The sequence below is a fragment of the Staurois parvus genome, unplaced genomic scaffold, assembly GCF_062004578.1.
Source record: "Staurois parvus isolate SC_StPar_1 unplaced genomic scaffold, SC_StPar_1.0 ptg000178l, whole genome shotgun sequence".
Taxonomy (NCBI): Eukaryota; Metazoa; Chordata; class Amphibia; order Anura; family Ranidae; genus Staurois; species Staurois parvus.
In genome coordinates, this window is record NW_028317974.1 from 4,211,196 (window position 1) to 4,283,284 (window position 72,089).

Below are 72,089 nucleotides of genomic sequence, written 5' to 3' on the forward strand. Positions count from 1 at the left end.
ACTCACCAGGTGGTTAATGAACCAAACCCTGCCCTGCTAGAGGACAGGACATGATGAAAATGTTTTGTTAGGAAGAGCAACAAAAAGGTAGGAATCTGCAACAGAATTACAATAATATTCTGCAATGTACACAAACCATCCAAGGGAATTTTTGACATCATAAACACCTTGTCGTTTTTTTTTTGTTTTTTTTTTAGAAACTGGAGAGCACAAACAAATATAAAAGGGATGTCCTATACTCCAACGGGCAATGCTGGTTACAGTAGTCATCCACAGGTGATTCCTCTACCTTCTCTTGGAATGCTGGTCTTTTGAGGGGGTTGGAATAATGGCACAATAGTAAAGCAAACATGAGAAAGCACCAACAGGTTAATGCCATGTGTGAACAGACAAAGTATTACTTTGTGCACCTGTTATGCAGAGTACTATATCTGTGGAGGAGCTCAGGGTATGCACAGCAACTGCAGGGAGCAAGGCACAACAATACCTAGCAATGCAGTGTTCATTTGGATACAAAGCATTTTTACATTTAGCTCACCCAACATCTGCCATCCAACTATAAACACTGGCACTGTGCGGGTGTGTGTGCCTAGGGGAGACTCTGCTGATACCGCCGCCCACTTAACATGGACCCAGTGGACCCCAGACAATGGACCCAGCAGACCCCAGACAAGGCTGTAAGCCATGGTAAAAGCCGCCCCGAGGACCAGCAGTGGGGCTCCCTGGATTATGGGTCATTTAGCCAGTACACCAGGGACCGCATCCAGCTGAAACCCACACATACGGACAGACAGACAGCCCTTTAGACCAGCCAGGTAGAGGAGCACACTTAGGTCCTGCAGAGAGCTGCTGTTAGAAATCATGGGGCCAGATATAGCCAACCTGACAGGGCCCCCTTTCCCAACAAAAAAAAACAAAAAACAGTTTACTATGCTTCAGTTATGAATGAACACAGTGAGCGATGGGTACCAATCACTCATTGTGTTCATTCAGGAAAGGAAGGGGCTGGTAACTGGACCCTGCCTCCATTCTCCATCCTGAAGGATCCTATTGCAGTTTGCAGTGTGCTTGCAACTGCTGGTGGGAAGGAGAGGAGGGAAGCCAGCAGCATTACAAGGATGGGGAGCCTAGGTAGCAGGGGAAAGGTATTGTGCACAGGGAGGGTGATGGGTGTGGTGGGGGGAGGGGTTGGGCAATTAGTGGAATTGATCCCCTGTATAGCTCTCTACTGCAGGTGAAAGCCAGCGGCAGAGGAGAAAAATCTGGCTATCAGCTGGCTGTAATTGCCCCCACTGTGCCAATCACCCTCCCTGCCCACATCCTATTCACCCAGATGCCTAGGCCCCTCCGTTGGCCTGGGTCCCGTACAGGATGACTGGTTGTACCCCCTTATCCAGGGCCCTGGTCCTGCATATGGGAAGAAAAAAGAGGAACAATGAGGCTGCAAGTGGGCTCAAATTTATGAGTTAGGTCCTGGAAGCATGGGGGGTGGAGTTCTTACCCAGCTGTGCAGACATGGAGCTGTCAGGAAAGTGTCTTTCCCTTTCACATGGATGATCTGCTTTTACATGGAATTAGGAACATTGTCCCTTCTCTTGGCAAAAAAAGTTCTTTATGTATCCACAAAGCTAGAGTTCCAATGCAGCTGTTTGTCAAGGGGAGTGTATAGTGGGTTTTCTATGTATTTTGTTAGCCTAAGGCCCCTTTCACACGATCGTTCCGATCAGGTCCTCCTGTCTTTCAGGCAGACCTGATCTGAACCTCCATTCTCCTCTATGGAGCGGCGGGTGTAAATGGACGTGTCCAGAGGGATGGGGATCTGTTCACCTTCTGTTTAGCAAATCGGATCAGATGGAAGTCAGATGTAAAAGGACAGGTGGTCCGTATCCACTCTGCATAAGAGGAGGGGACACAAACCTGTCGTTTGCCTGCTCAGCGGGGATCAGCAGAAAGATCCCCTGCTTTACCATGGGGTCGCAGGCGGAGTCCGCCCCGTGTGAAGGGGGACTAAAAAAATACAAGCTCATTTTTGTATGTATGAATAAGAAATATTGCCTATAAATTTTATGTTCTCTTTTATAGTCATACAGCAGGTGGAGCTTTAGGGACCTTTTTACAAGTTTTCCATTTTCTTGTAGGTCTGTCATATTTCACAATTGCTGGTGGCTATATGATTTTTGTGGCCTGTTTAATACCCCTTTTATTCCCTGCAGGATATAAATACCTGAATTTGTTTTTCTAGTTCAGGAGGGGACAAACAAATGTTCACATATATTGTGACTACGTGCTAATGTTGTCACCAGCAGTATGCTGTATTTTCTGAACCTGTGAGTTTTTATTCTGGCAATTATTTAAGAAAAAAAAAAAAATCCATGTTAATTTGGGACATCAATTCTAGACTCCACAAAAAACAAATGAAGGGCCAATTTCGACTTTTACGGTTTGCCTTTAGGTTGGTAAGGTACCAAACACAGAAACAATCTGTGAAAGAAACAGCTGTACCATCTGCATCCAATGTGAGTTTGTATACATTTCTGCAGGTTTCCCTCTGGCTTTTTAGAAGATCACTACTCCTTGTTTTCAGTGGCCCAGTGTGCAAACCATAAGCAAGGAGCATGGACACAAGAAGGAAATGCATCTTTTTTTAAGGGCTGGTTCACACTAGACTGCAGCTGCTTGTGTGCGGTAGGATGACAGAAGTGCCAATGCGATGCCCAGTTTACCTTTTTAAAGATAATATTCTGGAAATGTCACACAGTTCTATTGGCCACAGTGGCCATGGTGTGAGGCGGTGGACTGTAAGTATATGATCCAAACGCACACGTTCCTGCGTTAAAAATGGCTGTGTGTATGAGTGGGTGCTGCAGTGACCGTCGGCTGGAACCAAACAGAATCAGCAAGGAAAAAATGTCACCAGCACACCGAGGATCACCAATATGGGTCCAAAGGTTTTAATAAACCATCACATAGTTACAGCAAGGCAACGTTTCGGAGTCTCGCAGGACCCCTTCATCAGGCATGTGACACATGCCTGATGAAGGGGTCCTGCGAGACTCCGAAACGTTGCCTTGCTGTAACTATGTGATGGTTTATTAAAACCTTTGGACCCATATTGGTGATCCTCGGTGTGCTGGTGACATTTTTTCCAGGCGGTGGACTGTGTCGCACTGCTCTGCTCTGAAAACAAAATGGTGTATGCATTACTTTTGTCTGCACACACCAACACAATGAGGTTATGTGAACTGGCCAGGTGCAAGGCATAGTCGCAATAGCTGCCCAACACAGTCCTACCGCACTTGGTGTGAACGAGCCCTAAAACCACTACAGTCACACAATGGGCTCTAAGAAAAGCATGCAAGAAACCATAATCTGCAAACTATGTTTGGTGTAAAGTCTAGCAACACACCCACATAATTCTGAGTGTTTTGATGTTGACAGAAGACAATTAGGTGAGGAGCTTTTCCTAGTCAATCACGTTTTTTTGGTGTTGACTTAACAATGAAATATCTGAATCAAAACCTAATAGGGAGAATACAATTGAAGAACCATACATTGATGAGATTGTGTCATTAAAAAAAAACCAGGACAATGCCATTCCATTTTCAAACACAATGTGGTGGATTTACTAACTGCAAATAGGCAGTTCACTTTGCAAGGGAATTTTCCCATAGCTTATTGAATGCGATGAACTCTGCAAAGAATGCCCAATCACGTGTAAAAAGATTTGAAAAACAAAACTGTATGTTTGCTTGCACATGATTGGCTGATGGAAGTCAGCAGCGCTTCACCTCATTTACTAAACTAAGGGAAAATTTCCTAACAAAGTGAATAGCCTTTAGTTGCCCATAGTAAATCAAACACCAATGAGTGCTTATATTGAATAGACTTTCCTCGGAGCCAGGTGGTGGAACGGCAGGGCCTGGTCGCAAGAGTGACCTTTGCTACCCTGGTAGTTCCGCCACTAGTGTCAGTAGGTTTTTATTAAATTTTTTACAATTTTATATTATTTTTTGTAGGAGAGAAAGTAGAAAAAGAAAGAAGGAAGAGAGAGAGACAGAAGGAAAGAGAGAGGAAGAAAGGGAAACCAGGAAAGAAAGAAAAAAGGGGGGGAGATACAAGACTCTCGGGGAGTGTGGGCAGGGCAGACACAGGAGGAGAGGGCGGGGGGAGGAGGCGCAGAACCAGCCATCTCTCTCCTCTCCGTCTGTGGTGGGGGGGAGGGAACTGTCAGCACTGGGGATGGTCTATCCTGACAGATGTTCCGTAGAAGCTGCAGGGAGGGGGGAACCTGGCGACAGCGCTGCGGGAGATGAAGGAGGGGGGTCAGCCATGGGGTAGCATACAAGAGCCCAAGGCAGCAGGATTTGGATAGGAGGGGCGGCAAATAGAGGATCCAGACCGTGCATTTCTCCCCTGCTGACACTGAATGCCTGCAGGAGTAAGAGGAGGAGACACGGGCAGGGGCGGACTGACCATTTGGAAACTCGGGCACTGCTCGAGGGCCCGGGGTCAGTAGGGGGCCCCATGAGATGCCCCTGGTACCTTTTTCATAAGCCTTTTTGAGTTTGGGCAAGGACACAAGGGTCCCATGATCCCCTATTGCCCGGGGGCCCCATGAGTTGTCAGTCCGCCCCTGGACATGGGCATTCAGTGGTGGCAGGAGAGAAATGCATGGTCTGGTTCCTCTATGGGCCGCCTAGCGGCCCTTCCTTTCCAGGCAATCCCGGCCCACCGGGCAAATGACCGATGTGCCCTATGGCCAGTCTGGGCCTGCATAACATGCATTACTTTATTGCTTTAACGTGTAATTCCAAACATTTTTTAATTTTGGATACATTGGGATTGATTTACTAAAACTGGAAAGTACAAACTCTGGTGCAGCTCTGCCCAGGAACCAGTCAGCTTCCAGGTTTTTTTTTTCTCAAAGCTTAATTGAACAAGCTGAAGTTAGAAGCTGATTGGCTACCATGTACAGCTGCACCAGGTTTTGTGCTCTCCAGTTTTAGTAAATCAACCCACAGTGTCAGTATTAAAGCTCCAGTTAGATTTGTATTGTTGTCATCCCGGAGAAATACACCCACGCGCATATAATTGCCAGCATTGGCATTCACATGAGATCACAACAGCACAGCATATTTTGTAATTCTGTACGGACAGAAATACACTGCAACTGGGGCTCCTTGGGTGCTGTAAATACAGGCGTATTTTATGTTGTACAGCCATACACCTGTATTATTGTCTGGGTACATGTAGCCTTAAAGTGTAAAATCAGTCTGTATATGCAGTAAAGCATGCATCACTAAATGGCGGACCGATTCACTCTCTCATCTGGATCCAAGCAGTCCTGCCATTTAAGAGCAATTTCTTCCCCCAACTGTCTTGCGGTCATAGTCACAGAGCTGACAGCGGGAGGCAGGACAGTCCTGGATGGAGGGGGAGCTGCCCGAGGTTAACAAGCAGGTGATTGGTTGCTAGGATGAAGGGCAGTCTAGCAATCAATCACTGTCTGTGTAAGGTAGGACAGTGGGGGGGAGAGTTAAAGGGGCTAAGGATATTAGTGTGGGGGGCGAGGATTGAATGTGGGGGGGCTGAGGACAGTAATGTGAGGGGCTAAGGACTGTAGTGTGTGGGGGGTGAGGATATTAAAGTAGAAGTAACATGGAGGGGGGCTGAGGACAGTAGCATGGGGGGGGGGGCCTGAGGACAGTAACATGGGGGGGGGAGTCTGGGTACAGTAATGTGGGGGGGATGCTGTAAAAAAATTGGATAGAGTACTCTTTAGTGAAGGGGGCAGTGGACAATACTGTTGAGGGGGGGGGGGGGTTGATGTAAAGGGGGGAGCTGAGGACACTCATCAAGAGGGATCTTGCTGTGAACGAGGAGGGGACTGTGATGTGCAGTGGGGATTGAGGACACTGATGTGAGAACAGGTCCAGATCTGTACATGTGTATTTGGTGCACATATGGGTAGGTCAGCACTACCTGCTACAAACCTAAAGAAGTCCCTGACCCTTTTTTCTCAAAATTGCACCGAAGCAACACATGGTTTGGCGCACACGAAAATGCACCACAGGGGCCTACATGAGATTTGGACCTCTGATGCATGTAAATTTTACTGCCTGGAACTTGGTGAATTTTAATGCAATATCCCTGCAGTAAAGCATGCTTGTTATACTCACTGTGGAACCTAAGGGGTTAATCCTCCACATTGTGTAAAAAGGATGTTTGATTCTGTCTTCCCCCCTCCCCTCCTTCTACTGTTCCCAATTCATCAGCTGATAGTATAGAGCCCTGGAATGCACTCTGCACATACTTGGTGTATTTCTAGAGCGGTGTTTTTTTTTTAGGGGGGGGAGGGTGCATGTGATCGGTACAGGGCCAATCAGCAATGTCCAGACAGAGGGTCAGGGGTTATGCAGCCTCATAGAACAGCGAGAAGAGAATGAAAACTCCTTCTACAAGCTTTAACCAGTGTTCAGCCAGCCACTGATAGAAGTCACAAGAATGCTATATACAGCGGGGAAAATAATTATTTGATCCCCTGTAGATTTTGTAAGTTTGCCCACTTACAAAGAAATTAAGGGTCTATAATTTTTATCATAGGTGTATTTTAAATGATAGAGACAGAATATCAACCAAAAATCCAGAAAAAATACACAAATGTTATAAATTGAGTTGCAGTTCATTGAGTAAAATATGTATTTGATCCCCTACCAACCAACACTAATTCTGGCTCCCACAGACTGGCTGTGTGCTCATGTGGTGCACAGATTAGTCCTGTCAATTTAAGAAGGCGCTCCTAACGACAACTCGTTATGTGTATAAACCACCATGGGCAAGACCAAAGAGCTGTCAAAGGATGTCAGGGACAAGATTGTAGACCTGCACAAGGCTGGAATGGGCTACAAGACCATCAAGCGGCTTGGTGAGAAGGAGACAACTGTTGGAGCGATTATTCGCAAATAGAAGTAATACAAAACCATCAATCGCCCTCGGCCTGGAGCTCCATGCAAGAGTTCTCCCAATAAACACTTGCATGTTGGGTTCTGTGTGATCTGAGCCCCTAGTTCAGCACAGGGGAGGTTCACCCTCTTGTGAAATCGTCCATTGGGGACACTAGTTTATTTATTACAGGTACTTATATAGCACCATCAATTTATGTAACACTTTACATATATATTGTATATTCAAATCCATCCCTGCCCTCAATAAGCGCACAATCTAAGGTCCCTCACAATTATACATACACATTTGCATACTACCAGCATGTCTGTTGGAGTGTGGGCAAAAACCGGAGTACTCAGAGAAACTCACACAGGCACAGGGAGAACATGCGGACTCCAGGCAGGTATTGCCATGGTAGGGATTTGAACCAATGACCCTAGTGCTGCTAGGCAGAAGTGCTAATCACTTAGCCACTCTGCTGCCCGCACACAGTTCTGGTGACAACCAAGGATTCCCTCACTTTGGAAGGATTTCCTCTCACTTCCGACTATAGCTAAAGGATAGGAAGTGAAGAGAAATCAGGGACACATCGCAAAGAAAAAAAAAAGGTGTTAGGCCCCATTTACACCTATGTAGTTTGCTTTTTGTCCATTTTGCAGTGCTTTTCGCAGTTCATTTTGCATTTTTCTACATGCGTTTTTGACACGTTTTTACCACATTTTGAGGTTTGCCCAACTTTTTTTTTTTTTTTTTGTTAAAATGGAATTTTTTTTTTTTGCTGGGTAGAATTAAAATGCAAAACGCAAAACGTGGCATCATGCATTGAACTCTATTGTAGCAAAAACGCTGCTTTTTTGCTTTTAAAAAAGTCCCTAACCCTTTCCAAAAACGCAGCAGCTCAGAAAACCATAGATGTGAATATGTTCCATAGGAAACCATGTTAAATGGACTGTAGTGCGTTTCTGCAAAAAGCACTAAAAAATGCATTGGTGTGAACGGGGCCTTATAATCCTACCTTACTCTATCCTAATTGGAAATAAAGTTTTGCCTTTAGTAAACGATCTTCCTGTTGTGTCTTTGGGGCAAGATGTAAATCAACCACTAGTCTACAGGGCACTTATACCCCCTTCCTGCCCAGGCCAATTTCCAGCTTTCAGCGCTGTCACACTTTGAATGACAATTGCGCGGTCATGCAACACTGTACCCATATGAATTTTTTCTCATTTTTTTGAGACATTTTTTTGAGACAGATAGAGCTTTCTTTTGGTGGTATTTAATCACCTCTGAGATTTTTATTTTTTCTTAAACAAACCAAAAACCACTGAAAATTTAAAAAAAAAATGTTTTTTCTTAGTTTTTGTTATACAATTTTGTAAATAAGTGATTTTTCTCCTTCACTGATGTGCGCTAATGAGGCTGCAGTGATGGGCACTGATGAGGAGGCACTGGTAGGTTGGTAGGTTGCACTGATGAGCATTGACAGGCATCACTGATGGGCACTGAAAGGCAGCACTGATACATGACACTGATATATGGCACTGATAGGCAGCACTGACTGGCACTGATAGGTGGCACTGATAGGCAGCACTGACTGGCACTGATAGGCGGCACTGACTGGCACTGATAGGTGGCACTGATGGGTGACATTGAAAGGCAGCTCAGATGGGCACTGATATGTGGCACTGATGGGCACTGGCACGTGGCACTTCTGGGGCCACACTGATCATCAGTGCCCTGATGATCAGCGTACATGTCCCCTCCGCGGAAAGCCGATTACCGGCTCTCCTCTCGAGCTGTCAGCATGACAGCTCGAGAGGAGAGAAATGCCGATAACCGGCATTTCCATGTTTACATGTGATCAGCTGTGATTGGGCACAGCTGATCACATGACCGAGCTGACATCTTCGGCTCTTTCCGTGATCGGACACAGCGCATTGTCAATCGCCGCGCTGCGCGCTGTGAGAACGTCCTAGCGCGCATATCACTAGTAGCAGGTCATAACCACACCTTAACCACGCCTATTGCCTTTACAGCATTTTAGTGAAGCAACCCCCTCAACCTTATACCTGTCCCCCTCCTCCCCGCATCCACCCCTCCACTCTCGGTTGCACTCCTGAATGCCCGATCGGTTTGCAACAAGCTAACAAGCTCACTGCCATCCATGACCTCTTTATCTCCCACTCCCTCAACCTCCTAGCGGTCACTGAAACCTGGATCCAAGCCACTGACTCCGCCTCCCCTGCGGCACTCTCCTATGGAGGTCTTGTCTGGTCCCATTCACACAGACCGAGCAGCCGTAGAGGTGGTGGGGTCGGTGTGCTCTTGTCACCGCTGACCACCTTCCAGGTCCTCCAAAACCCCCCCCCTCTCTATCCTTCTCCTCCTTCGAGGCCCACTGCATCCGACTCTTCTCTCCCACCCCTCTGAGGATTGCAGTAATCTATCGGCCTCCTGGATCAGTATCCAGCTTTCTTGATGACTTTTCCGCCTGGCTTTCCTTCTTTCTCTCCTCTGAGCTACCCACCATCATCCTTGGAGACTTCAATATCCCTATCAATGTCTACAATCCGGCTACATCCCAACTCCTCAATTTAACCTCTTCTTTTGCACTCACACAGTGTACACAGTCCTCCACCCACACCAATGGAAACACCCTGGACCTCGTTTTCTTCCATCTCTGCACCCTCCACAACCTCACAAACACCCCTTTCCCTCTCTCTGACCACAACCTCATTACATTCTCCATCTCCCCGTCCTATAACGCCTCCTCCCCCAAATGTCAAACCATCACCAGCCGTAATCTCCGCAACCTGAACCCGGCCCCTCTCCATTCTGCAGCTGACCGTCTGTACGACAGTATCCTTCCACTGTCATGCCCTGACCTGGCCACTACTGCGTACAACGACTCGCTGTCAGCTGCCTTAGACTCCTTAGCACCCCTAACCACACGTAGCATTAGACCCAGACTGCTTCAACCCTGGCAGAACAACCAAACTAAAAATCTTAAACGATGCAGTCGTGCACTGGAGCGATTATGGCGCAAAACCAGATCGCCTTGAGTGTTCTCCCTCTACAAATCCGCCTTCCTCACCTACACCTCCTCCCTCCATGCCGCCAAACAAGCCTACTTCGTAACCCTCATCAACACCCTCTCCACCTGTCCTCGCCGGCTCTTTTCCACTTTCAACTCCCTACTCTCTCCACCCCCACCCAGTACCTCACACACCGCCCAAGAGATTGCCAATCACTTCCAAAATAAGATCGATGCAATCCGTAAGGACATCGCCAATGCTCAACCTACCTTCCCGCCTAGCCTCCCTCCCACCATAACCCCACCAACTCTCCCCTCCTCTGACCTCGCAACCGCCCTACCTCCCACCACACCTAACGTCCCACACACTATAACCTCCCCAACACTCCGCTCCTTCAGCCCTGCTACCACTGAGGAGGTCACTAAGGTCTTCTCAGAAGCCCGCCTCACCACTTGCCACCTTGACCCTGTTCCCACACAACTCCTCCAGTCACCCTCCTCCTCCATCCTACGCTCCCTCACCCACATCTTCAATCTCTCTCTACTGGCGCATTCCCCTCCCCCCTAAAGCACGCGCACATCACCCCCATACTCAAAAAACCCTCCCTGGACCCCACTGACCTGAACAACCTTAGACCCATCTCCCTGCTGCCATTTACTTCCAAGCTCCTTGAGCGCTTAGTATACAATCGCCTATGCGCCCACCTCACTGAAAACATCCTCCTCGATCCACTACAGTCTGGCTTCCGTCCCCTACACTCCACCAAAACCGCCCTACTCAAAATCACTAATGGCCTGCTAACCGCCAAAGCTAATGGCCACTATTCATTCCTCCTACTCCTCGACCTTTCCGCGGCCTTCGACACAGTCGTCCATCCCCTCCTCCTTAACAAACTACACTCCCTCAGCATCAGAGACTCCGCTCTCTCCTGGCTCTCCTCCTATCTATCCCAACGTTCCTTCAGCGTTACCTATAACGCTACCACCTCCCCCTCTCTCCCCCTCTCTGTTGGGGTCCCCCAAGGCTCGGTCCTCGGGCCCCTTGTCTTCTCCAACTACACCTCCTCCCTCGGCAAACTGATACATTCCCATGGCTTCAACTATCACCTCTACGCCGATGACACGCAAATTTACCTCTCTACCCCTCGCCTCACCCCTTCAGTCTCCGCCCGTATCACCCACCTACTGAACGACATATCAGACTGGATGTCGCTCCATTTCCTCAAATTGAACCTTTCCAAAACCGAGCTCCTGATTTTCCCCCCAGCCCGTGCCCCCCTCCCCCCCATCCTCTCCATCACGACCAACAACGCCACCATCAGTCCCACCCCACAAGCCAAAGTCCTAGGTGTCACTCTAGACTCAAACCTGTCCTTCCCCATGTCCAATCGTTGGCAAACTCATGCAGGCTCCACCTCCGCAACATCTCCAAAATACATTCGTTCCTAACCCCAGATACTACTAAACTACTCGTTCACTCCCTTATTATCTCACGTCTGGACTACTGCAACTCCCTTCTCACCGGCCTACCTCATCACAGACTATCCCCGCTTCAGTCTATCCTGAACTCAGCGGCCAGACTCATCCACCTTACCAACAGCTCCGCATCTGCCACCCCCCTCTGTCTTTCCCTCCACTGGCTCCCGATTGCCCAACGCATTAAATTCAAACTACTAACACAGACATACAAAGCCATTCATAACGCTGCCCCAAACTACCTCACCGACCTGATACCCAAATACCACCCAACCCGTACTCTTCGCTCCTCACAAGACCTCCTACTTTCTAGCTCCCTGGTCTCCACCTCCCACGCCCGACTGCAGGACTTCTCTAGGACTTCCCCCATCCTCTGGAACTCACTACCCCAATCCATCAGACTGTCAACTACCCTCCTCACCTTTAGGCGCACCCTGAAATCCCATCTCTTCAGGGAAGCCTACCCCGCCCTCACCTAACAGCCGATCTCCTCCTACCACTCTATCCCCCACAGCCACTTCCTCCTGTACCACTATCCCCTCCCTCATAGATTGTAAGCTCCAAGGAGCAGGGCCCTTGACCCCCTCGTGTATTGTATTGTTACTGTATTGTCTCATGTTCTGTCCCCCACTATAATGTACAGAGCTGAGCAAACCTTTTGGTGCTATATAAATACTGTATAATAATAATAATAATTTATAAGGTGTTAGCTGGGTGCTAGAGGAGAGACCCTGGAGGTTTCTGTATCCCAGAATGCACTGGGTAATAATAGAGAACTAGGACAGAGCAGCTGCAGCCACTTCCTGCTTGTAGCAGAGCATATGTCTGGTAATACCATTTGCTTCTGTGTGCAGGCAAAAGCATCAAGCCAGCCAGCAATACTGACAAAGCCAGGCAGGAGCAGAGGCATTCATAGAGGTCTAATCGCAAACATGCGCCCACCCTCATTCTAAGTCCAATACTAACTAGCCTGTAAAGGAAGGATGTGTGTACCTACCTATTCACAGGGCATCCCAGTATGGTCACATGATCGGCTCCAGTGTACAGCCAACAATGGATGCCCCATAGTAAGACTATGAGTGATGTCACTACACATTGCAGCTGTTGTCACGATTTCTCCTCTCCCCGGATGGCAGCACTGGAGCGTAATTCAACCTTAAGCATTAATGCCAGTGGCAAAGCCTTTTGTGTCAGCAAAGTGTCAGTGCCAGCAAGCAACCTCACTGGCAAGTGACCTTGACATGCTTTCATGATCATCTTGAGCTGGATGAAGCCAAGTGTCAAAGAGATGAAAGGAGAGCGGAGCAGCAGCTGAATGGTCAGAGAACACAGGTAATTGTAAGGTAGAAAATGGATATTGTTGTTTTTTTTTACCTTAACTGCTTCCTGTTTACCATATAGCAGATATAGGGCTACAGGGTGGCACAGGTGCGCAAAATCACATATATATATATATATATATATGTGATTTTGCATCTCTGGGTAGGGGGACACAAGTGCCCTACGCATGCCACCATTCGCGGCAGGGGCTGTCAATCACCGGGTCCCACCCGTTGATTACTCACCGGCACCCGGTGAGTGCCAAGCATCTCCGATGGGGAGAACTGTTTGTAAACAAAACAGTTCTCCCTGTCATCTCGTGCACACTGCTTTGGATGGCTCTGCACAGCACAGTCATGCAAAGTTGTGTGATCACAGTGAAGCTGTCAGGAACATGTTGGCCATGGCATAGCTGAGGCTCGTAGCCGCAAGCGCGGCCTGCAGGTGCTCGTACTGTTGTGTGCGACCATGCGCATGTAAATGTGCATTGGCTAATTCTGGCGCCCACTGGCCCTTATAGGTGCAGCAGCTGCACTAGTGAATTGCTGTCTGATCTGCTGCTCCCCCTGTATTCCTGTGCCTGATCCTCTGTTGACCCTGGCTTGCATTTTGGACTCAATCTCTGCCTTCTGTATCTGCCTGATCTGCTCCCACCATCACCGACCTTGGCTTGTGACCCTACCATTCTTCTGCCTGCCGTTCATGCCTGTTCTGCTTATCTGTTACCGACCCGGCTTGTCTGACCCTGCATACAGTCTGCTACTAGCCTCCTCCACTGCCTGCCTGCTCTGCTACCAGCCTGCTTTGCCACCTGCCAGTCCAGATGTGACGTCTGCCTGCTACCAGCCTGCTGTGCTTCCAGCCGGTCCAGCCATCCCATGTGCCAGCAAAGTGCCAGCAATTCCCGCACAGACCAGGCACTCATACCCCGCCATGCTCTTGTGGTTGCCGTCCCACCTACAGTGGCCCTCGAGCCAGAGCCGTACGAGAGGCCTTCCTCTGCCGTCAGGCTCACAAGATAAGGTCTGTGACAGAAGCACATGGACACAGCTTACAGTGAAACAGCACACAGTTAACCCTTTGATCACCCCACATGTTAACCCCTTCCTGCCCAGTGCCATTAGTACAGTGTCAGTGCTTTTTTTTTTTTTTTTTAAAGCACTGATCACTGTATTGGTGTCACTGGGGATGTCAGTGACACCAAGTCCGTTCCTCCCAGTGTCAGAATGCCCACCGCAGTCGTGCTATAAGTCGCTGATCGCTGCCATTACTAGTAAAAATAAAATAAAAAATTCCAGAATCTATATAACCGCCATTTGTAAACGCTATAACTTTCATGTAAACCAATTAATTTACTTGTATTGAGATTTTTTTCTAGCAAAGACATGGAGCAGAATACGTTTTGACCTAAATTTATGATGAAATTTGTTTTTTTTTAATTTTTTTACTGGACATGTTTAATAGCAAAAAGTCAAAAATATTTTTTTTCTCAAAATTGTCGTTTTTTTTGTTTTTTATAGCGCAGAAAATTAAAACTGCACAGGCGATCAAATACCACCAAAAGAAAGCTCTATTCATGGAAAAAAAGGACGTAAATTTCATTTGGGTGCAGCCTTGCATGATCATGCAATTGTCAGTTAAAGTGAATAACTTCTGACAAGTTTTTCTGACACCAAGAGAAAAATGGTGACAGAGGAGGGACCTCCAGCAGAGTAACAGTCTCAATTCTGTTTCTGTGAGCTGTGTGGGGAGGGATGTGTTTCTTCCCTCCAATCAGCTCTCAGAACTTTCGTGAGGGCTGCAGAATATAACTTCAGCTCTTCATCCCCTTTTTTTCTGACAGCTCAGACAAGCTTTATAAATTCAGCACTTTGAACAGCTGTAGAGATGAGAAGACTGCAGATAAACAGATTCAACTTATGTAAGAGGATTTTAGTGTTGCCTAGGGCAGCACAAGGGATATATTCACTGCTTGTACCAAGTCTACAGTCTTTGACTGTCTCCTGTAGTAGGTCTGCAGTCTCTGTTGACTCCTTTGTAAGGAGGGGGCTGTGGTGACCCCTTTATATCAGAGTTTCCCTTTACACCAGAGTCCACAGCAATCTCCCTTACCTCAGTGTCCTCAGAGTTCTCCTTTACATCACAGTCCACAGTGTTTCCTTTTATGTCAGGGTCCACAGAGTTCCCCCCCTTGCTCTGTGTTGGGTTCCCTCCAATCAGCTCTCAGAGCTTTCCTCACTGAGGTCTGCAGAGTCTAACTTCAGCTCTACGCCCTCTTTTTCCTGACAGTTCAGACAAGCTTCAGAAAATCAGCACTTTATACAACTATAGAGACGACCTCAGATAAACAGGTACAACTTATGTAGGATGATTTTAGTGTTGCCTAGGGCAACACAAAGGATAAATACACCACTGCTTGTACCATGTCTGCAGTCTCCGACCGTCTCCTGTAGAGGGTCTGCAGTCTCCGACCGTCTCCTGTAGAAGGTCTGCAGTCTCCGACCGTCTCCTGTAGAGGGTCTGCAGTCTCCGACTGTCTCCTGTAGAAGGTCTGCAGTCTCCGACCGTCTTTTGTAGTATGTCTGCAGTCTCCGACCGTCTTTTGTAGTAGGTCTGCAGTCTCTGACCGTCTTTTGTAGTAGGTCTGCAGTCTCTGACCGTCTCCTGTAGTAGGTCTGCAGTCTCTGACCGTCTCTTGTAGTAGGTCTGCAGTCTCTGACCGTCTCCTGTAGTAGGTCTGCAGTCTCTGACCGTCTCCTTTACAAGGTCTGCAGTCTCTGACCGTCTCCTGTAGAAGGTCTGCAGTCTCTGACCGTCTCCTGTAGAAGGTCTGCAGTCTCTGACCGTCTCCTGTAGAAGGTCTGCAGTCTCTGACCGTCTCCTGTAGAAGGTCTGCAGTCTCTGACCGTCTCCTGTAGAAGGTCTGCAGTCTCTGACCGTCTCCTGTAGAAGGTCTGCAGTCTCTGACCGTCTCCTGTAGAAGGTCTGCAGTCTCTGACCGTCTCCTGTAGAAGGTCTGCAGTCTCTGACCGTCTCCTGTAGAAGGTCTGCAGTCTCTGACCGTCTCCTGTAGAAGGTCTGCAGTCTCTGACCGTCTCCTGTAGAAGGTCTGCAGTCTCTGACCGTCTCCTGTAGAAGGTCTGCAGTCTCTGACCGTCTCCTGTAGAAGGTCTGCAGTCTCTGACCGTCTCCTGTAGAAGGTCTGCAGTCTCTGACCGTCTCCTGTAGAAGGTCTGCAGTCTCTGACCGTCTCCTGTAGAAGGTCTGCAGTCTCTGACCGTCTCCTGTAGTAGGTCTGCAACCTCTGACCGTCTCCTGTAGAAGGTCTGCATCCTCTGACCGTCTCCTGTAGTAGGTCTGCATCCTCTGACCGTCTCCTGTAGTAGGTCTGCAACCTCTGAACGTCTCCTGGAGTAGGTCTGCCACCTCTGAACGTCTCCTGGAGTAGGTCTGCAACCTCTGACCGTCTCCTGGAGTAGGTCTGCAACCTCTGACCGTCTCCTGGAGTAGGTCTGCAACCTCTGACCGTCTCCTGGAGTAGGTCTGCAACCTCTGACCGTCTCCTGGAGTAGGTCTGCAACCTCTGACCGTCTCCTGGAGTAGGTCTGCAACCTCTGACCGTCTCCTGGAGTAGGTCTGCAACCTCTGACCGTCTCCTGGAGTAGGTCTGCAACCTCTGACCGTCTCCTGTAGTAGGTCTGCATCCTCTGACCGTCTCCTGTAGAAGGTCTGCAACCTCTGACCGTCTCCTGGAGTAGGTCTGCAACCTCTGACCGTCTCCTGGAGTAGGTCTGCAACCTCTGACCGTCTCCTGGAGTAGGTCTGCAACCTCTGACCGTCTCCTGGAGTAGGTCTGCAACCTCTGACCGTCTCCTGGAGTAGGTCTGCAACCTCTGACCGTCTCCTGGAGTAGGTCTGCAACCTCTGACCGTCTCCTGGAGTAGGTCTGCAACCTCTGACCGTCTCCTGGAGTAGGTCTGCAACCTCTGACCGTCTCCTGTAGTAGGTCTGCAACCTCTGACCGTCTCCTGTAGTAGGTCTGCAGTCTCTGACCGTCTCCTGTAGAAGGTCTGCAGTCTCTGACCGTCTCCTGTAGAAGGTCTGCAGTCTCTGACCGTCTCCTGTAGAAGGTCTGCAGTCTCTGACCGTCTCCTGTAGAAGGTCTGCAGTCTCTGACTGTCTCCTGTAGAAGGTCTGCAGTCTCTGACCGTCTCCTGTAGAAGGTCTGCAGTCTCTGACCGTCTCCTGTAGAAGGTCTGCAGTCTCTGACCGTCTCCTGTAGAAGGTCTGCAGTCTCTGACCGTCTCCTGTAGAAGGTCTGCAGTCTCTGACCGTCTCCTGTAGAAGGTCTGCATCCTCTGACCGTCTCCTGTAGTAGGTCTGCATCCTCTGACCGTCTCCTGTAGTAGGTCTGCAACCTCTGAACGTCTCCTGGAGTAGGTCTGCAACCTCTGAACGTCTCCTGGAGTAGGTCTGCAACCTCTGACCGTCTCCTGGAGTAGGTCTGCAACCTCTGACCGTCTCCTGGAGTAGGTCTGCAACCTCTGACCGTCTCCTGGAGTAGGTCTGCAACCTCTGACCGTCTCCTGGAGTAGGTCTGCAACCTCTGACCGTCTCCTGGAGTAGGTCTGCAACCTCTGACCGTCTCCTGGAGTAGGTCTGCAACCTCTGACCGTCTCCTGGAGTAGGTCTGCAACCTCTGACCGTCTCCTGGAGTAGGTCTGCAACCTCTGACCGTCTCCTGGAGTAGGTCTGCAACCTCTGACCGTCTCCTGGAGTAGGTCTGCAACCTCTGACCGTCTCCTGGAGTAGGTCTGCAACCTCTGACCGTCTCCTGGAGTAGGTCTGCAACCTCTGACCGTCTCCTGGAGTAGGTCTGCAACCTCTGACCGTCTCCTGGAGTAGGTCTGCAACCTCTGACCGTCTCCTGGAGTAGGTCTGCAACCTCTGACCGTCTCCTGGAGTAGGTCTGCAACCTCTGACCGTCTCCTGGAGTAGGTCTGCAACCTCTGACCGTCTCCTGGAGTAGGTCTGCAACCTCTGACCGTCTCCTGGAGTAGGTCTGCATCCTCTGACCGTCTCCTGGAGTAGGTCTGCATCCTCTGACCGTCTCCTGGAGTAGGTCTGCAACCTCTGACCGTCTCCTGGAGTAGGTCTGCAACCTCTGACCGTCTCCTGGAGTAGGTCTGCAACCTCTGACCGTCTCCTGGAGTAGGTCTGCAACCTCTGACCGTCTCCTGTAGTAGGTCTGCATCCTCTGACCGTCTCCTGGAGTAGGTCTGCAACCTCTGACCGTCTCCTGGAGTAGGTCTGCAACCTCTGACCGTCTCCTGGAGTAGGTCTGCAACCTCTGACCGTCTCCTGGAGTAGGTCTGCAACCTCTGACCGTCTCCTGTAGTAGGTCTGCAACCTCTGACCGTCTCCTGTAGTAGGTCTGCATCCTCTGACCGTCTCCTGGAGTAGGTCTGCAACCTCTGACCGTCTCCTGGAGTAGGTCTGCAACCTCTGACCGTCTCCTGTAGTAGGTCTGCATCCTCTGACCGTCTCCTGGAGTAGGTCTGCAACCTCTGACCGTCTCCTGGAGTAGGTCTGCAACCTCTGACCGTCTCCTGGAGTAGGTCTGCAACCTCCGACCGTCTCCTGGAGTAGGTCTGCAACCTCCGACCGTCTCCTGGAGTAGGTCTGCAACCTCCGACCGTCTCCTGGAGTAGGTCTGCAACCTCCGACCGTCTCCTGGAGTAGGTCTGCAACCTCCGACCGTCTCCTGGAGTAGGTCTGCAACCTCCGACCGTCTCCTGGAGTAGGTCTGCAACCTCCGACCGTCTCCTGGAGTAGGTCTGCAACCTCCGACCGTCTCCTGGAGTAGGTCTGCAACCTCCGACCGTCTCCTGGAGTAGGTCTGCAACCTCTGACCGTCTCCTGTAGTAGGTCTGCAGTCTCTGACCGTCTCCTGTAGTAGGTCTGCAGTCTCTGACCGTCTCCTGTAGTAGGTCTGCAGTCTCTGACCGTCTCCTGTAGTAGGTCTGCAGTCTCTGACCGTCTCCTGTAGTAGGTCTGCAGTCTCTGACCGTCTCCTGTAGTAGGTCTGCAGTCTCTGACCGTCTCCTGTAGTAGGTCTGCAGTCTCTGACCGTCTCCTGTAGTAGGTCTGCAGTCTCTGACCGTCTCCTGTAGTAGGTCTGCAGTCTCTGACCGTCTCCTGTAGTAGGTCTGCAGTCTCTGACCGTCTCCTGTTGTAGGTCTGCAGTCTCTGACCGTCTCCTGTAGTAGGTCTGCAGTCCCTGACCGTCTCCTCTAGTAGGTCTGCAGTCCCTGACCGTCTCCTCTAGTAGGTCTGCAGTCCCTGACCGTCTCCTCTAGTAGGTCTGCAGTCCCTGACCGTCTCCTCTAGTAGGTCTGCAGTCCCTGACCGTCTCCTCTAGTAGGTCTGCAGTCCCTGACCGTCTCCTCTAGTAGGTCTGCAGTCCCTGACCGTCTCCTCTAGTAGGTCTGCAGTCCCTGACCGTCTCCTGTAGTAGGTCTGCAGTCCCTGACCGTCTCCTGTAGTAGGTCTGCAGTCTCTGTGGACTCTTTTGTAAGGAGAGGACTGTGGTGACCCCCTTACATCAGTTTCCCTTTACACCAGAGTCCGCAGCCATCCCCCTTACATCAGTGTCCTCAGAGTTCTCCTTTACATCACAATCCACAGTGTTCCCTTTTATGTCAGGGTCTGCAGAGTTCCCCCCTTGCTCTGTGCTGGGTTATATTGTCCCGACCTTCATGTAAAAGGAGAAATATGTTTTTTGCCTTCTGTTACACCTTAAACACATTGTTAATCACACTAGCTACATTTGTATTACTTAAATACTTTTATTTGCACTGTTTGCACTTAAACAAGTCTTTATAACACTTTGTGAAGTGTCGGTAAAAACAAAAGTGGCTGTCAGTAAATTTATTTTTTGTCAGTAAAAATCATTGCTCCTGTTAGTAAATTTTGGGTGTCTTGTCAGTAAATTTAATTTGGGGGTTGGCAACACTGGCTGCCTTTGAACACTCGTCCCCTATACCCCGCCCTACTGTAACTGTCCCTCAGCTTTCAGCTCACTCTTGATTGACATCTATACGGCGCCACCCACACGAGGACTGGGTGCTGACGTGTTCGAGGTGTCTATCTCAGTGCCTGAAAGCCGTAACAACCCGAAGCTGTCGTGGCGGTAAGTGTAAGGAGAATAGGGTAAGGAAAGGAGGTTGCTAAGCGCGACGTTTACAGTAAAGTGCATCCGGCGCTTCCTAGATTGTACAAGGGTTCTCAGGCCGGAACTGGCAGAAGAATGTTCCGCTGGTGACGTGAGAGAGAGGTGAAGGCCCCCAGAAACTGTCAGGAACCCTGGAGACGGGCAGCAGGCTTGCTGAGGAGGATGGCAGCGTAGAGCCAACTGGAAGAAGGCAGTGGCGGCAGTTGTGTGCACTCAGCGCCCTTCTCCGCCCGGCTGGCAGCTGACTCTCCAGTGTGCGGGGAGAGGGAAGTGACAGCAATCCGGAAGTGATCAGTCCACAGCCCACCTAGGTAACCTCACCTGTCACATCTATGACACCTTCATGTCTGTAATGGGCCATCATCAGTGGCTGTGTGATCAGGAGGAAGCCCTGCTAATATAGGCACTTTCAGCATCTGTCTATTGAACAGCGAGCACTAAAGCTGCCAGCGCACAGGAGGATCATGGTGCACGGTGTCATCAATTGCATGACACTGTGACTGTGGAATGCTAATGATCACCTTGGGGGCATAAGTGTTGTAAGAGATCTGACAAGTGAAAGGGTTTTTTTCTGCTGTTCCCATCAGCACGCCTAATAAAGCAGAGTTTCTGGGTGCTGGGTTGAGACCTTTTTTTTCAGCATAGTATGACGGGATCACTCACCTGGTTGCCCTTCACAGAACGTCTTTTAAAAAAAAAGAAAACTAACCCTTTCCTCCGGATACTCCGGTTTCCTCCCACACTCCAAAGACATACTGGTAGGTTAATTGGCTCCTGTCTAAATTGGCCCTAGTATGTGTATGTATGAATGTGAGTTAGGGACCTTAGATTGAGGGTTAGGGACTGATGTGAATGTAGAATATATAAAGCACTGTGTAAATTGACAGCACTATATAAATACCTGTAATACTTAACTCATTAACCCTCCTATCCTTTACAGCCAAGGACGCTGCCATCTTAGCCTCTGTTTGATCTGCAGTTGCCATGATGCTGCATATGTGATCAGTTATGACACCAGCCATTTGATGGTGAGAGCACAAACAATTGTGACAGTTATCATCCACGGCATGCCTTGAATATAGATTGTTTTGGGAAACCATTAAATCCATGGGTTTAGTTCCAGCTTAAAGCGGAACTATACTCACCTTGGCTCCAGCAATGCGGCATCCCGGAGCTCCCCACCTGGCCGCAGACATCTTCAGATGGACGGCTTCAGGGTCTCCATTGCCACCCATTGTCATTGGCCGGTAGGGGATAATGTCAGTCCCATGCTTGCGCATGATTTAGAATTGGTTAATTTGTACAGTGAGCTGTGCGTACGAGGCTCACTGTACAAGGGCGAACAGGCAGGTTGGTAACTTTAATGAAGAAGAGACAAAGCATGTCTCTTCTGCATGAAAAATCCCACCTGTTCAACCCCCCCCCTTTTTTTTTTTTTGCCATAAAGTTCCACTTTAATAAATGCAAAGTGTGGTGGGAGAGGTGGTGATGTCACATATATTAGTATATTACTATCTTTATTTTACTGTATAGTAATTAGTATGATATTAGTAATAGTCGTGCTGATTTGAAAAAAGCCAGCCTTAGGTACACTTTACAGTTCATTTTGATTCTCACTATATATTGAGTTAAAGATGTTTTTTGTGCGTGTGTGTTTTGGATACAATAAGTTATCAAAATCTGTCAGTTTTTAGTGGACTTTTTTTTTTCAGCTGTATTCCATTGGGAGGAATCCCCCTCACTTCTTGTCCTGGGAACAAAACGGGAAGTGAGAAGAAATCTATCTCAACTTGAGGGTAAGCCCCATTTTAGACAGTTGTCACTGTGCCCCCTTTGGAAAGATTTGTTTCTATTCCTGTTTTGTGATAACTGTAAGATTTTTGATTTTTCAACATGTTCTGTCCCAGTGACAGTGGTTGTTAGATCAGATAGACAGAATGAAGCTCCCCATCAGGGACATAGACAGCAGTAAAATCTTCAGGTTCTAATCTTTTCTTTATCTTTATTTCTATATCCAAACTTTTTTTGAGATTTAGACAGGGTTAAAGGCTCACTGTTTTTGAAAAAAAAAAAATAATAAATGCACTTTTTTTTGCAGGAAAAAAAATGTTCATTTATCATTTTTTTCACGGGAGCCTGCTGAGCATTGCACCATTGATTAGTGGATTGTGGGTGCAATGTCAGGCTCCTGCAGACTTTAACTCAAGCTTTCTTGACCAGGCCTCTATACAGAATTTTTGTTTGAAGGCTGGGGGAAATGCCAATGAACTACCAGAGTGTTAATCAATGGCCCAAGGATTACAAGTCATTCTGTGAACGAATGATGTGGCTGAATGGGAGGAACCTCCGCCCATTGTCACAGAGGGGCTCGGGGTGAGCAGAGGTCACTGCATAGCAACATGTTACACCTTAAATATTGGGTGTAACATGTTACTAAAGGTGAACCTACAGTGGATATAAAAAGTCTACACACCCCTGTTAAAATGTCAGGTTTCTGTGATTTAAAGAAAATGAGACAAAGATAAATCATTTCAGAACTTTTTCCACCTTTAATGTGACCTATAAACTGTACAACTCAGTTGAACAACAAACTGAAATCTTTTAGGAAGGAGGGAAGTGCGGTTGCATAAGTGTGCACACCATTAAACTGATACTTTGTTGAAGCACCTTTTGATTTTATTCCAGCACTCAGTCTTTTTGGGTATGAGTCTATCAGCGTGGCACATCTTGAATTGGCAATATTTTCATTATCACTCCAAATGTGTCAGATTGCAAGGACATCGCCTGTGCACAGCCCTCTTCAGATCACTCCACAGATTTTCAATCGGATTCAGGTCTGGGCTCTGATTGGGCCATTCCAAAACTTTAATCATCTTCTGGTGAAGCCATTCCTTTGTTGATTTGGATGTATGCTTTGGGTCGTTGTCATGCTGAAAGATGAAGTTCCTCTTCATGTTTAGCTTTCTAGCAGAAGCCTGAAGGTTTTGTGCCAATATTGACTGGTATTTGGAACTGTACATAACTCCCTCTACCTTGACTAAGGCCCCAGTTCCTGCTGAAGAAAAACAGCCCCAAAGCATGATGCTGACACCACCATGCTTCACTGTGGGTATGGTGTTCTTTTGGTGATGTACAGTGTTGTTTTTGCACCAAACATATCTTCTGGAATTATGGCCAAAAAGTTCAACCTTGGTTTCATCAGACCATAACACATTTTCCCACATGCTTTTGGGAGACTTCAGATGTGTTTTTGCAAAATTTATCCAGGCTTGGATGTTTTTCTTCGTAAGAAAAGGCTTCCGTCTTGCCACTCTACCCCATAGCCCAGACATATGACGAATAGGGGAGATTGTTGTCACATGTACCACACAGCCTGTACTTGCCAGATATTCCTGCAGCTCCTTTAATGTTGCTGTAGGCCTTTTGGCAGCCTCCCAGACCAGTTTTATTCTCGTCTTGACGTCCAGTTCCTGGTAAAGTCACCGTTGTGCCATATTTTATCCACTTGATGATGACTGTCTTCACTGTGTTCCATGGTATATCTAATGCCTTGGAATTTCTTTTGTGCTCTTCTCCTGACTGATACCTTTTAGCAATGAGATCCCTCTGATGCTTTGGAAGCTCTCTGCGGACCATGGCTTTTGCTGTAGGATGTGACTAAGAAAATGACAAAATACCTACTAGAACACCTGAACTTTGGGGTTAATCAGAGGCACTTTAAATGATGGCAGGTGTGTACTTACACCTATTTAACATGATTTTGAATGTGATTGCTTAATTCTGAACACAGCTACATCCCCAGTTTTATAAGAGGGTGTGCACACTTGTGCAACCACATTAGTTTAGTTTTTCATGTTTACTCCCCCCCCCCCCCCCCCCCCCCAAAAAAAAAAAAATTTCAGTTTGTTTTTCAATTGAGTTGTACAGTTTATAGGTCACATTAAAGCATTAAAGGTGGAAAAAGTTCTGAAATGATTTATCTTTGTCTAATTTTTTTACATCACAGAAACCTGACATTTTAACAGGTGTGTGTGTAGACACTTTATATCCACTGTAACCTATAAGTTTTAAGTGCTGTCTTGCACGATTAGGAAGATTACTTTTTTTTTTTTTTTTAAATTTGTCCTGGTAACTGTTGTCACTGGAAATTTAATTTCTATGGTGCCTTCAGGACAGAACTGACTGGTAGCATAAAAAAGGCAGTTTGAACGCATGTTGATGGCTCCTGTCATCTTGGTCATACAGGGCAAAGGGACAGCATCTCTACAAAAGACCTTCTGACCCCCTTATATAGAGGTGAGTACCTTACCAGTGCCCCCTCACTGCTCCTTTTTTGTGTCAAAGCCTGGCACTTCTGGTTGTGGAGGAGCATGTGTCCTCCTAACCTATGACCATGCCAGCCACTTGGTACAAGCACTGTCATATGACAGGAGGAGCGATGTCACTGCTCCCCCTTTGGCTGCCAACACATCTCATTCTAGTGCAGCCTGCAACCAAGGAAAGGAGCGGATAATTTAAGGGGTTTGGCCCTTTGCAGAGACGCTGTAATTTTGCCTTGCATAGACAAGGTGACAATGTTTCTTTAAAATATTTTGCACTAAAATAAACAACTCAAGTGTATTTCCTCACTGGCCTATTTAAGATTAAATCTAATTTTAATGCTGTTCTTTGAAGATGTAACTTCCTGCATTTTTTTAATGGTTTCACCCCTCAAAAACAGAATTTCCCAGCCTATGTAGTTAGTGCTACAAATATTTATTGTTATGAAATCGTTGCATTAATCTCTTATCATTCATGCATTGTAAGATTGTTATAGTGATCTATGTGCTTGTGTTTATTGCGTTGACTGAAAAAGCATCCCATATATAAAATTAATTTCAGATCATAAGCCAGGAGCAAACATTTTTTTTTTCTTTTGCAGACATGGCTTTTCTTCATTCAGTTGCCCTCCTCTGCATGTGGTTTGTAGTTCCACCACTCATTGCAGCGGATAATCGATACAAGCAAGGTGATCCAGTAATGTTGTATGTAAACAAGGTGGGACCATACCACAACCCACAGGAAACGTATCACTTCTACCAACTGCCAGTGTGTGCCCCCTCCCAAATCCGCCACAAGAGCCTAACCTTGGGAGAAGTTCTGGATGGAGACCGAATGGCAGAATCTATGTACAAGATTTCTTTTCGTGTTAATGTTGAGAGGGAACCTCTATGTGAGCTCAAACTCGCTGTCAGTCAGGTAAAAAACCTCTTCTCTACTACATAAGCATGTGGCACCATTCACCAGGGCATAATTTCAAGGTGATTTTATGGAACTAGGTTGTTTTTTTGTTTTTTAACTTTAGACTTGAATTGTCATACAATTTTGTGGAAGGTCTTGTAGTTTGTTAATCCCAGCAGTCATTAATGATTTGTTTAAAGCAAATATGTTCATAAATCTATGATTACATGGCATGCATGCTAGATTCCAAGTCTTCTACCTTCAATACTGTAGAAGAAATGGGTCCTTTCATTAGTGATCTACGTCCCTGTGGTATGATGTGGACATTCTGAATGACTGTCCAGTGGTGGGGTCCTTTCAAGCTCCAGAAAATTGCACAGCATGACAATGTCAAAGAGATGACTGGTTAACCCTAGCACAGACTGTTAGACTGAAACAGTGGTCCTCTTTTGAGGTGTGGCACTGAGACAAACTGATGGGAAATGCAACACTTTGCATTATGACAGTGTCGTAAATCTAGTTTCTGAGAGAAATTAGCCCAATAAAACTGCCGGAGATATTAACCCTTCCCTATCTAAAACAAACAAAAAAGCTTTAGCTATGCAGTCTAACCCAGCCTTTCTCAGCTGGGGTGCTGCAGCATTCTGGTTGAGGAAGGCTGTCAGATCTGACTGAATTCTTTCTCTTTCGAAAGTACATCAGCACAACAAGACCTCGGTCGGGACAGTGCAGTGAAGAGCAGTAGAAGGGGAAGATGGCTTCTTCAGTCCGGAGCTCTCCATTTTCTCCTACAGGGTAGTACCAGGTCTGAGTGAAAGGCTGTGCGTAGGGCCAGTACAGGGAGGGGGAGCAGAAGGCTATGTGCCCCAGCCTACTAAGTACCCCGTGTTTCAACTCTTCAAGTGGTTGTTGATGCAGAGCTGCAGCCTGCCATATATCTCTTGTCATTAGCCTGGCCAAACTTGTTGCACTTGGCCAGCACCACCCACAGCCTTGTGGACTGTAAGGGAAGAACAGTTTTGCCCTGGGGCTTTGGTAAGAGAAAAGCAGTGCACAAGAGGGTACCAGAGGGGAGAGTGGGGGTTGGCTTTAGCGGAGAGAGTGGGGTACAAAGGTGTGCCAACGGGGATTTGACGTGTGGAGGTGAGAAGAAAGGATGGTTTGGGGGCACAAAGGTGAGCAGAAAGAGGGGTTTGGGGGTACAGAGGTGAGCAGAGTGGGGGGTTTTGGGGTACAGAGTTGAGCAAAGAGGGGGGTTTTGGGGTACAGAGGTGAGCAGAGATGGGGGTTTTGGGGTACAGAGGTGAGCAAAGGTGGGGGGGTTGGGCTACGGAGGTGAACATAAGGGAGTTTGGGGTACAGAGGTGAGCAGAGGGGGAGGTTGGGGTATGGAGGTGAGCCGAGAGGGGGTTTGGGGTATGGAGGTGAGCCGACGCAGGGTGTGGGGGGTACAGAGGTGAACCAACAGGGTTTGGGGTACAGAAGTTAGCAGAGAGGGGCGTTTGGGTGCCAGTGCGTGGGGGTACCATTAGGAATTAATGATGCCCCTGTGCTTCTGCTGAAAAGCAGCAAATTTATCTGCATGTGGGGAGCATGTGCAATTTTGCCTGCGTTCCCTCAACACAAAGTAATGTGAGGCAGGCCGTAAACTGAGATGCCTTGAGACTGAAAATTATTTTCAAGGGTGCCCCGACTGGGAAAAGGTTGAGAAACTGCTCTAAACCATCTATAGCTGTAATTGTGGTTAGCAAGGTTTTTTCTGTGTTGGATCATAATATTCATTAATCAAAAATCTGGCTAATCATTTCCTTTGACATTTGAATCTGTTACTTATTACTTTGGCCACAGTTTAAGTATCATATTCTCTATTAATGTGAGTTTGCTGCCTCTAGACACCATTTTGTAATGTAATTTGGAGGTCTGTGAATTTGAATCTGTAAATATGGTCAGTTCCATTGTTCTTTAAATAACCTAATTTTGTTTTGTTTCCATGGTCTACACTGTTTGATACACAGCCAAGAGCACAGCTGAAGTGCTAATAATGTACTTGAAAGGAAGGTTTAATCACTGTTGTTGAATTAAAGTTGGTGTAATTACCTATTCATATTTTAATTATTTCTGGATTGATAGCTGGATTTTTTTATGTACAGTATTTTATGGTCTGTCTATGTATGGGGCAACGTTTTTGATTTGCTTGGTATAAAGGCAGTTTGGTGTTGATGTTCTACAGAGAATATGACCTTCTGAAGTATTAGGATAAAACTAAAAAATAGTGAACTTCTCCGCATGCATGGGCGGCTGGAGCGGATGCAGCCCTGACCGCTCCGCACATTCCCGGCACCCTAGGGGGAATAATAAGCTGATCCTGACCCCAATCCTCTCTGCCATTCACCTGCTTACCTTGTGGAGGAGGTGGGGACCTCTGATGCCCACCCGACCGGCTGTGAAATCCGCAGGCGGCTCCCGCACTACCACGATGAGGAAGGGAGGGGGCAGCTAGATGGCGGCTGGCACCAGCTCCCGAAGCTCTTCAGCAGTAGAGGGGACGCAGCCTCCTCAACAGCGGGACCAACTCCTCCAGTCCTGGGACACACAGTGACAGCTCCCCTGGCTCCCTCTAGCCCTGCCAGGTCCACTCCTCAGGCTGCGGCCCTGTCACCAGGCCACGACTCCCAGGCTTCTTCCCTACTAGACAGGGAAATGGCTGACATATTTACCAGCCAAATTAGTGGTCATGATTCAGCTCCTGACGGTCCTGTGGACTCTTCTGCTTATCCATCTGTGCCTCTGCACTACTCAGGGGACTCCGTTCTTATTGCTTGTTTTGCTGATTTACTTCAGAGAGAATTGGAAAAAGCTACCACTAAACTGGCCTCTGATCTAAAGCAGGATTTCAGGGAGATCAGAAATCACTTGGAGAACATTGAATCTAACATTGATGATACAGTTCACAGAATGTCTCAGAATTCTATCAGGATTGCTGACCTACAAGACCACCTGGAAGAAGCTTATTTGAAAATAGATAATCTTGAGAACTGTGCCCGTCGGTACAATTTCTGGATTGGAGGCCTGCAGGAAACGGTCAAAGATATTGCCTTAGTTGCCCATTCCCTTATACTAACAGCAGTGCCGGGTGCCGACGAAATCCCCACAGCAATAGATCGTATCCATAGAGCTCTGGTCCTCTTAAAACTGGATGGGCCCCCTTGGGAAATTATCATTAATCCTAATTTTTTCAGAATTAAGGAGGCAGTGATGCAATACGCCAGGGAACATCCAGATTTCGATGGGTAAAAGATTCAAGTCTTTACAGATATTTTGCAAGCTACTATACAAATACGGAGGGCATTCAAGCCGTTGCTTTCACCTTTAATTCAAAGGTTCACCTTTAATTCAAAGGGACATTTGTTATCGATGGAACTATCCGTTTCGCTTACAGTTTAATTACAATGGCAAATCCTATGCCTTTTCCACATTCTCTGGAGAGAAACTTTTGTTGAACTTGGGCTTTATTTCCCTTAGCCCCTCCCCACAGAACCAATCCAAAGCTGACGTCCCTCCTCCCCCACGTTCGCCTCTGTGGTCCCCCTCTCCCAGGAAGAAGAAACATGCTGGCGGAGACTTTTCCATTCCTTGACCTTGTGTCTGTGATATTTGGTGTTCTACTGTTTTATGCTGCATATTGTTGTTTTGCCACTTGACCTGACAGTAGCCATTTTCTGGGCTCAGCGTTTTTTGTCTCTTTCTTTTCCTTCCTTGTTTTCCTCACTTTTTTTTTTATTTGAGGATCACCTCCTGGAATTTGTCTTTGGTCCTGGATCCCATACGGGTGGATGTGTGGGTCTCCCGATCACTGCTTCTAATTATATCAGTGTCCACCTTAAGACCTAATAGTAGCGTTGTTCGCTTACTCTCCCATAATGTGCAAGGTTTGGGATCCCCCTCTAAACGTCTCAAGGTTTTTTCTACCTCCTGGGTGCCCGAGTTTACCCTCTCCAGCACTGAAACTGCAGATGCCACCTACTGAAATCTTTAGATATAATCAAATCGCCTCTTTAATCCAGTCAAAAATGATTTTACTTGATGGACCACCCATTCTTACCAATTTAGAACTTTCCTGTCAGAATTCAAATCTCTCTAGAGGCTGTATTTCTATGGTGTATGTCCTTCTTTCTGATCCAAGCTGTAAACTTCCCTATATGGATCAATGGGAACGGGACCTGAATGTTAGTTATGATTTATCTGATTGGCAAGACATAACCCTGGCATTATATAAAGTTTCCATCAATACCGCCTTAATTGAAGCAAACTATAAAACTCTATTGTGATGGCACCTGGTCCCAACCTGGAAGGCGAGGATGCATCCTTCTGCCTCACCAATGTGCTTTCGGCTTTGCGGCCAGATGGGTCCTATGTTCCACATTTGGTGGCGATGTCCGATAGCAACTAGATTTTAGATCCGCATGTTTAACTTTATCTACATGGTGACGGGGGTGAATGTTTGTTGGGCCCCGGAGAAGGCTCTTCCATAAGTTTCCACTTATAATAACAAAAAAAGCCCTTAAATTGCTTACTTATTTGCTGTTAGCAGCGAGAATCACTATTGCTAAATATTGGAAGAGATCAATTATTCCGCTTGACTATGTTGAGCACAAATTAAATTGGATCATGATTAATGACAGTCTCACCTGTGTTCTATACAATAATACTAACAACTTTGATAAAAAGTGGGACCCATGGATTCAATACATTTCCTTGCCTTGATACTTCCCGATTTGACCCTCCTTTTTCTTCTCTTGTTCTTGTTCCTCTCTTTTTCTCACTTTTTACTGCCTCTTTTGTCTGTTTTCTGGTGTTAGTTGAGCTTATTTTTTATTTGTTCTACAATATGTCATGTTTTCTACAATGCTTCTTCTGTGCGATCCACGTGTTTCTACTACTGCTTCCCCTGTACACGGTGGATTTATTGCTGGGAACTTTCTACTTGATCTACCCAGTTATTATTGCACAGATTTTCTGGTTTCCGAAGGTATGTCTGTTGTTTGTTCAACTAGGTGTTCTTTGGTATTGTTCTTTTATAACATGACATTTGTCTTTTGTAGTATTTGCAACTTGACATATTTCAATAAAAACTATTGGAAAATAAAAGCAGGGGATGCAATGGCAATTTGAATCTCCTCTTCTGTGTATAAAATGCTATTTTCGCAGGATTGAGTTGGGTAAATTCACTATTGGCAAGATTACACTAATTTTCTTCTGAGGGGAGGTTAGATTCAGGTCTCCATATAAGTCATCAATGAACCTAGGTTAAATCTGCAATGGGGGGAAAATAGGAACTAACTGGTAAGTGTCAAGGTCCTACCTTTTCCCTGTGGTTATGTTACTTCATGTGCTGGTGTCCATCTTGGATTCTGCTGTGCATGATGGGAGCCCTTTTATGCCTTCAGGTTTCTGTGGTCCATCCTCCAGAGGGGTGTGGCTGATGACATATAAGCCTGTGGCCCGCACATGCTCTTTGCACTTGTGTCTTGTGTCTTTGTGTCGCTGTTACTCTGTTCTGACTCTCGTGGCTCTCCTGGTATCTGATTCGGCTTGTCTTGACTATTCTTTGTATTCTCCTTTGATCTGACCCTCTGTTGCTGAACCCGGCTCGTGACCTGTGATTCTCGTCTGCTGTCCTGTACTGTTCTGTCCTGTTGTTGTTGACCCCGGCTTGTCTGACTACTCTTTTGTCTCTTCCACCAGCTACACGCCATTGGCGGCGGCCATTACCGCAGCTGAGGTGTCTCGGGGGCCGCGACCTGGTTCCTGGCTGCGTCAAGTCCATCCCCACCATCAGGGGCCCTGGTGAAGGGCAGCCTGGGACTTAGACTCCGCGCCCTGAGGGACTTCGGTCTGTGGGTGGTGGTTGTCGTCAGACAGTGCGTTACATTGTTAGGCCTGCCTGTCCGTTCCTCAGCTCCTGCCCTGACATTACACAAGTGCCATGAACCCTGACGGTGCAGGCACGCCTTCGCTCCCAATGCTAGTCGCCAGACTCGATCAACAGGATCACCTGTTGGATCAGTTCGCTCAGGCGTTGCAAACTCTGCTTGCACGCACCGCGCACCTTACTCCTGGTGTTATTAGGCCGGTTGTCGCTCCGGTGGTCGCTTCCGCTGCTGTTCCGCTTGCTGTGCCTACCGCCGCGGCTGATGCGGCACCCGCGGTGTCCAGAGGTATGACCGGTTCAGCCCCTCTTCCACAGCGCTTTGGGGGTGAGCCGAGTCAGTGTCGTGGGTTCCTCAACCAGGTGGGTATTTATTTTGAATTAATACCCCACGCCTTTCCGTCTGAGAGGTCAAAGGTGGGGTTCCTCATCTCACTACTCTCAGACAAGGCCTTGGCCTGGGCAAATCCCTTATGGGAGAGGAACGACCCGGTGATTCAAGATTTTTCTGGTTTTGTCGATGCCTTCCGTAGGGTATTCGACGTACCGGCTCGTTCCGCCTCGGCGGCCAAGCTGCTCATGACCATGCATCAGGGTTCACGGACCGTGGCCGAGTACGCTATAGAGTTTCGTACCCTGGCGGCAGAGGTCGGTTGGAACAATGAGGCTCTGGTGGCTGCGTTTTCTCAGGGTCTTTCTGACACATTGAAGGACGAGATTGCAGCTAAGGACCTGCCTGTGGTGTTGGAGGAGCTCATCTCTTTCCTGATCCTGATTGACACCAGGCTCAGGGAGAGGCCTTCACTCAAGGAACGCCTGCGGAGGCCTTCCAATCGACTGGCACCTGCGTTTTCTGTCCCACCCGTTCCTCCCTCTCCTCCCACGCCTCCTGGGGATAGCTTGTCTGGTGGGGAACCTATGCAGCTGGGGTTTGCTCGCCTTTCCGAGGGGGAGCGGGCCGCTCGGCGTCGGGAGGGTCGCTGCCTGTACTGTGGCCTCGGTGGGCACTTTCGGCAGTCTTGTCCGGTCCGTCCGGGAAACGCTCGCACCTGAGATCATGTCGGGGACAGATCTTGGGTGGAGTTTCCTCGTCCCCGGCGTTCCGCAAGGATAAGCCACTGATCACCGTGGTCCTTTCTTGGACAGGGGGCTCGGTGACGGCCCAGGCGTTGGTAGACTCTGGGGCCGGTGGGTTGTTCTTGGACAGCTCGTTTGCTGCGCAGCACTCCATTCCCCTGCAGGCTCGTGCTGCCCCATTGGTTCTCGAAGCAATAGATGGCAGGCCCCTGCAGCCGCCGCAGGTTACCCACGAGACCCTGCCAATAGAGGTAGCCATTGGGGCTGTTCACAGGGAGTTGGCCTGTTTTCAGGTGATTTCTTCCCCACACTATTCGGTGGTTTTGGGGTATCCCTGGCTCCAGAGGCACAATCCAACCTTCAATTGGCAAACAGCCGAGATTCTCTCATGGTCTCCACAGTGTGGGGCCGGGTGCATCCGGGGGCCGGTTAAGGTATTGTGTGCCTCCTCGGACTCTGCGTTGCCCACCGACTATGGGGAATACCGGGACGTGTTCGATAAGATACGCGCTGGTACCTTACCACCGCATCGTCCTTACGACTGCGCCATATCCCTGCAACCCGGGGCCACTCCTCCACGTGGCAGGGTGTACCCTCTCTCGGTTGCGGAGAATAAGGCCATGGAGGAGTACGTGGTGGATGCGCTTTCCCGGGGGCACATTCGTAAGTCTACTTCCCCAGCAGGAGCGGGGTTTTTTTTCGTAAAGAAGAAAGGTGGGGAATTGAGGCCCTGCATCGATTATAGGGGTCTCAATCGGATTACCATTAAAAATGCATATCCAATTCCTTTGATTTCTGAGTTATTCGACCGCCTTAAGGGAGCAACGTTCTTTACCAAACTCGACCTTAGGGCGGCGTACAACCTCGTACGGATCAGACAGGGGGATGAGTGGAAGACCGCGTTTAACACCAGAACTGGGCACTACGAATACCTGGTGATGCCCTTCGGATTGTGTAACGCGCCCGCGGTCTTTCAGGAATTCATAAACGATGTCCTTCGTGATTTGTTGCAGCAATGCGTAGTGGTTTACCTGGATGACATCTTGGTTTACTCTACCTCCATGGAGTCCCATGTCCAGGATGTTAAGCAGGTGCTGCAACGATTGCGTGAGAACGGACTCTTTTGTAAACTCGAGAAGTGCGAGTTCCATCGATCCCAGGTTGCCTTTTTGGGCTACATAATTTCCGCGGAGGGATTTTCCATGGACCCTCAGAAGGTTGCGGCAGTTCTGCAGTGGCCTCGTCCCAATGGTCTTCGGCCCATTCAGCGCTTTCTGGGTTTTGCCAACTACTATCGGAAGTTCATCAGGAACTTCTCCACATTGGCAAAGCCTCTCTCTGACCTAACCAAGAAGGGGAGTAACCCTCACGAGTGGCCATCCGAGGCCATCAGAGCTTTCGAGGCTCTGAAAGCTGCCTTTGCTTCGGCTCCGATTCTTTCGCATCCAAATCCTGGGTTGCCCTTCGTCCTCGAAGTTGATGCTTCCGAGACGGGAGTAGGGGCTCTCCTGTCTCAGCGTCGGTCACCCGATGGACCCCTACTTCCCTGCGGGTTCTACTCCAGGAAGCTTTCCTCGGCTGAGTGCAACTACCAGATTGGAGATCGGGAGTTGTTGGTCATCATTCTGGCTCTCAAGGAATGGAGGCACCTGCTCGAGGGTTCCGCGGTTCCGGTCCTCATTCTTACCGATCACAAGAACCTGACTTATCTTTCGGAGGCCAAGAGATTGACACCCCGCCAGGCCAGATGGGCTCTGTTCTTGTCACGCTTCAACTATGTGGTTTCATATTTGCCTGGTTCCAAGAATGTCAGGGCTGATGCGTTATCACGGCAATACTCTGAGTTGTCCAGGGAGGACTCTGAGCCAATCTCACTTATACCTCCAGATCAGATCCTGGCTGCCATTCGCACCAGTCTGACCTCTCCCCTTGGGGAGCAGATTTTGGCGGCTCAAACTGATGCTCCTCCCGGGAGGCCGGAGGGTAGATGTTTCGTACCCGAGGGATTGCGCACCCGCCTGCTGCGTACCTACCATAACGCCAAAACTGCCGGGCATCCAGGGAAGAACCAGCTGTGTTGGGTCGTCTCTCGCTTATTCTGGTGGCCAACCCTCCGTGCCGACATTGCCTCTTATGTAGCGGCATGTTCGATCTGTGCCCAGAATAAGTCTCCACGGCATCTCCCTTTGGGTCTTCTGCAACCCATTCCCAATGGGGAGCGTCCTTGGTCACATCTAGGGATGGACTTTATTGTAGACCTCCCGGTGTCTCGGGGTCATACGGTCATCCTCATGATCGTCGATCGGTTTTCCAAGATGTGCCATTGCATTCCACTCAGGAAATTACCCACAGCGCAGGAACTGGCCACGGTCTTTTCCAGGGAGATTTTTCGCCTGCATGGGTTACCTAAGGTGATTGTCTCAGACCGCGGGAGTCAGTTCGTGTCCAGATTCTGGCGTGCCTTCTGCTCCCAGTTGGGTATTAGTCTCTCCTTTTCATCAGCCTACCACCCGCAGTCCAATGGGGCTGCGGAGCGTTCCAATCAGGCCTTAGAACAATTCCTTCGGTGTTATATTTCAGACCATCAGGATGATTGGGCCGATCTCCTGCCGTGGGCAGAGTTTGCCAGGAACTCGGCGGTCAACTCCTCCACCGGGATGTCTCCCTTCATGGCCAACTATGGGTTTCAACCCGCGGTATTACCTGAGAGGTTCTCACCACAGGACATTCCGGCTGTGGAGAACCATCTTGCTGCCCTGCGTTCTTCTTGGGGGCAGATCCAGAGGGCCTTGAGGGACTCAGCTCAGCGCCAGAAGTTCCAGGCTGATCGCAGACGGTTGCCTGCTCCTTCATACCAGGTCGGCGATCGGGTGTGGTTGTCTACTCGCAACCTCAATCTTCGGGTGCCCACACCCAAACTGGCTCCCCGTTTTGTCGGTCCTTTCCGCATTCTCCGCAAAGTGAATCCGGTGGCCTATGCACTTGCCCTTCCGCCTGGGATGCGGATCTCCAATATCTTTCATGTTTCCCTGTTGAAACCTCTGATCTGCAATCGCTTCACTACCTCTCTTCCTCGGCCCCGTCCTGTCCGGGTTGACGGTCATGAGGAGAGCCGGATCCTGGACTCTCGATTGGTGCGCGGTCAATTACAGTTCCTGGTTCATTGGCGTGGTTATGGTCCCGAGGAGCGTTCCTGGGTTCCTTCCGCGGATGTCCATGCTCCTGCCCTCCTCCGCGCTTTTCATACCCGCTTTCCTCAGAAACCTTTTGTTGAGCCGCGGAGGGGGAGGGGCCCTTGAGGGGGAGGTACTGTCAAGGTCCTACCTTTTCCCTGTGGTTATGTTACTTCATGTGCTGGTGTCCATCTTGGATTCTGCTGTGCATGATGGGAGCCCTTTTATGCCTTCAGGTTTCTGTGGTCCATCCTCCAGAGGGGTGTGGCTGATGACATATAAGCCTGTGGCCCGCACATGCTCTTTGCACTTGTGTCTTGTGTCTTTGTGTCGCTGTTACTCTGTTCTGACTCTCGTGGCTCTCCTGGTATCTGATTCGGCTTGTCTTGACTATTCTTTGTATTCTCCTTTGATCTGACCCTCTGTTGCTGAACCCGGCTCGTGACCTGTGATTCTCGTCTGCTGTCCTGTACTGTTCTGTCCTGTTGTTGTTGACCCCGGCTTGTCTGACTACTCTTTTGTCTCTTCCACCAGCTACACGCCATTGGCGGCGGCCATTACCGCAGCTGAGGTGTCTCGGGGGCCGCGACCTGGTTCCTGGCTGCGTCAAGTCCATCCCCACCATCAGGGGCCCTGGTGAAGGGCAGCCTGGGACTTAGACTCCGCGCCCTGAGGGACTTCGGTCTGTGGGTGGTGGTTGTCGTCAGACAGTGCGTTACATTGTTAGGCCTGCCTGTCCGTTCCTCAGCTCCTGCCCTGACAGTAAGTTAACCTTCAGAATGGTTTGGGTTGATTCTGTAGCCAAGTGGGCCAAAAAATAAGTTAACTACCATAATCTGAGTCATAGCTTGACAGGAAATTAAATGGGAAAGGGAAGTGGTCTGTAATGCATAGTGCATACATTCCTTGATTATAGGTTTCAGCAAATTCCAGGCAACAATCCATCCTACCCCTCATATTAAATTAGCTATAAGGTTTGCAATGCTGCCAGGGGAGTGGGGTTTACACGTGTATCTAAACCCAAAAACAAATATTTCATATTTTTTTTAGCTTATCATTCCTTAGGTGTGGTGACTGTATTGGTGTCCTTTTTCCTCCCTGGGTTTTTACCTAGTGATCCTGCAAGTAACACACTTCCTGTCCTGGGGTGACTATGCTCACTTAAATACAATAAATCACCTGCGCTTACATATATAAAGACAATGAGTGTAAAATCAATATGGGTAAAATAACAATGCTGCTGTTCAAAAGTGAAAAAACGCTATAACATAAAATAATCGATAACAGCACAAAAAATATGTAAATAATTGATATAAAGAGAGTCCGCAATCCAAAATAATCTATGGTTAAGTGCTCCAATAGAAGAAATCTGTGCCAAAAGAAGTATGTCCAGAAAAATATATATATCGCGTTCCTCAAAAACCACAGGGTAATTACACCACGTAGTGCTCAGTGAGCTTTCCATTGTGTATTCCACACTCACCAGATATGATGGACTTTTGGGGCTTAAGAGTAAAAAACGCTTATTACTGGTGAGATGTGCTCACAGAGATATCCAGGGTTCAATGGAGTATAGGTGCAATTCATCAATGTATTCCAAAATTCATCATGCGGGCAGCAGCAGAAAAGACATGAATAGTGTAATATTGTTGAACTTCTTTATTCAAATAAAAGAGCAACACACATTTCACTTACATTAACTAAGCAATATATGAGCCTTGAGATAGTATGTAATCCATAGCCTTCAACCTCAATACAGCACTAGTCAAAATGTTTCCAGAGTGCTGCTATTCGCGTGCGCTCCACTAACCAGACGTGACGTCACGCAGCCTTGCTGGAACCAGAAATGACGTCAGCGCGTTTTACCCCTCACTATATCTATGGAGGAGCAGCGTTGTCCTCTTGGACTGCTCTCTTGATTTGGTATACAAACAGCCCTCTTTTATCCTCATTTGCTTTACATTGTATGGAGATGTTCTGTAGTTGTGTGATAGCTGGGAAAGCAGATACTATTGTTTGAGTTATCAGTTCTTTACACAGGAAGCTACAAAGACTCCGGAATTCTGGCAAAATCAACAGGCGCTTGTTTTTTTGGGGTTTTTTTGTGCTTGCAAAAAATGTTGATAGCCTGAATAAGGAAAACTGATGTGTCCATCACATTTAAACACTGTAAGTTGAACTAAATTATGTTTTTGGGTTTAGATATCCTTTACATTTATCAAGATCACAATCCATAAATGAATTGGTAACTGAAAGGTAACTTGTTTGTTGGGTTGTTACATGGCAACTAGTTTTGCTTGTTTGGAGAATTGCTTAGAAGCTGCTTGAGAATGTTAACAAGAAGTTTGGCATATAATTCCACACTAATATATCAGCCACTGTCATCCAGTTTAAAGTGGAACTGTACTCGGCTTAGTTCCATCAGTGCTGGAATTCCCCGCCATCTGCTGACTTCTTCAACTGCTTTCAATGGCTTGTCAGATATGACGTAATTCTGTGCATGCCTGGGAGTTCAATCAGCTTTGCATTGCCAAATCTCTACATTGAGCTTTGTGTGCTTTAATTTGATGAATTCCCTTAAATCCTATGGAACTCTTCACACTGCAGGTATGCTGCGCTTCACTTTGTAAGTCAATGGGAAGGCTTCAAAAGCGCATCAAAAACTGATCAGTGTGAAGGAGCCCTTCAATATAGCTTAGTGGTTGTAGCTGTGTTAGTGCACTTGTAACTAAAACAATTGAGTACTGTCTGTGATACTTTTTTTTTTTTTGCACTAACATCCAAAATTTTCAGGACAAGCTTTCAAGGTCCAAGCAGTACTAATACACGACGTGTTAGCAAAATATAAAGTAAAGCTGGGTATACATGGGTGAACAATTGACTGGTTTGGCAGGAACCAGAAGACTTTCAATCTGTGTGTACTGCAGTCTGTTCAACAGAATCTCATCTAGCGACTGGTGTCTGAACGGTAATACTGGAAAACTAGCATTCGATGTGTGCTTGCAGCCAGTTAACCTACCATCATGTCTTTGGAGTGCGGGAGGAAACCTACACAGGCACAGGGAGAACATGCAAACTCTGTGCAGAAAGTGCCGTGGTTGGAAATCGAACTGACGACCCTAGTGCTGCTAGGTGGCAGTGCTAACCATTTAGCCATTGTATTGCCCCATGATTTCTGTATTTCTTCCAGAGCTGTGCAGTAATCCAGTGTGACGCTTTGCCTCCGCACAAGAGTTTCCTGTAAAGACTGGTCACTACTGTTCTCTTTCCCAATGCAAAGTGACTGGTCTTTTCTCTGCCCCCTTTTGTAGTCTGATGGCAGCCTGTATCAGGTAGAGGTTGTTGGCTCCCTTCCACAGCTCTGGTCTCTGCATAGGCTATTTACAGCACAGTGATGCTTCTACTACTTTTAAGGTAAATCTGGGTTTGCAAAGGCATTTAGTGCACACAAACTGGATTCATATCCTTTGATGTTATTGAGGAATATATTTAAAGTGGTTGTAAACTCAAATATAAAAAAATGCAGTTTTTGCCATAAATGAATACATTTGAATGTAAACATACATACTTAGCCTTAGCTTGTCTCAGCCCTCCAAAAACTGCTTTTCTGTGGGTGTGGCTTAGGACCAGAGAATAGTAGGCGGAGATGTGATGTCACACAATCTCTCAATTATACACCCTCCAGCCTCTGCTCAAGAACGTTCATAGCTAGTTGACATCTCTAAGCCTGCGAGTATGTCTCTTGAGTGCATTCAGGGGAATACACAGGTGGCAGTGACTATGTCCGCTCTGCTTACAGCACAGGATCTGTGCTAATCAGGAGAAAGCTGGTAGGAAGGGATTTATGTTAAAAATCCTAGGAATCCTGCAGCCTAAAGTGGAAATGTGGACCAGGAAACATTCTCATGTAAAACTCTGTAAACAGAAATTCATAAGCTAGGTGCTGTGAATAGAGTAGCACAATAATCATTTGTGAGCAGACTTGCCTAGATAACTACAGCATTACCGAAGTGATGCCGATCTATGTCATATATCACTGGTGCTGAGTTCTCGATCTTGTGAAGGCAGAGACCAGCAGGGACACCCGCTCCCCCTATCCCTTTGCAGTGTATTACATAGAGGCTCATGCTGGTCTCGTCTTCTGCACAGCCTGTTACTTCACAGAAGGGGAGTGGCGACACCATTTTTCTGCTTGTGTTGGATTTATTCTGTTCAGAAGAGCAGGGGGGATTTCTGGAGAAGGGGATTGCTTCAAGATACCAAACTAAGCTCAAATGCTTAGTAAATGTAGAATCTATTGAACTATAGGATTAGACTGATTTGTGTTTTTTAGGTTTACAACCACTTTAGAAAAAAGGTTTTCGTGCTTGAGTTCAGCTTTAAAGCTGAAGTTCAAGTATGCATATTTTTGCATAGTTGCATTGGTCCAGCTTGGACAAATGTAAGTATGCTTGTGTCATACTTGGAAGACCCTGTGGAAGTTGGAAATAACTGTAGTAGGCATTGTTACAACTGTGATAACTATTCGCTTCAAAAAAGGATCCTGTGCGAGTTTGAATCGGTCTGATTTCAATTTGCAGATGTGTTGACATGGAATGAGAGAGAGAGGAGCCAAAATTGCACCTCCACTGAAATCGCACCTGCAGTAGCATTTACACAGAAACGTGTGCTGAAATCACAATGCAAAACGGAACGATTTCAGCACGCATATGTGTGAACCTAGCTCCTTTGGACATACTTCTCATGTGGGTCACAGGAGTGCACTTACATTTACTGTTCTATAACCCAGAATCAGTCTGATAGCCTGAGCCAGCCACTCCTTCCCCCTTCCTAGCACTACGCTCCAGTGAGCACTGGAAGGGCACAGCACAGAGCAGTGATTGATACTCACCACTCTTTGCTCAGATGCTCAGAGTGAATTCAAGCACTGAGCGATCAGTGGTCACATGATCGCTCAGTTCTTGGGCAATGAGGCGGCGCGGGACAGCTACAGGATCAGACCAATTGCTGCAAAGACTTAGTATGTATGTTGGTTTTCTGTTAGCTTTACTTTTGTATACAAATATTGAAGAAAAACTTGACTAAATTAGGTTTTCTGGGTATGAATTATAATTTTTCTGTACCACATTAACAAATGTAAATACAGTAATACGTCGGTTTACGAATTTATTCCGTTCTGAAAGACTTTTCGTATAGCGAAAATTCGTAAACTGAAACACTGTTCCCCCCACCCCCCCCCCCCCCCCAAAATCCATACCAGACCCTTATCCGATCATGCAACCCGGCAGGTCAGGAAAGGGGGGGGGGATGAGTGAGTGCCCCCCTCCTGAACCATACCAGGCCACATGCCCTCAACATTGGAGGGGTGCTTTGAGGCAGGGGGGACTACCCCCCAAAGCACCTTGTCCCCATGTTGATGGGGACGGGCCTCTTCCCCATAACGCTGGCCAGCGGTTGTGGGGGTCTGCAGGCAGGGGGCTTATCAGAATCTGGAAGCCCCCTTTAACAAGGGGGCCCCCAGATCCCAGCCCCCCCCCATGTGAGTGAGTATGGGGTACATGGTACCTCTACTCATACACAAAAAAAACAAAAAGTGTAGTGTGAATAAAATCAGGACATGGTCTTTGACAAGTCGTTTTATTAAACCAGACCCAAAGGGTTGTTTTTTTAATTTATTATGGTGCTGGTTTTAAATAGTAATTACCGCTTTTTTTTTCTTCGCTATAGCTCAGAAATTCAGCTGTCACTTTCCCCCAGCTAATAGAGAGAGCGTTTTCTTTGTTTATTTCCCCAACTTAAAAGAAACAATGTTTCCTTTTAGTTTCTTAAAAGAAACAAAGTTTCCTGTAATTCCGGGCAAAGTGACAGCTAATCTTGTGAGCTGTAGTGAAGAAAAAAAAAGCAAGCAATTGCATTTAAAAATCAGCAACGATGTACACATTGTATTTCAAAAAAAAATTTGTAAAGCGAGGCATTATTTTAATGTATTTTCATTCGTAAACCGAAAATTACGTTAGCCGAGGCATTCGTAAACCGAGGTACCACTGTATATCATTATCTGTGACCTAAAATTATATAAAAACTAAAAGGAACTCCTTCTGTGGGTACTGTATCTGGTTGTTCATTTTGGTTCACAGAGGATCTGCTGGAATGGATGGTAATAGTTTCTGACCTACTCAAGTGCCATGTTGAGGACCACTGTGTGGATTAATTTCTTCAGCCATTCCGTGATGTGCTGATCTTGTTTCTTCTGGTCAGTGTTGGTCATCATGTGGTACTGATAAGTGGGTACAAAATGATGCATGTGTCTGATTTTGACGGTCTGATTAGGAGCATACAATAGTCTTGAATGCTGGCCAGATAGCACGTTTTACTATAGGCTTGTCTGTCCATGTAAGTTTTGCCCCCACATGTACAGTATTTTAAGGTTTATCATCAACACCATTGCTTAACTTTTTAAAGTCACTTTATGTATATTTGCATATGATACTCTTACTCTTGCCATATAAATTGATGTCCTATGTATGGAAATTCTGTTGTCTTGTCTTATGGTGTTTTGTTTCTTTCCTTTAAGGTAGAGGAACTGCGTCAAGCCATAGAAGAACTTTACTATTTCGAGTTTGTGCTGGATGACATACCAATCCGTGGCTTTGTAGGCTACATGGAGGAGAGTGGCTTCTTGCCACACACTCATAAAATTGGCTTGTGGTCTCACTTGGACTTCAACATTGAGTATAATGAGGACCGTATCATATTTGCCAATGTTAGTGTTCGAGATGTGAAACCTTTTAGCTTAGATGATGTCAGAGAGCCTCTTAGCTTGACCCACACTTATAGTATACGTTGGTTCCCAACCTCTGTGACTTACGAAAGGCGTGGGGACCGTCTCAGGGACACCAGTTTCTTTCCAAAAAGTTTGGAGATTCATTGGCTCTCTATCATCAATTCCATGGTACTAGTCTTTTTGCTTTTGGGTTTTGTGGTCATCATTCTCATGCGTGTTCTCAAAAGTGATCTAGCACGGTACAATCTAGATGAGGAAGGGACGGATGATATGGAACAAGGTGACAATGGATGGAAGATCATTCATACAGATGTTTTCCGCTTCCCCCCACATAGAAGTCTATTGTGTGCCATACTTGGTGTAGGTTCCCAATTCCTGGCACTTGGAACAGGTAATAGCTGAAGGCATTCAAATTGCATTTTCTTTTTTTTTTTCAGCCATTAACAATTACTTCTTTTCCCATAGGTATCATAGTAATGGTTCTTCTCGGAATGTTTAATGTGCACAGACATGGTGCTATAAATTCTGCCGCTATACTACTTTACGCACTTACTTGCTGTATCTCTGGCTATGTGTCCAGTAATTTCTATAGACAGCTGGGTGGAGACCGTTGGGTTTGGAATATTGTACTCACTACCAGCCTTTTTTCAGGTAAAACACTTTAATATATTTTTATTAATTTACACTTGTATTGAGGTAACCTTGATCTACTAGCACTTACAGTGGCTATGAGCTTGAAACAGACTTATGTGCCATCCTCAAGGGAGAAGATGTTGCTGATCCCAGAAAAGCTGCTGACACCGGTTACCCTATTGCTAGTCATATTCCCCTCCCAACAGAAACTACTGTATTTAGGATAGAGGCAATCGGATTTTCTCTGGATCAACTTTACCTATAAATGTTAGTATCCATTTATATTCTGTGTATCTAAGAAAGAATCCAGGCCTTTTTTGAAGCAATCTTCTGAGCTGGCCAGAACCAACTCTTGAGGGTGTCTGTAGGCCATCCCATTTACATATAATTGGCTGCATGTGCCCCGCCCCCCTCTTTTGGCTTTCCTTTATTTTCTGTTAGGAAGGAAGAAAACGTGGACCAGGAGAGAGTTCCTCTTTAAATCTGTTTTTTTTTTTTTTACCTGACAAGGTTGCTTTAACATGATAATAAAGATTCTTATTTTCAGCCATGTGTGTGAAGTTTTATCATTTTTTGTTGGCCGAAAACCACTCTGAGCCTTTTGTTTATTAACCTTGCTTTCTGTCCATTATTTTCATTTCTCCCCTCTCCCAGACCTGTCCTATCCCCTTCCCTCCAAGGGGCAGGAACACAGACCTAATTTTTTTCTACTGCAGGAGAAGCAGCAGATTGATGAGCTCATATCTCTCTCACACTGCTCTCTCCTTCTGTCAGCTTGCTCTAAATGAACACTGTAGCACACCTTAAAGTGCCCCCCAATTTATTTTTTACACCCCCTTTTACTTGATGATTGTTTAGTCCTCAATTCAAACACTGATCCACCTAGTGGATCCAGCGTTGTCCTGCTGAAATCCACTTCTCAGCTGCCACCGATAGGATCCTGTGCCACCATCTTCCTCTGTGACGCAGTCTCTCCCGATGATATGCAGCTACGCCTGCTTTCCTGCTGATTAATGGAAAAACCAGTGCTTTTTAATCCTGCAATGCTGCGAGCGAGCATGCAACGGTTTTCACATCCTAGCAACAGGTCAGGGACAAGGAGTATTTTTAAGCCTGGCTTTTGAGGGGGCTTTTGATTTTTTTCAGAATTTCAGATTTCTCCTTTTCATGCATTCTGTGGTGTGATGTATATGCTATCTCCCTGCATTCATGTGCCTTCTGTGTTCTACCTTTGACAAATTTATATTGTACAACTGTCTCAGCTGTAATCACCAAGGCATTGTACTGAATGATCTACCTTACTGGTTATTCTTTTATTTGTCAACTGCATATGCTGTATTGACCCTTTTTTATATAATAAGACTCCATGCACACTAGCGTTTGACAAAGCTCCTAGAAGCTGTTAGCATTTTTTATTCTCCTTTAAGCTAAATAGTGGTATCATATAAACTACATTGCCAAAAGTATTGGGACACCCCTCCAAATTATTGCATTCAGATGTTCCAATCACCCCCATGGCCACAGATGTACAAAATCAAGCACCTAGGCATGCAGACTGCTTCTACAAACATTTGTGAAAGAATGGGTCACTCTCAGTAACTCAGTGAATTCAAGCGTGGTACCGTGATAGGTTGTCACCTGTGCAATAAGTCCATCCGTGAAATTTCCTTGTTACTAAATATTCCACGGTCAACTGTTAGTGGTATTATAGCAAAGTGGAAGCAACTGGGAGCAACAGCAACTCAGCCACGAAGTCGTAGGTCACGTAAAATGACAGAACGGGGTCAGTGCATGCTGATGCGCAGATATCGCCAACTGTCTGCATAGTTAATAGCTAAAGACCTCCAAACTTCATGTGGCCTTCAGATTAGCACAACAACAGTGCATAGAAAGCTTCATGGAATGGGTTTCCATGGCTGAGCAGCTGCATCCAAGCCTTACGTCACCAAGTGCAATGGCAAGCGTCGGCTGCAGTGGTGCAAAGCACTCCACCACTGGACTCAACAGCAGTGGAGACATGTTCTCTGGAGTGGCAAATCACACTTCTCTGTCTGGCAATCCGATGGACGTATCTGGGTTTGGCGGTTGCCTGCAGAATGGTACTTGCCTGACTGCATTGTGCCAAGTGTAAAATTTGGTGGAGGGGGGATTATGGTGTGGGATTGTTTTTCAGGGGTTGAGCTTGGCCCCTTTGTTCCAGTGAAGGGAACTCTTAAGGCATCAGCATACCAAGACGGACAATTTCATGCTCCCAACTTTGTGGGAACAGTTTTGGGATGGCCCCTTCCTGTTCCAACATGACTGCGCACAAGGTTCATAAAGACATGGATGAGCGAGTTTGGGGTGGAGGAACTTGATTGGCCTGCACAGAGTCCTGACCTCAACCCAATAGAACACCTTTGGGATGAATTACAGTGCAGACTGCGAGCCAGGCCTTCTCATCCAACATCAGTGCCTGTCCTCACAAATGCGCTTCTTGAAGAATGGTCAAACATTCCCATAGACACACTCCTAAACCTTGTGGACAGCCTTCCCAGAAGAGTTGAAGCTGTTATAGCTACAAAGGGTGGGCCAACTCAATATTGAACCCTACAGACTAAGACTGGGATGCCATTAAAGTTCATGTGTGCGTAAAGGCAGGCGTCCCAATACGTTTGGCAGCATAGTGTATGTCCATGCACATTACTTTAGGCTGTTTAGCAATTTTTGAGCTTCAACGTCTAGGAGCAGAAAAAAAAATTGAATTTGTAGATTTTTTTTGGAGCGCTTTTCCAACAAAAAAAATGCAAAGCGCTACTAAAACGCTAACAGCTTCTTTCTAGCTTTTTATTTATTTTTTTCCTCTACACATACTGTAAAAATGCTAATAAAACGTTAACACTCCTAAAACACTTTTGAATGCTACTAAAACAGTACTAAAAAACACTATTACCAGTGTTTTTTTAGAAGCTTTTATTAGCATTTTTTTGGTTCTGAAAAGTTAAATAGTCTTATCCTATGTCCATGCACACTACTTTAGGCTATTAGTATTTTTTGAGCTTCAGCGTCTAAGAGCAGAAAAAAAAATTCTTTTTGCAGAGTTTTTTGGCAAAAAATCTGTTAGGAACGTTTTGCGTTTTTTTTTTTTTTCCCAGCTAAAAAAAAAATGCAAAACGCTCCAAACAGATTTTTTTCCTAGCTTTTTAATATTTTTCCTCTACATGCACTGTTAAAAACGCAAATAAAACAGTAACGCTCCTAAAACGCTGTTAACAGCGTTTTTTCCAGTGGTTTTTTTTTTTTCGCTTTAAAAAAAACGCTAGTGTGCATGGAGCATTTAAACTGTTTAAAAAAAATTAAATAACTAAATTGAAATAAATATTTATGTACATTTTGCACATGATATCTCATTTAAAACTAATTTTTACATTCCTATTCCAGCTCCATTTTTCCTGACTTGGAGTGTTGTGAATTCAGTCCACTGGGCCAATGGCTCAACACAAGCTCTTCCAGCAACCACAATCCTCTTGCTGCTTACTGTGTGGCTTCTGGTTGGATTCCCTCTCACTGTGATTGGAGGTATCTTTGGTAAAAATAGTGCAGGAAACTTTGAAGCTCCATGTCGGACTAAGAACATTGCTCGAGAAATCCCACCTCAACCTTGGTATAAGTCAGCACCAGTCCACATGGCTATTGGAGGTTTCCTACCTTTTAGGTATCTATGCTTAATTGTACTTTGTGCTGCCTTATTAACTGGAAAACAATAATTGGACTTAGTGTATGTCAGTGCAAAATGAATCCCTACATCTATACAATACATGCAATATTCTGCTCCCCCTTCGCTCACAAGAGTTTGACATCAACAGTTGATGTGTTTTGCGGTGCATTTTGCATTTTTTAGCACTTGTTTTTGACACATTTTTTGATAAGTTTTGCTTTTTTTTTTTTTAAATAGGAAAATATGACCGTTCTGTTCATGCACTGTGACTTTGATGCAACTTTAAACTCCCTGACACTCAAGTAGCACTTTGGACACTACTTTGATGCTACTTGCACTACTTGAGTGCCAGAGAGTGTAAAGTCGCACTATGTGAAAAGAACTGTCATACTTTCCTATTGGCAAAAAAAGCATCAAAAACACATTTACGTTTTTGGTGCTGGCCCATTGAAGTCTATTACACACAAAACGCAATCTGCTGTGGGAATAAAAGTCCCCGACCATTTCAAAAAAAATGCACTGGCTCTAAACGCACAGATGTGAACTAGATCCATACGAAACCATGTTAAATGGACTTTAGTGTACTTCTGCCAAATACACTAAAAAAAACCCATAGGTGTGAACCAAGGATTAAGGCTACATTTGGGTAGTTCCTGCAAATGCACTTTAATCTGTAAACAGTTGTGATTTTGTTATTGTTTCTTTGGCATTCATTTATTGTGTGTTTGTGTTTCTTTACAGTGCAATCTCTGTGGAGCTGTATTACATCTTTGCTACTGTCTGGGGCCGAGAGCAGTACACTTTGTATGGGATTCTTTTCATCGTATTTGCCATTCTACTGAGCGTAGGCGCCTGTATTTCTGTGGCATTGACATACTTCCAGTTGTCAGGTGAAGATTATCGGTGGTGGTGGCGATCAATTCTAAGCACAGGATCTACTGGAGCTTTTATCTTTCTGTACTCTGTTTTTTACTACTGGCGTCGGTCTAACATGTCAGGGGTGGTTCAAAGTGTAGAATTCTTTGGGTACTCTTTCCTAACAGCATATGTTTTCTTTCTCATGCTTGGAACTGTCAGCTTCACAGCTTCACTTCGGTTTATCCGTTATATATATGTAAATCTTAAGATGGACTAAAATCTCGATCCAGGCACATCACTTGTGCTATAAATGCTATATGTGGAATAATGGACCAACCACAGAGGAAGAGGTTGAAGATACTGTACCTGCAGCTCCAAAGGCCACTCGGATACAGATCAATGCAAGTGGAGCATGGGGATATAAAATCAGAGATACCTACCTTATAAGAGGAACATGCAGCAGTGAGACTGGAGCTAAAAGTAAAGCAAGCAATAAATGGTTACAGAAAATTCCATAAAACCTCAGTAATGGACAGGTGTCTCACTGTTGATCGTTTAATTCCAATCATGCCCGTCTCTTATACTGCTAAAACTGTCTTTCTGCAAAGGCTTCTTTGCTGTCATTATTTGGTCTGTCATTGTTACTGCAAATTAAGTTCTTAAGCTGGAAATCTAATTTTCTGACATAAGGGAAAGTTTTGGTTGCCTTTATAAGTCATTGAAAGACTCCTCACTGTGGCTTGAACACTTGTTCTGGTCTGCTGATTTTGTAAGATGGTCTTGTGGGCTTTCTCTGGCCTGTTTCCTTTCAGACAGTCTCCTGCACTCTACCGGTCTTCTGTAAAAATATATATATTTATATCTTTGGTTTCCTTTTTACAAAATAAAAAACCAAAACAAAAAAAAACTTTTTTTGAAAACAACTTTACTGATACATACGGCCATAGGTTGTGGCATCTGGTAGCCACAGCTCCAGCCTACCTTAGCCTACTGGTTTACTGTATATTGCAGAATATATTGTATACGGCTATATGCACGTACGTATAGCTGCCAGCACTTGCGTAAATGTTTACATTTTGAAAAATACACCCATACATATGAAAACATCAGTGCCAGTGGTTAAGTGCATACTGCCACGCACAATGTATTCTGCAGTTCAAAATTATGCTAGCGCTGTGGCTACTGGACACTGCAACAGGCAGATTTTACTCTGTATGACTGTACATCCTAATCAAGAGCTCTGCTAAATATTATTTACATCCTAAATTAACAAAGCATAACACAAATGTTGTTTCAGAAAATTATACCTTTTGTCTTTGTATAGGGTTCCCATGGATCTAACAGTCATACACATTTTAAAGTGGGCATAACTAGAGTCTCAGAGAAAAATAAAATAAGAATGGTAGAGGTTTTCTGTATTACAGACTTTTCAGCTGATTTACTAGCTGCAAATTTTAACTCAATAAATAGTTCAGTTCAGTTACCCAATCATGTGAAAACCAATTTCCCCTTCACTCTGGATACACCATCATGTCCAAGTGTAAAAACTAAACTGCAATTTGCTTTTTCAATTAGTGAATAATTGAAGCGAATATTCACATGATCTGACTCTTTTGTAAACCAGTGTATTTGTATGTCTCTTTTGGCAAAAAATCTCTTATCTGCTAGCAGTTTTTGTGAAGTTTTACACTTGTCTTTGATGAAAATCTGCAAGGGATACATCATCATCACTGCATGCAAAGTGGCTGAAGAAAGAAGAGTCCAAGTTTGGTAGTAATGATGGAGTGGTCAGGTTGAGGGTGGACCTTCCATTGTTAGAGAAGAGCAAGCTAGCCATAATGTGCAAGATTTCTTTGGGAAAGAAGAATAGTGGCTGACAACCAAAAACAAATTTTAAGTTTGGTTTCAGCTCCTCCATAGAAGGTGGGTCTGTGTTATCTGTGCATAGTTTTTTTTTGTGGAAACGGGGCCTGCTTCCTAGTCCATTGTTTTGTTTTTTTTCCCCAACTATTCTTTTTTTGCTGATGAATCCTGCCATGCTTTATTTTTGCAGTTATAACTTTGGAGACTGTCACTCATTGAAATACCAATTTTACTGATATGGTTAACAGACACTCCAGCTAAATGTGTGGAAACAATTTGTCCTCTTTCAAAGTCTGACAAGTCACCCTCTCATACGAACTGCTGCTAAGCACAAGGTATAATAAACCGACATACAACTTAGAGAGCATAGACAAGGAAAAGATTTACATTTTTGTTGTTTTCAGTGTAACATACAAGAATAAAACTAATACTGGTGTTCACAATATTGTGTACACCTCCCTGTATTTTAATTTTTGGTTTTGCTGTGTGCCTAGTATTCAGCTTTAATGTACAACCCAAATTCCAAAAAAGTTGGGACACTGTTTAAAAGCTACATCAAACCAGAATGCAATGATTTGCAAATCTCATAAACCCATATTGTGCTCACAATAGAAAGTAGAAAACATATTAAATATTTAAACCGAGAAAATAGGGTAATTTTGAAATTGATGTCAGCAACATGTCCCCAAAAAAGTAGGGACAGGGCAACAAAAAGCTGGAAGAACATTTTGCTACTAATTAGGTTAATTGGCAACAGGTCAGTTACATGATTGGGTATACAAAGGCCATATTAGACAGTCAGTGTCTCAGACTTAATTATGGGCAGAGGTTCACCAATCTGTGAAAAGCTGTGTCTGAAAAATGTCAATCAAATATCACCTTACCGCAAAGTGCACAGGAATTTATGACAACCACCTTCCCATTCCAGTGGGAATCTCAGGCGCTTAAATATTTACGTGCCATTTGCCCCTATTGAACTCCACAACTCATAGATTACAGTCCTGATCCTTGGGAAAACGTCCTTGGCTAGGGAGAATAGCACTGTATAAAATAGACATATTGCCTTGCTTGGATTACTTATATCAGACCCTCCCCATATCCCTAACACATTCATTTTTCTGTTCCTTGCGTGCTGATACCACTGGGAAAAACTTCATCTCCACTATATTTCAGTGAAGCGTAAGGTGGATGGAGGGGCGGGTCTACCACACATGGAACTTTATCACAAAGCAGCAGTATTAGCCAGAATACTGAAATTATTCCGTTGACATTCAAAATGCTTGGTCTTCAAAGATTGGGCCCCCAACACAGACTGCCTGGACAGTTGCTCTCACCTCTGGCAAATCCTTGCTGAGAGTGTGGCACTCACCCCAATTATGGATAATCCAGAATTTCACCTGGGACTTTGTGCTTCCTATTTCTTATGGCCGATGAGTCTGGCACCCCCCCCCCCCCCAATCAAACAGGCTGCCTGGTTTCAACCATTAAGTGATTTAGTCCCCATGGACCACTCATACCCAAGCAGGTGGCTTCATTACTCTCAGCTCAGGCATTTTTATTCACTCCTCTCTAAGCTGGGCACAGTGCATAGGAACCCAACTTACTTTGAGTCTTTGTCTTAGACAATCTGATTGTCCTCGCAATATGTCCACAATTTATGGTATACTTCTTTTTCTTGAATTTCCTCACAAGCCATACTTTACCGGGGACTGGGAGAGAGAGTTGGGCTGTACGATTACTGCTTTCTTACATTTAACTCACAAGCCTCTCCATGCAAGCACAAGAAAGGAACTATAAAATACTACCCAGGGGGAATAGATGCCCTACTGGACTGCATAAAATGTTGCCAGCATATCCTGAACAATGTTGTTGCTGTGGAGAGGGCACGGGCAACATGCTTCACATATGATGGTACTGCCCCTGGCCTAAACCACTCTGGGAGACTATCTTCCAACTATGCTCTCATTCCACAGTTAGAGACCATCTGGTACTATCGGCATTGGCCCTCCTTTCCATTCCCCTTGATTCTCCGCTGGTCACTAAAAAGGGTCTGCTGTGTTTTCTCATCTCCGCAGAGCAAACTTTAATCCATAGATACTGGAATTCTGCAGGCATACATAGTAGTTTAATTTTACCACATTATAATAATAGAAGAATTCGCTGCAAGCCTAGAGGAAAGATATTCTAAATTCAGAACAGTGTAGTATACCTGGATTGAGTTCTCAAACTCTGATGCTCTGAGGTCCTGTTTGTGATTTCTGATCATATGGGTGTTGAGTATAAACGGAGGGTGTTTCTCTAACCCCCCACCCCCCCTCGCTTTTTTTCCCCTCTTTGTTACTGTGTCTCTTGCTCTTCTCGCTCATATACAGTATGTTTCTTTCTGAACAGTCCTTCTCTTTCTCTTTGCTAGGGGCTATTTGTTTGCTTTCAGGATGCACTTGTTTGCACAAAATATACTTTTTGGCATATAAAGTACTTCACAGGTTAAATACATTATTAAGTACTAATGACTTTGTTATGCTGTAACATCAGATGTATGGAGCTCATCTCTGTGGTTTTCTAAGGAAATATTACACTTGGTAGTTTTTGCCATTTTTCGTTTGGTATCTGCTTTCCAAATGTAACCCATGAAAAATGTTTATTAAAAATTAATTATTTAACCCATCAATGCCGCACCACCCGGCCTGTTAAGGGGTTTCTGATGACCGGGGGGGGGGTGAGGTTTCATGATCATGTGACCACCATGATTGGCTGTCACGTGATCGGAAAGCTCCTGATCACAAGTGTGCAAAGGACAAGGCTGAAACAAAATATTGGATGCTTGAGATCTTTATGCCACCATCTTCTCTGAGCCAAAGCGCATTTAAAATGGCCTGCTGCAGTGGAATAGTGGAAAACTATTCTGTGGTCAGACAAATCGAAATTTGACATTCTTTTTGGCAACCAAGGGCACCATGTCCTCTGAACTAAAGAGCAGATGGACCTTCTGGCTTGTTATCAGCACCCAGTTCAAAAGCCTGCATCTAATGGTATGGGGGTGCATTACTGCATATGGAATGGGCAGCATGCGCATCTGCAATAGTACCATCGATGCTAAAAAATATATTCAGGCTTTAGAGCAGAATATGCTCAGGCAAGAATGGGACAAGATTCCTCTCCTAAAAAACTCCAGCAACTGGTCTTTACAGTTCCCAGATGTTTACAGAGTGTTGTTAACCACTTCCACACTGGACACTTTCACCCTCTTCCTGCCCAGGCCAATTTTCAGCCTTCAGCGCTCCTACACTTTGAAAAACAATTGCTTGGTCACACAACACTGTAGCCAAATCTTTAGCATTTTTTTCACACAAATAGAGCTTTCTTTTGATGGTATTTAATCACCATTGTTTTTTTTAATATTTTTTTGCTAAATAAATAAAAAAAGACCGGAAAAAAACACATTTTCTTTGTTTCTGTTATAAAATATTGCAAATAATCTTTCTTCATAAATTGAGGTCAAAATGTATTCTGCTAAACTTCTGTGTTGAAAATAACTTAAATATGTATTATTTAGTCTGTAAGAAAGTTAGAGTCCACAAACTATGGTGTGTGCATGTATATATGTGTATATACAGTGAGGAACAGAAGTATTTGAACACCCTGCGATTTTGCAAGTTCTCCCACTTAGAAATCATGGAGGGATCTGAAATTCACATTGTAGGTGCATTCTCACTCTGAGAGACAGAATTAAAGAAGACCCAGCCACGACCCATCTTCAATGCTCTGACTGAGGGAAGGAGGTTGTTGCAACTCATCCTTCTTTTTCCTCCAAACACGACGAGTGAAGTTTAGACCAAAAAGTTCTACTTTGGTCTCATCTGACCACATGACTTTCTCCCATGCCTCCTCTGGATCATCCAGATGGTCACTGGCAAACTTCAGACGGGCCTGGACATGTGATGACTTGAGCAGGGGAACCTTCCGTGCAATGCATGATTTGAAACCATGACGGCGTAGTGTTCTACCGACAGTGACCTTTGAAACTGTGGTCCCAGCTCTCTTCATGTCATTGACCAGCTCCTCCCTTGTAGTTCTGGGCTGATTCCTCACCTTTCTTATCATCAGTGATACCCCACGAGGTGAGATCTTGCATAGAGCCCCAGTCCGAGGGAGACTAACAGTCGTCTTTAGCCTCTTCCATTTTTAATTGCTCCAACAGTTGATCTATTTTCACCAAGCTGCTTGGCAATTGCCCCATAGCCCTTTCCAGCCTTGTGGAGGTCCACAATTTTGTCTCTGGTGTCTTTTGACAGCTCTTTGGTTTTGCCCATGGTAGTAGTTGGCGTCTGACTGACTGTGGGATGGACAAGTGTCTTTAAAGAGCTCAGACACGTGCTACTAAGTTAGATTAATGAGTGGAGTAGAGGTGGACTTTTTAAAAGGCACAGTAACAGGTCTTTGAGAGCCAGAATTCTTGCTGTTTCTTAGATGTTCAGCAGTGCAAGACAAATTCTTTAAAATCATACAATGTGATTTCCTGAATTTTTTTTTTAATTCTGTCTCTGAGTGGGAATGCACCTACAATGTGAATTTCAGACCCCTCCATGATTTCTAAGTTGGAGAACCTGCAAAATCTCAGGGTGTTCAAATACTTCTGTTCCTCACTGTCAGGTCCATACATATTGGGACATCGACACAATTCTAACATTTTTGGCTCTATACACCACCACAATAGATTTGAAATGAAACAAACAAGATGTGCTTTAACTGCAGACTGTCAGCTTTAATTTGAGGGTATTTACATCCAAATCAGGTGAACGGTGTAGGAATTACAACAGTTTGCATATGTGCCTCCCACTTGTTAAGGGACCAAAAGTAATGGGACAGAATAATAATCATAAATCAAACTTTCACTTTTTAATACTTGGTTGCAAATCCTTTGCAGTCAATTACAGCCTGAAGTCTGGAACGCATAGACATCACCAGACGTTGGGTTTCATCCCTGGTGATGCTCTGCCAGGCCTCTACTGCAACTGTCTTCAGTTCCTGCTTGTTCTTGTGGTAGTTTTTCTCTTTCTTCCATGTCTTTCAGGTTTTGGTTGCCATTTTAAAGCATTTGCGATCATTTTAGCTGAGCAGCCTATCATTTTCTGCACTTCTTTATATGTTTTCCCCTCTCCAATCAACTTTTTAATCAAGGTACGCTGTTCTTCTGAACAATGTCTGGAACGACACATTTTCCTCAGAATTTCAGAGAGAAATGCACTGTAACCAGCATGTACAACATTTGCTGCCTTCCTTCCTTAAATAAGGGCAATAATTGCCACCTGTTTTTCAAAGAATGAATGACCTCACTAATAGAACTCCACACTGCTATTATTTTGAACATGCCCCTTTCAATTAGTGATTCAATTACACAGAATCAGCAGCATGCATGTCATGACTGTTGGGTCTGTTGGATTTCTATTACTCTACTACACCTGCTAATAAATTATTTGCCATGTAGAAATATCATTTCTACCAAAAACAGTGATTGATCCGGTTAGTGATGTCTGACTGCTATTATTTTGAACACAACTGTATGTACTATATATATATAAAATGGTGCAAAGGTAATTGTTTTATTTAATATTGTCTATTAATATACATACATACAGTGCTCAACATAAATGAGTACACCCCAACAGATTTGTCAGAAAACTTTTACTTTTCTTTCAGAATCAACATTTTCTGTGGGACACTATAATGCAAAATACTCCCACAAATGTGGGCCATTGATTGCAAACAAGATTTGTTAATTTTCACACAGAAAAAAAATCATGTTTGCATCAACTAATTTGAATAAAACTGATGATTTTGTAATCTAAATTATATTGTTTAACTTACTTTTATGTAATGAGCTAAACAAATGTTCTATAAGACTCAGCTTTGTCAAAATGGTGGAAATTGCTTGTGTTCATTTAGATATTGATTCAAATATTGCTTTTCAAAAGAGATGTACTCATTTATATTGAGCACTGTGTATGTACACTGCTCCAAAAAATTAAAGGAACACTTTGAAAACACATCAGATCTCAAGGGGGAAAAATCTCATGCTGGATATCTATACGGATATGGTCTGGGTAATGTGTTAGGAACGTAAGGATGCCTTATCGCACAACTTGTCTAGCTATTGTTGCTGCACTGGACATTAGCAAAAAATGTCACTGCATTGGGTAGTCCTACCATATGAGAGAAAGAACCATTAAACTAAAGAGAACAGCTAAACTAAATATCATTCAAGTGTTTGTAAAGAATACTTTTTTTATTAAAATAATAAACATGTTATACTTACCTGCTGTGCTGAATGGCATTGTACAGAGTGGCCCCCAATGCTCCTCCTTATTCTTGGCTCCTCCTGATCTTTGTCTGCCCCCACAGCTATGGGGCAGACGTACAGGCTTAATCCTGAGCATCTATTGACACACCGTGGCTTGGCCCTGCCCCCAACTCTCTGCTCACAGGATTTGATTGACAGACATTGCATCCTGATGCTGCATATCCTCCATGTCTACTGAGTGCAGAGAGAGAGAGCAGCACCTCTGCTCTTGGGCACACTGCTGGATCAAGATTAGGCTCAGGTAAATATTTAGGGGGACTGGGGGGGAGCTGTGCATAAAAGGTTTTTTTTTTATCAAAGAAGCATTAAGGTAAAAAACCTTCAGCTTATAGAAACACTTTGAACTCTCACCTACAGGGCACTAATACCCCCTTCCTGCCCAGGCCAATTTCCAGCTTTCAGCGCTGACGCACTGTGAATGAAAATTGCGCAGTCATGCAACACTGTACCCATATGAAATTTTTATCATTTTTTTTTAGACAGATAGAGCTTTATTTTGGTGGTATTTAATCACCTTTGGGTTTTTTAGTTTTTCTTAAACAAACCAAAAACCACTGAAAATTTTGAAAAAAAAAAAGTTTTTCTTAGTTTTTGTTATAAAATTTTGCAAATAAGTGATTTTTCTCCTTCACTGATGTGCGCTACTGAGGCTGCAGAGATGGGCACTGATGGACACTGATAGGTGGCACTGATGGGCACTGATGAGGAGGCACTGGTAGGTGGCACTGATGGGCATTGACAGGCATCTCTGATGGGCACTGAAAGGCAGCACTCATATATGGCATTGATAGGCAGCACTGATAGGTGGCACTGATAGGCGGCACTGACTGGCAATGTTAGGCGGCACTGACGGGCACTGATAGGCGGCACTGATGCACACTGATAGGCGGTACTGACTGGCACTGATAGGTAGCACTGATTGGCAGCACTGATAGGTGCCACTGACTGGCATTGATAGGTGGCACTGACTGGCACTGATGGGTGTCACTGAAAGGCAGCTCAGATGGGTACTGATATGTGGCACTGGCAGGTGGCATGGATGAGAACTGAGAGCTGGCACGGATGGACACTGACAGGTGGCGCTGCTGGGGCTACACTGATCATCAGTGCGCTGATGATCTGCGTAGATGTCCCCACCGAGGAATGCAGATTACCAGATCTCCTCACAAGCTGTCAGCGTGACAGCTCGTGGGGAGAGAAATGCCGATAACCGGCATTTCCCTGTTTACATGTGATCAGCTGTGATTGGACACAGCTGATCACATGACCGAGCCGACATCTTCGGCTCTTTCCGTTGATCAGTGATCCGCTGTGTCCCAGGGACACAGCGCACCACCGATCGCCGCACTGCACGCTCCAGGAGCCGCACATGCACGGTTAGAATGGGAGGACATCATATGACGTCCTCTCAGAACGAGAGAACCACCTTGCATCTGTCATATTACTATATGGCGGGCGGGAGGTGTTTAAGCTTGTTCTGTATACACTGTAGAGTTTTTTTATACACTGCTCAAAAAAATTAAAGGAACACTTTGAAAACACATCAGATCTCAATGGGAAAAATATCATGCTAGATATCTATACTATATCTATATTATCAATAACATGAAATACTGTATATGGGTTAATATGAAATTCTACTACAGCATGTAAAAAAATATTATTTAAAAGGGTTTTTTTTTCAAAATTTAAAAAAAAATATTTTATTTATTTATGATTTGTTTTACATACTGTGACCACAGCAATACTGTGTAACTAACCATAGTAACACTGGAGGCGATCAGGATTTTTTTTTATTGTTTAATCATGGTTATAAGCAAGCATTTTTTTAGGTATAAAATCTGTTCATTCAGTGTGCACTATTGTGAACTATTGGCTATTGGCTGTAAATCACAGCCAGTGAGCCAATGAAGAGAGATCGGGGGTGGGGCAGAGCTGCGGTTTTATGTTTCCTATGGACTCTCACCAGTGCCCCCATAGCAAGAAGCTTGCTATTGGGGGCACTGGTCAAGAGGGAGGAGCCAGGAGTGCCTGCAGGAGACCCAAGAAGAAGAGGATTGGGGCTGCTCTGTTCAAAACCATTGCACAGAGAAGATAAGTATGTCATGTCTGCTATAAAAAAGATAAGTATGTCATGTCTGCTATAAAAACAAACAAACAAAAAAGCTTTAATATCACTTTAACATAAAAAAGGACACTGAAATGCACAGCTGCCTGCACACGAAAATGGAGCATTTACTGTGCAGGCAGTCTGAACAGGCCCTAAAACCACTAAAAGTTTAGCATGTTATTGTAATATTAAAACTTGTTTTCAATAGTTTTACACTTGTAGCTTCTATTAAAAGAATACCTGTTGTTGATCTGTCATGAAATTTCCTGTCCAGGACTGAAGTGTAGCATAAAGCTGAAAACAAAACACATTTTATTAAAGAAAAACAAAAAGAGAAAACAAATAATTTATGATACAATGTGCTTTAGCTAGATGTCATCCATTTAGTGCTTAGATGTATATATGTTTTTATTTATTACATCACATCAGTCCCTGCTCTCGAGGCGCTTACAATCTGAGGTCCCTAACGTACATTCACACATACAGTACACATACTAGGGACAATTTAAACAGGAGACAATTAACCTACCAGCATGTCTTTGGAATGTCAACTTTGAACTTATTTTCTTTTTGTTCATTGAGGGACACAGGAAGTCTTACAACTTTGGGTGGTACTGCTGCCAACAGGAGGACTGAATACTGTAGAACAGCTCAAAGTATATTACCAACATTTTTCTTGTGTCCTAGTAGGCTGGTGCTTTTTTCATAATTTTAGCTGTAGTAAAGACTAAGCTTTATTTTTTTTTGCTAGGTAACTTTTCTCCTATAATCAGGATTCATCTACATTGATAATTGCCGGTGATTTTACCCATCAACTCATAGCTATCCAACAAAAGTCTTCCATTGTCTGACTTTTGACTGTGTCTCAGCTGAACACTGTTGGACTATACAATTGTGGGGTTAGTCTATATATTTCTATAGTGCTTACTTGCTACTCCCCAAAGCACTCCAAAGTCTCTCTCGCTCTGCAGTCTCCTTCCCCTGTTCATCATGAGTCACTTCTGACAAGTGTTCCTGACACCAAAAGCTAAAAAGGTGACAGGGAAGGGAGCACCAGCACACAACCTGCAGTTGATAGCCTCTGTTGTGTTAAGGAAGGGGTGTCCCTTCCCTCCAATCAGCTCTTAGAGCTCTTGTACAATGTGTAACTGCAGCTCCCCACCCCCTGCTTTGTGAATGTGTGAAAAATCCTTTTCATCTCTGCATTTTACAAGGCTATACAGGACAAAAGCTATAGAACTTCTGTAGGAGGATGTGTTTCACCTCTGTGTATCACCTGAGGCCAGGGCCGGTGCTTCCACTAGTCAAACTAGGCGGACGCCAAGGGCGCATTGCCACCTAGGGGAGCCTGGATGCAGCACAGTCCAGCATTCTCTCTGTGTGGACGCTGCCACATCATGAATGATCCTTCGGCTGGGAGCAGGGGCAGCAAAGGGAAGAAAGAAAGGACAGTGGAAGATGCTGGTTGTCTGGGGCCAGTGTAGCAGCAGAGCTGTGGGTCCTTCAAGTGTTCCTCTCAGACTCAGTCCCTTACCACAAATTGGCTGGCGGCTGCTGATCATTGTGGAGTTCAAGCCCTTCTCTTCCCATTCATCAGCGGATGCGGGGGAAGGAAATGTCTGGTGTGTCATGTCTGTGTGAGTAATACATATAATGAGTCTTTCTTTAACCCCTAAAATTATACCTTCTAAAGTGAAAATCTACACATATATAAGATATAAAATTATAACATAATGATACAAGATAAAATACAAATATAAATAATGTCCCAAAATGTCTCTAAAGATTCAAATCACTTTCTCTTCCACCTCCACATCATCTCTTGTGATACTGTGTACGAAATTCCAGATATACTGATCCAACGTTGAAAAACCTCAAAAAATATAAACTACAAATAGTGTATTACCTTAATTAAATCACAAATGTGCAATAGTGTCATGCACACTCCATGTCTGTGTGAGTGTTACCTGGCTGGCCGGTCATCCATCACATGTGCAATGTGTCAGTGAGTGATTACATCATCATGATCCCACAGTCTGCTCTTCTAGTGCCTGCTGATCTGTGTTGGTGGTGGTGTAAAATCAATAAAGATTTAAATATAAAAATTTGTCAGCTGCAGTATTTGTAGATGCTGACTTTTTTCTTTTTATGGCTGTAGATCCTCTTTGAGAAGTTTACAAACTATAAGTCTCATCTCTTTTGCATGCATATCACATACGATACAGTAACATCCATTACCGCTTTTCTGCACTTTGGGTGAACAGGTCTTGCTGTCTGTTCCCCATAAAGGAGTACGGAGACCTTTGGAGCTTGCTGCAATAAAACGGCCAATGGTTTCTCGCTTGTCTGGCGAACTTTGACTTTCCACCACGCCCATGGGAAAACCACGCTTTAGGCGAACAGGTCCTGCTGTCTATCCTCTGTAAAGGGGTACACCTTCTTCCCGGTGTTGCAGACGAGACAGCAGTAAAGAGCTTTGTAGTAAAGAGCTTCCCCGTTTTACAGTCGAGCGTGCACACACAAACGGGACAGCAGTAAAGAGCTTTGTAGTATTTTGAGGGGGAGTTTACTAAAAAGGGAGAAGACAGAATCTGGAGCCACTGAGTATGGCAACCACTCAGCTCCTTGTGTCCATTTCAAACCTTCACTCAACAAGCTGAAGTGAGAAGCTGATTGCTTACGATGCACAACTACTCCGGATCCTGTCTGCACCCATTTTAAGTGAATTCCTCTCGAGGTAGCCCAAAGGAGGACTGTCTACAAGCTCTCTTTAGCCCATTGCTTTATAAGCTATATAACCACGGTAACCACAGAAAAAATCTATATCTGCTCATATAGGAAAAGAATTGTGTTTGTGACTTTTCATCTTAAGAACATTCCTTTCATTTACTAATTGGTCAATGCGATGTTTGTTTTGAAATGCAGTGAGGAGAAAATTCAAGGGGGCAAGATGACAATATTCGAATGAAACTCATTTCTAACAGTGTATGAAGTTTTCCATCAGGAAAGTCCATTCATGTGACAATCCAATGGTAAAAGCAAAGGGTAATTTGAAGTACTTTCAGACAACCTTCAGCCAGAGGTCCCCTTTAGGTGGGATGGAATATCTAAGGGGGACCTCTGGCTGACTTCTAACCACCCCAGACTCCAGAGGAGGGATATCCAGACCAGGCTGTATTTCATCCCACCCTAAATACCATACCCCACACGTCACCGGAATATCTGTTTATATGCCACTGGGATTACAAGATTTATTAGTTCATATCCGAATCACTTACACTTATTGGGACTGTTTTTATTTATTATATATCTGGACATTATTAATTAATATTTATTTATTGATTTGAATATCAATTATTTCCTATGGTGGTTATTTACTAAGCTTTTTATCTGGATATTAAGCATTTTGTTTTGTTATTACTAAGCACTTTATTTGGATAATATCCAGTTACTTATCCAGTCTTATTATTAGCGCTGCACTTTCTACAATTGTACTAAATCACATATATATATACGTGACTGCGCAGCCCTGCCGCCTTGTAGCATTACTTCTGCTATAGGGAGGCTGGAAAGTTGTTCAATTTAATTTATTTATTTATTTTGTTTTTACACTGTACCTTTTATATTTTTTTATCACCTGTATTGCTATCACAAAGGATGAAAAACAGCCCTTGTAATAGCATGGACTGTGACAGGTCCTCTTTATGGAGACATCTGGGGTCTCTGAGACCCCAGATCTCTCCTCTGGCCTCCAAAGCAGCAGACAAAAAACTGAGATCGGTTTGATCTGCTGCTACACAAGCTAGGAATGGCTTGCAAACAAAAAAACTGAAATCTTGTTCGTCCCACTGTGTGACGTCAGAAACCAGTCGGTTTCTGACATCACACAGTGGGAGGAGTAAGATCAGTTCCTCTGTGTTCAGGAAAGCCGATGCTGCCAGTGGCATCCTTAAGGGGCTCCCTGCTTGCTCAGAAGAGCCAGGTAAAGGTGGCAACTGCGGCGGCAGGAGTAGGGTGGGACTACCTTCCGTCACCGGTAACAGTAATCCAGCAGCTTCTTAGGATTGCTTTTAGAGGGAAGAGGATTGCTGGCAGAAGAAAATCATATCACCATAATTTTTGTAGCTGCAGCAATGAACGAGATATCGTCACTGCCCCCCCCCCACAGTCCTCCCCATGTCACTGCCCCCCAAATGTCACAGTCCTCCCCATGTCACTACCTACATGTCACTGCCCCCCCACATGTCACTGTCCTCCCATGTCACTGCCCCCCACATGTCACTGTCCTCCCATGTCACTGTCCCCCCCCCACATGTTACTGTCCTCCCCATGTCACTGACCACCCCACATGTCACTGCCCCCCGCACACATTTCACAGTCCTCCCCATGTCATTGGCCCCCCCATGTCACTGTCCTCTCTCCGATCCATTATGCTCCCCAATACACAGCTTCGATCCATCTTGTGGGAGCGTCGGCAGCTAGTGATCCATGGAATCAGCTTCAGCGGTGCAGCCTGTAAGGGGTTTACTGTGGCAGCTCTGTGCTAAAGTTGGCGATCGGCTTCTTCTGTCTGAAACCGGCACATGCGCAGTTGCTTCAGGGGGAGACATATCTTCATGGGATACACATCTTGCCGCTACAGCGGGCAACTTCTACAAGGACCCCCCACAGTGGCGGGGTACAGGGAGGGGCAGTTGGTAGGATAGCAGGCACTAAGTGGTGGGGTACAGGGAGGGGTAGTTAGTAGGATAGCAGGCACTAAGTGGTGGGGTACAGGGAGGGGTAGTTAGTAGGATAGCAGGCACACAGTAGCGTGGTACAGGGAGGGTAGTTAGTAGGATAGCAGGCACTCAGTGGTTGGTACAGGGAGGGGTAGTTAGTAGGATAGCAGGCACTCAGTGGTGGGGTACAGGGAGGGGTAGTTAGTAGGATAGCAGGCACTCAGTGGAGGGGTACAGGGAGGGGTAGTTAGTAGGATAGCAGGCACTCAGTGGTGGGGTACAGGGAGGGGTAGTTAGTAGGATAGTAGGCACTAAGTGGCACAGTACAGGGAGGGATAGTAGGAGAGCAGGCATTCAGTGGAGGGGTACAGGAAGGAGTAGTTAGTAGGATAGCAGGCACACAGTGGAGGGGTACAGGGAGGGGTAGTTAGTAGGATAGAAGGCACACAGTGGAGGGGTACAGGGAGGGGTAGTTAGTAGGATAGCAGGCACACAGTGGAGGGGTACAGGGAGGGGTAGTTAGTAGGATAGCAGGCACACAGTGGAGGGTTACGGGGGGGTAGTTAGTAGGATAGCAGGCACACAGTGGAGGGGTACAGGGAGGGGTAGTTAGGATAGCAGGCACACAGTGGTGGATAGCAGGCACACAATGGTGGGGTACAGGGAGGGGTAGTTAGTAGGATAGTAGGCACACAGTGGGGGGGGGTACAGGGAGGGGTAGTTAGTAGGATAGAAGGCGCTCAGTGGGGGGGGGACAGGGAGGGGTAGTTAGTAGGATAGCAGTCGCTCAGTGGGGGTACAGGGAGGGGTAGTTAGTAGGATAGCAGGCGCTCAGTAGGGGGTACAGGGAGGGGTAGTTAGTAGGATAGCAGGCGCTCAGTAGGGGGGTTACAGGGGGGGTAGTTAGTAGAATAGCAGGCACACAGTGGAGGGGTACAGGGAGGGGTAGTTAGGATAGCAGGCACACAGTGGTGGATAGCAGGCACACAATGGTGGGGTAAAGGGAGGGGTAGTTAGTAGGATAGTAGGCACACAGTGGGGGGGGTACAGGGAGGGTTAGTTAGTAGGATAGAAGGCGCTCAGTGGGGGGGGGGCAGGGAGGGGTAGTTAGTAGGATAGCAGGTACTCAGTGGTCGGCTACAGGGAGGGGTAGTTAGTAGGATAGCAGGCACACAGTGGAGGGGTACAGGGAGGGGTAGTTAGTAGGAGAGCAGGCACACAGTGGAGGGGTACAGGGAGGGGTAGTTAGTAGGATAGCAGGCACTCAGTAGCGCGGTACAGGGAAGGGTAGTTAGGATAGCAGGCACACAGTGGCGGGGTACAGGGAGGGGTAGTTAGTAGGATAGCAGGCACACAGTGTTGGGGTATAGGGAGGGGTAGTTAGTAGGATAACAGGCACACAGTGGAGGTGTACAGGGAGTGGTAGTTAGTAGGATAGCAGGCACACAGTGGAGGGGTTCAGGGAGGGGTCGTTAATAGGAAAGCAGGCACACAGTGGAGGGGTACAGGGAGGGGTAGTTAGTAGGATAGCAGGCACACAGTGTCAGGGTACAGGGAGGGTCATTAGTTGGATAGAAGGCACACAGTGGCGGGGTACAGGGAGGGGTAGCTAGTAGGATAGCAGGCACTCAGTAGAGGGGTACAGAGAGGGGTCGTTAGTAAGATAGCAGGCACACAGTGGCGGGATACAGGGAGGGGTAGTTAGTAGGATAGCAGACACACAGTGGCGGGGTACAGGGAGGGGTAGTTAGTAGGAGAGCAGGCACACAGTGGGGGGGTGCAGGGAGGGGTAGTTAGTAGGATAGCAGGCACTCACTGGCGGGGTACAGGGAGGGATATTTAGTAGGATAGCAGGCACTCAGTGGAGGGGTACAGGGAGGGGTCATTAGTATGATTGCAGGCACACAGTGGAGGGGTAGTTAGTAGGATAGCAGGCACTCAGTGGCGGGGTACAGGGAGGGGTAGTAAGTAGGGTAGCAGGCACAGAGTGGAGGGGTACAGGGAGGGGTAGTTAGTAGGATAGCAGGCACATAGTGGAGGGGTACAGGGAGGGGTAGTTAGTAGGATAGCAGGCACACAGTGGAGGGGTACAGGGAGGGGTAGTTAGTAGGATAGCAGGCACACAGTGGAGGGGTACAGGGAGGGGTAGTTAGTAGGATAGCAGGCACACAGTGGAGGGGTACAGGGAGGGGTAGTTAGTAGGATAGCAGGCACTCAGTGGAGGGGTACAGGGAGGGGTCGTTAGTAGGATAAAAGGGACACAGTGGAGGGGTGCAGGGAGGGTTGTTAGTTGGATAGCAGGCACACAGTGGCAGGGTACAGGGAGGGGTAGTTAGTAGGAGAGCAGGCACTCAGTGGAGGGGTACAGGGAGGGGTAGTTAGTAGGATAGCAGGAACACAGTGGTGGGGTACAGGGAGGGGTAGTTAGTAAGATAACAGGCACACAGTGGCGGGGTACAGGGAGGGGTAGTTAGTAGGATAGCAGGAACACAGTGGCGGGGTACAGGGAGGGGTAGTTAGTAAGATAGCAGGCACACAGTGGCGGGGTACAGGGAGGGGTAGTTAGTAGGATAGCAGGCACACAGTGGCGGGGTACAGGGAGGGGTAGTTAGTAGGATAGCAGGCACACAGTGGCAGGGTACAGGGAGGGGTAGTTAGTAGGATAGCAGGCACACAGTGGCAGGGTACAGGGAGGGGTAGTTAGTAGGATAGCAGGCACATAGTAGCGGGGTACGGGGAGTGGTAGTTAGTAGGATAGCAGGCACACAGTGGCAGGGTACAGGGAGGGGTAGTTAGTAGGATAGCAGGCACACAGTGGCAGGGTACAGGGAGGGGTAGTTAGTAGGATAGCAGGCAGTCAGTGGCGCGGCACTGGGAGGGGTAGTTAGTAGGATAGGATGTTAGGATGCCCAGATGGAGAGGGGCTCACCTACAGGCACAGGACCCTGTAAGATAATTTGGGACTTCTCCTGTCCCCTGAGAGAGGCCCACCTGTACAGCAGGGAAGGAGCGGCCCAGGTAGAAGGCCTGGTAGCAGTCACCGGCAGCACAGGAGGGGACCAAGTGAAGAAGCCTGCACCCTGCCAGTAAGGGAAGAGGATCCCTCTGGTGGGAAGCTGGATTTGTTCTCTTACCCGGGACTGTACACTCTGCAGTGGCAAGCATTGGATTCCCTGCCCAGTGATGCACCCAGTACATGTGGATGAGGAGAGGAGTCCTCGGGGGCGGTCCTCGTGGACGCTGGCTCGCTCTCCAGAAGAGACATTTTGCTGTATAGACTTGTACATCATTGCTAAGGAATTTGCCTTTTGTTGCCGTTTCCTCGGCCATCCTATACGCCCCTCACCCCTTCCAAGTTCTAAAACCCCTAATAAAACTTCAAAACAAAGCTCAAGGACTGGTCACTGCCTCCTGATGCAAGTCCGAGTGGAAAATGTGTGTTGCCTGGCTGTGCAGGACTATAGGGGGACCCATATCTATTGCAACTCCTAAGGGGGTAGTGCTACATTAGGTACAAGTCAGAATGTTGAAGCCCAATGCTGGGTATGAGCTGAAGAGAAGGACCTTTGTTCTATGTGTGGAAGCAGTGGTCTCTCTGCAATGGTCCAACACACAAGGCCCCTGCTGTATCAGATACTGTATATGGCTCTGCAATCAGTGAAGCATGAGTGTCCTGCTGATTGGAGAGTACTGGTTCTGACTCAGCAGGAGGTGTGTCACAGCCCAGGAGAGAGACCACTGCTTCCAAACACAGAGCAAAGGTCCTGTTATAGGACTGCTACTCCACTCAGGCCATGGCTGCTTTGAAAAGAAATGGAACTGGAAATTTTGCACACCTTTTTTTTAATGAATGTACTTTCCATCTTTTTAAACTGAATGTTCAGAACAGTGGGTGCGTTTGGGGACCCGCAACCACATGTCTTATAGGGCCACAGCAGCTGTGTCCATGCAGCCGCGTGTCCCAATAGACTAAATGGGACGCTGGCATGGGGATGGATGCAACACCTGTGCACCCTCATGCCTGTAAAAGATGGGACATTGAGTAAATTGCCTAAACCCTGGTCACATCGGGTGCGATTTGCATGCCAGGCAACTTGGAAATCGTAGGCCAAGTCACAGCCTATTGTTTGCTATTAGAGAGGTCATATCGGTGCGGTTCTGACTTGGTCAGAGACGTACCAATTTCTACAGTACTAAATGCACTACTTCACTGCAAGTCGCACAAATTCAAAATCTGCTTTTATGTGACCGGGGGGGGGGGGGGGGGTAAGGCCCCTTTCCACTAATGCACTTTTTCTGTACTAAAACGCATCTTTCCAGCACAACAAAATCACATGAAAATGATGCCCCTTTAACCACTTCCAGTACGGACACTTTCACCCCCTTCCTGTCCAGGCCAATTTTCAGCTTTCAGCGCTATCACACTTTGAAATGACAATTGCGCAGTCATGCAACACTGTACCCATATGAATTTTTTAGCATTTTTTTTGAGACAGAATTTTATTTTGGTGGTATTTATTCACCACTGGGATTTTTTTTTCTATATAAATGAAAAAGTCCCAAAATTTTGAAAAAAAAGTGTTTTTCTTATAAAATTTTGCAAATAAATAATCTTTCTTCGTAAATCTTGGCCAAAGTTTATTCATCTATCTTTTTAGTTAAAAAATAATCCAAATTAGTTTATAATGAAAAATTATATTTTTTCTAAAATTTTTTTACATTTTTATTTTTTTAGATTATTTTTTATGGTTTTTTTTAAACATACCATCACCCTAGCAGTACAGTGTCACCATAATGACACAGTACTATTTGTGGGGGGGTGATGAAGATTTTTTTACACTGATTGCTTTTACACCCATAAAGGCTATAAAAATAATTTCTCCTCTCTGGCTGCATTCTTGCAGCCATTGAGAAATACTGTGAGAGCTGTGATTGGTCACAGCTTGTCACATGGTACAAGGCTGTGATAGCCCTGTGGCATGTGATCTCTGTGATCATTCACAGATTTCACTAGTAGTAAGCATTTATGTCAGAAAATGACATCTTGCTTACTACTATTCATGTGATCACTGATTGGCCAATCAGTGATCACATGATCGGGACCTCACACAGAGGTCCCGTACAGCGATCGGTGTTCCGGATCGCGGTGCCTCACCTTCCCAGGGAGCACACACAGGCTAAAATGGTGGGTGCTGTTTATTAGCGGCAACCCGCCCCTGCACTGCCATTTATATACATGGGCCGGACGGGACGTGGTTACATCGTATGTAGCTGTTCACATTAGTGTGCTGCATTTGTGCTTCGGTTTGAAAATTCCTGCACCTTCCATAAAATTCAATGGTAACACAACAAAAAAACATTGAAAATGCACTGCATTTTTGGGGTCACATGTTCAGGCTTCATGGGTGCATTGCTGGGAGTCAGGAAATCCTGTTTTGTGCAGTGGACAGAGAGAGAAATCCATTAGCCAGCATAGGACCATGGAGTGCGGCACAGCCAGTCACCGTAACATTGAGCATGGGGAATATGAGTACTGAGCATGGGCACCCCGAGCGCTACAATACATTCTTTCATCATTCTATGTAATATTGTAACTAGGTATGTCCCTTCCAAGTTTGCCAATAGTCACATGTATATGCTGATGCTTTTTTTAAGTGTCTCATTCTTGTAATTGCATTTGCTTTTAATTTGCATTTGCACTGAACTTTGACCATTGTACATCTTGCATTGATTGCATTTGCTGTGCCAGTGTAGAGAACTGCTGCCCTCTAGCGTCTGAATTGTAAATCTGTAAATACAGTGGGGAAAATAATGATTTGGTCCCCTGCAGATTTTGCAAGTTTGCCCACTTACAAAGAAATGAGGGGTCTGTAATTTTTTATCAGAGGTGTATTTTAAATGACAGAGACAGAATATTAACCAAAAATCCAGAAAAAAACATGATACAAATGATATAAATTGAGTCGCAGTTCTGTGAGCAAAATAAGTATTTGATCCACAAACAAAACATACTTGGTGGAGAAACCCTTGTTGGCAAGCACAGAAGAGGGAAGGTGTTTCTTGTAGTTGGTTCCCAGGTTTGCACACATCTCAGGGGAGATTTTGGTCCATTCTAATCTAATGAATCCTTCAGGTTTCTTGGCTGTCACTTGGCAACTCGAAGTTTCATCTCCCTCCATAAATTTTCCATAGGATTAAGGTCTGGAGACTGGCTAGGCCACTCCAGGACCTTAACCCCTTGGCACCGGCACCTCCCGATCCTTTAAGGGTTTCAGAACCCAGGAGGCGGGTGGGGTTTTAGGGTTATGTGACTGCCGTAATTTGCTGTCACATGATCGGGAAAGGTCCCAATCACAAGAGGAGATCAAGACATTTCCGTATTAGACATGTGCGCTGGGGGCACGCGCACTCAGCACATTTTTTTAATTGCACGCAAATGTGCGGCCACTCGGCGTCAAGGCCCAGATGTTTGCTTGCGCTCGGCGTGAAGAGGTTAATGTGCTTCTTCTTGAACCACTCCTTTGTTGCTTGGCCGTATGTGTTGGGTCATTTTCATGGTGGAAGACCCATCTTTAGTGTTCTGGTTGAGGGAAGAATACAATACATGGCCCCCGTCCATTGGCCCCTCAATGCAGCAAAGTCAGCCTGTACCTTTAGCAGAGAAACAGCCCCAAAGCATAATGTTTCCACCTCCGTGCTTCACTGTACAGATGGTGTTCTTATGGTCATAGTCAGCTGTTTTTTTTTCCTCCAAACACAGCGAGTTGAGTTAATGCCAAAGAGCTCAATTTTGGTGTCATCTGACCACAGCATTTTCTCCCAATCCTCCTCTGAATCATTTAGATGTTCATGGGCAAATTTCAGACAGACCTGGACATGTGCTTTCTTGAGGTGGGGAACCTTGTGGGCACTGCAGGATTTCAATCCATGGCAGTGTACTGTGTTACCAATGGTTTGTTTGGATTATTGTAGTTCCAACTGCCTTGTAATCATTCACAAGCTCCTTCCGTGCAGTTCTGGGCTGGTCCCTCACTTTTCTCATGATCATCCTCACCCCTTGAGGCGAAATCTTGCATGGAGCTCCAGACCAAGGGTGATTGATGGTTATTTTGTATAGCTTCCATTTGCGGATAATCGCTCCAACAGTTGTCTCCTCCTCACCAAGCTTCTTGCTGATGTTCTTATAGCCCATTCCAGCCTTGGGCAGGTTTATAGTCTTGTCCCTGATGTCCTTTGATAGCTCTTTGGTCCTGCCCATGAAGATGAGGAAGAAGGATATTCTGTGGAAAGGTGTCTTTTATACACATAATGTGTTGTCGTTAGGAGCACCTTAAATTGACAGGACTAATCTGTGAGCACATAGCCAGTCTGTGGGAGCCAGAATTGGTTGGTACGGGATCAAATACTTATTTTACTCAATGAACAGTAACTCACTTTATAACATTTGTATCGTATTTTTTCTGGATTTGCGGTTGATATTCTGTTATTTAGAATACACCTATGATAAAAAAATATAGACCCTTCATTTCTTTGTAAGTGGGCAAACTTACGAAATCTGCAAGGGAACAAATAATTATTTTCACCACTGTATATTATGTATGCACTTCCTGCCCCTGGTTGCTGGCTTTGAAACCCCCCAAAGGAGGAAGTGGGGAGAGATAGAAAGTTGCAGCCACATGTCCTGTCAATGCTGCTAAATGCTGAACCATAAAAGACTATTGTACACTACTTGGTAGGGACCAAAGCACAGTAGATAGGCTGACTTATTCCAACGCAATATCACAGTTCCTGTGGGTGAGAAGTTCTATTCCAGGCTGGTCGGACTACCCCTGTGACCACTGATCTTGTCTTCAGGTCTCCAACACAAAGACAGCATCACCCTCAGGGGCCCCTGCAACTGGACTTTGCTGCAACATTCATCTGAAGATATCTTTATTAATACACTATATGCGCAATTATTAGACAAGTCAATGTTTTTGACCAAATCATAATTTTTATGCATATTATCCAACTCCAAGCTGTATAAACTTGAATGCTTCTTGGATGTAAGCATATCAGGGGATGCATATTTGTGTAATGAGGGAGGGTGTGGCCTAAGGAGATCAACGCCCTATAACAAGCTGTGCATAATTATTAGGCAGCTTCTTTTCCTCAGGCAAAATTGGCCAAAAAAGAGATTTAACTAACCCTGAAAAGTCAAAAATTGTTAAAAGTCTTTCAGAGGGATGCAGCACTCTTGAAACTGCTAAAATAATGGGGCGTGATCAGAGAACCATCAAACGTTTTGTTGCAAATAGTCAACAGGGTCACAAGAAACGTGTTGAGAAAAACAAAAGATGCAAATTAACTGCCAAAGATTTGAGAAGAATCAAATGTGAATCTACCAGGAACCCATTATTCTCTATTGTGGTCATATTCCAGAACTGCAACCTACCTGGAGTGCGTAGAAGTACAAGGTGTTCAATGCTCAGAGACATGGCCAAGGTAAGGAAGGCTGAAACCCGACCACCACTGAACAAGATGCATAGGTTGAAATGTCAAGACTGCCGGCCTTTTACTTTCCAGTGCAGAAGTAGGCAACCCCAGCGCGGTGATCCACTTTAAAAACAGGGAAGAAATTAAAGATCACCATGGGGGCCATATGTTTAAAAGGGCATGGGTGAACTAAAGTGGGCGTGGTCTGTGATGAAAGGACAAGAAGATAAAGCATGCACTGGTTGTCAGTATATCCCCCTCCCCCCACAATTAATACTTTCCTTATATTGGTGGCTAGTAGGGAGCCCCAGTAACATCCTCTCACATTGGTGGTCAGTAAGCCCTCCCATCACAGTACCTCCTTTATACAGCTACTCATCATTAAATTATTAGTAAGTACCCCCAAGTGCTATCCTATCCCCTGTCAGACGTGATGCCCTTCTTGCCTTTTCAGCAGAAGTTAGGGATATTTAATAAAACTGGAGAGTGCAAAATCTGGTGCAGCTCCGCATAGAATCCAATCCGCTTCCAGGTTTTATTGCCATAGCTTGCTTGAACAAGCTGAAGTTACAAGCCGACTGGCTACAATGCACAGTTGCACCAGTTTTAGTAAATCTCCCCCATAGTGCCCAACCCCTCATCTCTTATATCTTGTCCAGGAGTTAGTATGCAACATCACAAAGTGCTTGGGATGGATGCAAGAGGAGTAGCACAGGCATGGCAGAGCATGTAGCTATCATACTGCTGCTTCTCTGAGTAGAGAAAGCACTTCCAATGGCGGGGTGCGATAGACCTGTTGCTGACCCTCACTCTAATATTAACCTCTTCACGGCGGCCGAACACAAATGTGTGGGCCTAGACAGTGAGCGGCCGCACATTTGCGTTCTATTAAAAAAGAACATATGTGCTGAGAGCGCACGCTCCCAGCTCACATGTCAGGTACTCACGGAAAGGTCCCGATCTCTTTCGATCGGGACCTTTCCCGATCATGTGACGGCGTGTCACATGACCCTAAACCCCGCCCCGCCTCCCTGCTTCTGAAACCCTTAAAGAGCCGGGAGGCGCCTGTGTGAATGGGTTAACACAGAGAAGGTGCTCAGGAAGATGGCAGAGTGTGGAGGCCTGATTGGAAGGACTTTGCTGTTTCTGAGAATGAATGGTTGCCTGCAGCTACAGAGGTCA

At 45.8% G+C, this 72,089-nt stretch overlaps 1 protein-coding gene across 7 annotated transcripts; it reads left to right on the top strand.

Moving 5' to 3' along the window:
- Positions 1-19,902: 19,902 nt before the first annotated feature.
- Positions 19,903-51,911, top strand: TM9SF1 (transmembrane 9 superfamily member 1). Of its 7 annotated transcripts, none has more exons than XM_089677169.1 (8): positions 19,905-19,964; positions 20,947-21,034; positions 21,719-21,802; positions 24,928-25,244; positions 41,980-42,580; positions 42,655-42,840; positions 46,243-46,516; positions 47,261-51,911. In XM_089677169.1, exons 4-8 carry the CDS (start codon positions 24,930-24,932, stop codon positions 47,652-47,654), a joined length of 1,770 nt encoding a protein of 589 aa, XP_089533295.1. In that variant the 5' UTR covers positions 19,905-19,964; positions 20,947-21,034; positions 21,719-21,802; positions 24,928-24,929; the 3' UTR covers positions 47,655-51,911. The 7 variants fall into 7 exon arrangements, with proteins under 7 accessions (XP_089533301.1, XP_089533295.1, XP_089533300.1 ...); XM_089677168.1 differs by lacking the exon at positions 19,905-19,964 and adding an exon at positions 20,017-20,317; XM_089677174.1 differs by lacking the exon at positions 21,719-21,802 and having other exon boundaries at positions 19,912-19,964.
- The last annotated feature ends 20,178 nt before the right edge of the window (positions 51,912-72,089 follow it).

Excerpts from the sequence above, each read along its gene's own strand:
- TM9SF1 (XM_089677175.1), top strand. The coding sequence starts at position 24,930 with ATGGCTTTTCTTCATTCAGTTGCCCTCCTCTGCATGTGGTTTGTAGTT. Across the intron at positions 25,245-41,979 it reads TCAAACTCGCTGTCAGTCAG|GTAGAGGAACTGCGTCAAGC; the intron begins GTAAAAAACCTC and ends CTTTCCTTTAAG. Across the intron at positions 46,517-47,260 it reads GGAGGTTTCCTACCTTTTAG|TGCAATCTCTGTGGAGCTGT; the intron begins GTATCTATGCTT and ends GTTTCTTTACAG.